At 44.6% G+C, this 72,089-nt stretch overlaps 1 protein-coding gene across 2 annotated transcripts; it reads right to left on the reverse strand.

Moving 5' to 3' along the window:
* Positions 1 to 3,587: 3,587 nt before the first annotated feature.
* ONECUT1 (one cut homeobox 1) lies at positions 3,588 to 44,543 on the reverse strand. Of its 2 annotated transcripts, none has more exons than XM_019747086.3 (2): positions 42,951 to 44,540; positions 3,588 to 10,476 (listed from the first exon to the last, which is right to left on the reverse strand). In XM_019747086.3, exons 1-2 carry the CDS (start codon positions 44,053 to 44,055, stop codon positions 10,184 to 10,186), a joined length of 1,398 nt encoding a protein of 465 aa, XP_019602645.1. In that variant the 5' UTR covers positions 44,056 to 44,540; the 3' UTR covers positions 3,588 to 10,183. The 2 variants fall into 2 exon arrangements, with proteins under 2 accessions (XP_019602645.1, XP_074183831.1); XM_074327730.2 differs by lacking the exon at positions 3,588 to 10,476 and adding an exon at positions 39,643 to 39,873 and having other exon boundaries at positions 42,951 to 44,543.
* Between the last annotated feature and the right edge of the window lie 27,546 nt (positions 44,544 to 72,089).

The following is a 72,089-nucleotide window of genomic DNA, read 5'->3' on the forward strand; positions in this document are numbered from 1 at the left end:
GGAGTTGAACCGGCAACCTTGTGGTTGAGAGTCCACTGGCCCATGTGGGAATTGAACCGGCAGAGCTCCAACAGCCTGAGCCACTAGGCCGGCCCAGAATTAATTTTTGTATAATGATCTTGTGTCCTGAAATCTTACTGAATTTATTAGTTTTTGGTAGATCTTTTAGGATTTTCTATAAACAAAATGATGTCATAGTGATAGTTTTACTTTTTCCTTTCCGGTTTGAATGACTTTTTCCTTCTTTCTCTTGCCTAATCACCCTGGACAGAACCTCTGGTACAATTTTAAATAGAAACTGATTCTGGACTTGTCCCTGATCTTAGGAGGAAGCATTCAGTCTTTGGCCATTAAGTATGATATTACCTGTGAATTTTTCATAGATGTGTTTTATCAGGTTGAAAAAGTTCCCTTCTATTTCTAGTTTGTTGAGAGTTTTTATCATACAAAAGCACTGAATTTTGTCAAATGCTTTTTCTGCATCTGTTAAGATGATCATGTGGATTTTGTTCCCTATTGTATGAATATAGTATATTACATTAATTGATGTTCAGTTGTTAAACCAAACTTGCATTCTTACGATAAGAGTGGATTATTTCAGGCAAGGAAAGCTTCCCTAAGGGGAAGGCAGTGGGTTTTATCAGGCAGATTACTTTACTAGGCCTGACCAGGAAATTTCATCATGATTGGGTTTAAATTTCACTCCTGGGGGAGGCTAAAACTGCAATTAGGTTATGGATTAAGTCTTGGTGGGATTTAGCAAAAGTGACTCCATTTTGTCTGTTGTTTCTTTTTAACAACATATACCCTATGAGATTATTTCCACCAAATATCTGACTATCACCATGCTCTCCTGTTGCTTAGAGTTCATGTTTGCAACCATCGATTTTATGCACACATGGCTCCATCTACAGTGAACTGATCTAAAGACAGTTCCAGAGTTGAAATGTCTGTTGGCTTTCTATGATGTTCTCAATGTGTGAATTTAGAAAAGGGTATGTGAAATCCTCCTCTCTGATCACAATTCATTGTACCCAATCCAGGCCTTCAGGACCTTTCCATTTTATCCTGTGTAGAAACAGACTTGGCAGGACAAAAATAACCACCATGTTGAAGTTATAAAAGTTGAAAAAAAAAAAATCTATGAGTTCTAAAGATTGTTACGACTGTCTTGTGGTTGGCTGCCGTGCTGAAAGGGCACCTGGACCTCAGCTCTGTGCTTTCATCCTTAGGGCAGCGGGAATGGCAGAGTAAGGATCTCTAAAAAGCTACTCCTCCATAAAAGCAATGTCTATACTGGCAAAATCATCAAAATCAATGTTTCAGAACGCTGGGATTAACCAGACTTGCAACAATCTGAAGAATATTTATTTAAGAAAGATAGCTGAATCTTCATAAGAACAACTAGCTTGGTTTTACTGTGTTTCCCCAAAAATAAGACCGGGTCTTATATTAAGTTTTGCTCCAAAAGACGCATTAGGGCTGATGTTCAGGGGATGTCATCCTGCAGAATCATGCGGGGCTTGTTTTCCAGTGAGGTGCTATTCCCATCTGCTTCCCCTTCCTGGTTCTGCAGTAGCCTTGGAAACTAAGGGCCCTGCAATCAGAGTGAAAACCAATAACCTAGCAGCCACTGGAGGGGCTTGAAGCTCTCCCGAAACACCATTCTCAGAGAATTGTCATTATTTGACTTGTCTGGAAGTTCCCTGGAAATCTCCAGTAACAAGGCTTTTTTTAAAAAATTGTTTATTTTTGTTTGACCTAACTCAGAGCTTGCTCAATTTCAAAAACCTTCTCCCTGGGGCATTTGTCAAAAACTATCAGGGACAACTGTTTAACACTGTAGCTGCCTAGGCAGTGGCAACAGTGGGGTAAAGAATAAACCGACCAAAAATCTTAAAAGAGAAGCTGGGGAATGAGATACCCGTAAGGGACTTTGAGAAGCTCTGACGTATTTCTGGGAATCGGAACATCTTATGCACCTGTGTGGGATAATCTCCTTTACTTAAAGTCAACTATGAAAAATAATCACATCCACAAAATACCCTCACACCACCACCTAGATTAGTATTTGATTGACTGGGGACTAGAGTAGCCAAGTTGACACATAAAACTGACCATCTCAAGAGAGAACAGAACGCTACAGGAGCAAAGTTTTTATGGACTATAGAAATAAAGTTGGTACCAGTTATCCTTGGGGAAGAGCTTGGCGTACCTCCCACCATCCCACTGGTAGGCCCAAGATCACACAGCTAGCAATCAGCACAACAGGAATTTCAAAGCTAGTTTCCCTCTTCCCTAAACCAGGCCTTGTGATCAATCACTACACTCTATTAAATAGAAGAGGATCCTAATTTCCCTGTCCTTGTCTAGCTCCTGAGACAGACAGACAGACATTCCCCCCACCAACTCTGCCACACACATTATTTTACTGGAGAGTACTTTTAAAAGTCATCTCTCTAATAATAATTTGATTTCTTCTGAGAGTCGACCATGTTAATATAAATGGCTAACATCTACAAATAGAATGGTCCACTTCCATTTTAAAATGTCTTCCTGTTCCACTAGAGAAGACTTCCTTCTTTCTTTTTCCCCATTACTGAATCTTTTTTTAAAACTCGGCCCTGGCTTTAGTTCTCAAGCATGTTGTCCTCTCAGCTTCATCCTTCCTGCAAACAAAATCCACAAGCTACTCACTGAGGATTACAAAGAGAATAAAAACAAAAGAAGGCAAGTATTGTCTAAATTTAAAGTGCTGGAAAATCCAACATTTTATTTACTACATTTTGGTGACTACATAAATGCTGAAACATTTTAACACTGAAAAGCATGATGGCATCATCACTTGCTTTTTTTTCTTTTTTTCTTTTTTGCTTAGCAAACACAGCAGATGATATTGCACGGCATAAAGTGAGAACAGTAGCGAAGCTTAAAAAAAAAGAAAGAAACCTTAATGCAGTACAGGAAATACTCATAAACAAACCAGAATAATGCCTAATGCATTACACTTTTTTGTTGCTACACACAAAAATTCAGAAGAAGCATTGGACAGAGAGAAAGAGAGACAAAATATTAGCAAACAACAATAACTGGGTACAATAATCATTTCGTCTGAAATGTAGATGCAACGTAGAAACTACCACTGCTTTCTAATTGACAAAGAAAATGACAGCAACATTTGTCTTTTATCAAAATCTTCTAAGCTCCTCATGGTTAGGTTTTTAAATTAATTATTTAATTATGTGTTTAACTTTTTTTTTTCTTTTTTCTTTTTTCCCATTGCTAAGGAAGAACTCCCTCTGCTCTTGGAAGATTTTCTATTCTACTGATCTTTTTTTTTTTTTTTTTTCATTTTATTTTTATTTATTTATTTTTTTACCTGATGATTGTCTTAGGCACCCTCCTTACATAATAAACCATCAAGCTAACTTGAACAGGGAAATGGAGTCACACTCAAACAATAGCTAAGGTTAAAGGTGTATTGGAAATAGAAGAGGGGGAAGGGACAGGTCTAAGTGCGTGACAGATGGACTGACTTCAGAAGGGACAAAAACACAGGGAGATATGAAGACAACTACCGAAGCAAGTGGAAGACAATGTTTTAAAGTTTATTTTGTTAAAAAATACTTGTCACTTGGTTCAGACGGCACATCTAAAATGAGCCCACAATGATTATGTAATAAATGCAGAACATACCACAAAAAAAAAAAAAATCGAGACTAACACAGAAACAGAAAATATGACCTTGTGAATACAATTCTGTTCAGCATTTCATTGCTGATGGTCAAAGTCTTCTCCCTCCACCATTTTCCTGGGCTCTCTGTAACTCACTGCACAGCATTTGTATTAAAAACAAATAATTAGTCAATGTTTACCAACAGAGCACTGAATGATCCTGCAACTCAGAGCAGATTTATTGCCCTATTAAAATACATAACGAGTATAAAAATGTTTCTAAGAAAATGTAACATTTGACCCAAAGTCTAAGCCCTCCCTTTCCTTCCCTACCACAAACACCCTTGCAAAAGAAAATAAGGTAAATTTCTTGTATTGAGAGGAAGGTATTTACATCTATGGATTTATACCATATAGTTGAAGCAACTTATTTCAGCAAAATAAAGCAAAATAGTGGGCACTGGGTCTTCTGAGGATGCCATGAGTCAGCCGAGAATTCTGTGTGTGCTGATCTAAAGCAGGGCCAAGTATCTGAACAACCTGATGAAGTGGGTTTGAGGCCGGGACCATCTCTAGCATGTGGAAAAGAAAACTAGTGGGAAGACAAAGAGTGAAAAGACACCAACTCAAATAGGACTGGGGTACATTTCACCAGGGGACTCTGACATTTGAGAAGAATTCTTCCAATTATGGTGGTTAGGGGTATGGGGAGGGTGAGTGGAATTGTGGGTAGCAGATTCTAAGAATCAGATGTGGGGAGGAATATATAACTGTGAAATATATTTGCCTTAAACTTGACTGATAATTGGGGCCAAGCAATCATGTTTTGCTTCTTCCTTGGGTTGGCCAGATGGGCAGAGGCCTGGTCAGCCTTGACTTTCTGTGAAAGGGCATGAAGCCATTATACTCTCCTCTGCAAAAGGAACTGTGTCTCTATACGCTGCCTCCTGCCCTGAAGCAATTCAGAAACTTGGGGAAACTTAAGAGGATTTCCAAATTCAAGTTAGCTTGTCTCTTTGAGTTTTTATACTCTTTACTTCTCATACCCGTGGGAATGGCAAGCAAAAAAAAAAAAAAAAAAAAAAAGGTAGCAAATTATTTCACAAATGCCGGTGCTTTGGAACAATTAAACAAGTCTTAAATTCTTTGGAATTTCAGGTCTAACCTGCAAAGTAATCCTTTCTAACCAAAAAAGAAAAAGAAAGAAAGAAAGAAAGAAATTAATAAATTAAAGGAAGAACATGAATAATGCCTTTCTTCTAAGTGACAAAAAGGACTACTTTGAAACACTTATTTTGGCATGTACAAGTTTTTTGAGGGGGGAACCTGGCAGTGTTCACAACACACATTGAAGTGCCTGCTAAGAAAAAGCTAAAAATACACCCTGCAGTGAAGAGAAGCTCTTGCCTTCAGCTAATCTTAGCATCGAGAACAAAAAGATTGTAACATAAAGCTTTGGCCATTTCAATTCTACTATATACATTTTAAAAACTACACATAAATTAAAGCAGTGATTAAATAAGCTCATATAAAATGTAATTAAATTAAAAAAATCACAGCACATTATAGAGAAAAATAGGAACCAGTTTCACAAGAAAGAGATTATATATATATATATATATTTTTTACCCTGTGGAAACAAATTTACTACGAAACACAAAAACTTCGTAAATAACCATCAAAATGAAAAGCATTTCTTATTCCATTCTTGCATTTTTACACAACCCTTAACCCACCTGGGGAACAATTCCAGAAATTAAGTCTTCCTTGAGCAACAGAGCAGTTCTGCCAAGAAAATAAACCCCAAACCTAATGGGGGAGGGTGCGGACATCCCAAACATACAAACTACAAAATAAATAAGAATTATAAAGTTTCTTTTAAAAGTAACCTTAACAATTATCAAACTAGTAAGTTCTGCCTTATCACATAGACTCTCTATACAACATAACCCTAAAACTTTATTACTATGAGGTATTTGGAGGAATTGGTAAAAGTGATGCACGGCCTGCCTGGTGAAGGGACTCGGTGAAGTGGGGGGACCTTGAAAGGGAACGAGGAGGAGGTGGAGGAGCTTTGGTTTATCAGCAAGAAATTGGGAAAAAAAAGTCATCCTTTGGTATCAAAGAAAGTTTCATTGCATGGTTGCACGGAAAAAGCACCACGGTGAATAATTATTCCTTTTTTTTCATTAGTGGCCTTTCTAAGAGGCTGAGGTATTCAAAGAGTATAAGGTGAGAGAGGTCAACAGCGGTTTAACACTTTGGTTCAAGCAAGGCACTCATCCTAGGAGTTTACAAAGTTTGCAACATGTTTGCCTAGAGATTTACAAGTAGAACTAGCAGTAATAAGAGTAGTATTTCCTAATGTTGTTGTTGTTGTATCATTATTATTAAGAATGAAGACAAGTTTACACACTGAGTGAAGAGTGAGGAGGGGCCAGGAGGTGGGAGAAGGGTTGGGACAGGGGCGGAGTTCCCTCTGCAGACGGAAGCCGTGCATGAAAATATCTTTGGTATTCTTTGGTATCATATCAATGTGATTAAAATCACCAATGGAAATCGAGTGAGGTAGCGTCTTTGGTTCACACTATAAATAGTAGATCTTTACATTTTTTTTTTTTTTTTTTTTACACGTGGAAGTAGCTATTTCTTACCTTCTGCTTCTTTGTCCTTCCTATTTAGGAAATAGTTACCAAATGCACTGTAAAGCTAACCACACCACAAGAATAATCCAGAAGGCCAGTTGCATCTCAAAACGGCCTCCGGTGTTTGAATGCACCCTAAACAACTAGATAGGAAAGGGAGAAGTGCTTTCTCTTTGTTTGCTAAATGCATAGTTTTCATCCTTTATGTACAAAGAAGGGAGGACTTTTTTTTTAGGGAAAATGCTTTTATAGCTCATGTGAAAATGTCCTAGGACTCTTTGGTATAGCAAAGTTTCATTTAACCTGCAAAGACGGGTCATTCACCTGGGGTAGCAATGGGAGTGGCATGAGTCCAAAAGTAGCATAGTGCTTTCACCTTTTTTTCCTGGAAAATTAATTATGCTTTTTTGGGGGGGAGGGACAGACTGATGACATGTTCAGTTAGAACTTCTGAATTTCCCCACATATTTTCTTTGGTTTTTGGGGTCTATTCCAGCTGTATCCAGGGAATGGAACACTCAGTTCCTGACATCCAGAATTCTTTTACCTGAACATTTACTGAAGTCTGGGCTTTTGGGGTGTCCAGACATCACACCTCCCACAATTTCTCTTGGCCCCCTTTCAGGGAAGCTTCTGGTCATGAGAGGGCCAGAATGATGTATGGCCAAAAACAGTCTAACTTCCACTCTACCAAAAAACAAAACAAAACAAAAACCCAAAACATGTTATTTGAAGTGCAGTTCTGGAATAAACAAACATGCAAATAAAAGAGTGACTATCTTTTTAGGTGAATTTTTCTAAAGATTGAGAAATGATGGGTGAAAAAATGGCAATGATGCACTCGGTTGTGGTAGGTTAAGAAACCCGAGCCATAAATTAATGTTATAGTAAGGAGGAATGGAAGCATTTTTTCTCTATGTGCCAAGTCAGAAGCAAAACAGAATCACTCATACGTGATGGGATAAGTGTATTGCTTGTGAGAAGCTGAGTTTGTCCATTATGATTTCTAAGAAGCAGAGGTTGTGAGAATGCTTAAAGAGTCGAGTAAAAAAAATTGCTTTTCAGGCTCTGATTTGTGCATCTGTGTATGAGAAAATATATCTCTAGGCCCTGAAATTGCATAATGGGTGCAAATTCAATGCTGGTATGAAAATTATCTTTGGTGTTAGCAAATAGAATCACTGGTTATTTTTCAAAAAACCATTATGGTGAGAATATTAAAAACATAGTAATATTCCTTGAAACTGTGTCTACACAGCAACAAAATAATTGGTTGAAATTTTAAAATGCAGTTAGATTAATTTGAAGGGGTAATGTAATGAAAACGAAACAAAAAATCATGGTTGTTTGAGTTTAACTTTTGTTTTTCCTGGGCTATTGAATTTGGTAAGATTGTGTGTAGACACAGCTTAAATTTCCCTGCATTTAAAATTCTCATGATTTAAATAAATAAGGCTTTCCTCCCTCCTAAATTATACATACATTACTCCTAGCCCCTTTTATTCCTGGAGAGAGAGAAAAAGTTAATCAGTTTTTTTCTTTTTAGTTTATGTCTTTGACAAGATTAAATTTTTAGTGAATCTTGGAGGGTTTAAATGGTCTCTTTTAATAACTGAATTATAATTGTGCCATATTATAAGGGAAAGTTTTAAGGTAGAATTTGGGGTGAGATTAAAAAACAATAGTAAGACAAAATGTGTCAAGGCAAATGCACTATTTCATTAAGTGGGAAGTATGTGTTGGTTTCCTTTTGTCATTCTACAGCAGACATGAAGGAGACACAGATGGCTTGTTGGTTTTGCCTCATTTCTCCAGGTGTCTGCCTTTTCTAAACCTAGATAAGATGCTGAAATTTGATCCTAAGGAGTTAGGTTTTATGTCAAGATGGTTTGATTTTTTTTCTTTAGCATTTTAATGAATCTCAAAAAATAACATATTGTTGAGGTAACATTTAATTTTATATTTCTAGTTAGGTGTGCTAATTAACCAAGAGTACCCAGTTCTTTACCTAATACTAGTAGTACAAAAGGCATCCACTTATATGAGTTATAATTCAATTAAATTAAAAGAGAATGGGGAAGGGGGGCTCATCGAGTGATTCACTTGGGTACTACTAAAAAAATTTTTTTGCCTTGATTTCTATAGCCCTGGTTAAGTGATTTGGGAAAAGAGAAATTTAAATTTTTATATTTGGAGGTTCAGGTCTAGTTTTTATCTGTCCCTGTTAGAGAGTGGAATCTATGTTATAAAATTTCCAGCTTAATGCAGTAGCAAGAAAGAATGTAGTATGCTTTGGAGGCTATGCTTAGTGAAATAAATAGCTTAAGACCTATAGAACCTAAAGTTTTGTCTTTCACTAGAACTCTGGCTTTTCCCACAATTTCTTGGTGGCACTTGCTATTTTTATTGATGTCCAAGTCATAAAATGTCTGGGATTAGCCATAAAATCAGTTTGATCATATTTTTTAAACGATTAAAATATTGAATAGTTTATATTCTAATAATAATGTTGGTCTGCTCACTTTATTTGTGTTTGTAAAGTATTAACAAAAAGGACTTGGTGTCAAATGCATACAGCAAACATGTCAAATTAATCTAAGCATGGAGTCCTTTATTCAGTGGTCTTTTACCAGAAAGCATTATTTTGAATAAATTTTCTAATTTAGTTACCTGCCCTGTTCAACTTGATTTTCTAGTTTACAAATCGGAGTCCTACTTTGGAAGAATTCCCAGGTTTTCTCAGCTATGAAAAGATTCTGGAATCGTGTCTACATGTTTACTTAAGTGACTTTTATGGATCCCGAAAGGGGATATGCCATCTGGATGTATATGTGTTCTGCATTGCCCTCTCTGTTGTGATATTAATTGCTTCCCTGAAGCTACATTCTTTCTTGCCAGTTCTGAAAACTAATATTTCAAATGCTTCAAGAGTCATAAATAATAGTCATGATTCTACGTGGCATGTGTATTACAGCTAGATCAGTTCATACGTATAACTTTACATAGTATCTTGTGTAAAAATAGCTTTGGTTATTAAAATCATTGCAATAAAATACCTGCACTATAATATTAAGTGTGTTCTTTGGTACCTAGGTGATTTTTTTTTTTAATGGATGGACTCTTGTTTCATTTCTTAAAAAATATCTGAACATTCCTTAACAAACAAAGAGAATGCACTGGTTTAGGTGTCATTCGAATTTTCTTTGCTGGGTTTGAATCTGCATGTAGGTTGCGGGCCTGGCAGGTTCAAACGCTAGGCTACATGAGCGAAATCACACTCCTAATCCAATGAACTTAGACAACCCCACACTGTGTTGGTTGCACTCCTATAGCACAACCCTTCCTGAAGACCAGCCCTGCCTAAGTCCCTAACCACTGGTGGTGTGTGTGTGTGTGTGTGTGCGCGCGCGTGCGTGTGTGTGTACACACGCACCCACACACCCACATACAGTACTGAGACACCATACACCTCTGTGGAGCGGTGCAACAGATGAGAAAGTCCGATCTTAAAAGACGTCCACTCAGTGGCTCACAATTACTATGCCCCAAACCACGAAATAGCCAAGCACAGAGAGAATGATCATGGACTGAAGGTGTGAGATCCAGTGGTGGTTTCCTGCTCGTAATTTTTCTTGCCAAGTCGTCGCCCCGCTGAAGTATGTGTCTCCGAACAAAGTCAGAATGCAGGTGAGCTAAGTCTTTGGTTTCTTTGGACTATAAATAACACTTTTTTTCTTCAAATATTTCTAAGTATAAACCTGCTATCTTGAGGTCCTGGTCTCTTAATTTTTTTTTTCTTTTTTTCTTTTTTTTTTTTTTAATTTAAAGCTTTTCCACCGAGGTTTTAGTTCGTGGTTATTCCTTCATGCTTTGGTACAAGTGCTTGATGAAGAAGATGAGTTGCCTGAATTGGAGCTGCCTTCGTCCTGCCACTTGTCCAGACTCCTCCTTCTGGCGTTCATGAAGAAGTTGCTGACGGTGCTCAGCTCCAACCCCAGTTGCTGGGAAATGGTGATTTGCAATTCTTTGGATGGACGCTTATTTTCCTTGAATATTGCATGTAGAGTTCGACGCTGGACATCTGTGAAGACCAACCTGGGCTTTTTGGGTGTGTTGCCTCTATCCTTCCCGTGTTCTTGCTCTTTCCTTTTGCATGCTGCAAAGAAACATAGAGACTGTGAGAACCAACTGCCAGGGAGAATCAAGACTGGAAAGGCAGACCCAATAAAATTCGTGAAGCATTCCTCACGCCCACCTGCTTTCTGTCTGCTGACCTCTGATTTTAGCACCATGGTGGGCTGGGAGGGAACTGTAACAAAAGGATGGAGAATTAGGAGGGGGTGGAGTTCTGTGAGTCCTGCCCATGAGTCTTAGCCTGGACAACTATTTGCACTTTGTCTGAGGTAAAGCAATTCTAACTCCATCCGGGGCCTCAGAGTCCCCAGCTGCAGAATATAGGGTTCTGGCTAAACAAACGTATTGTTGGAATTTTTATATCACCATCTGCAAAATGGATAGAATACCTGCCTGGCTGGGTTGTGGTAAGGATATATAGAATAGTACATGGAAACGTTTATGTTAACTGAAGTGCAAAGTCAGATCCACTAGAAGTGGTTGCAGTCCTCAAAGGTTTACAGTCTGTGCTGGTAGAACACTAAGAGCCTAATCGAGAGTCTACAAACCAAATAAAAAGAAATTGCATTGGTTTCCCTTCGGATTTTCTTTGTTTTCTAGGAAACACTGTATATAAGAAAACTGTACGTAATGTCCTACCTTGCCCATCCAACGGCCTGCCACTGATTCTTTAGTGGACCCAGGACTTGTGCAGATGTGAAGGCTGCTTCCTCGCCATCAGGGCTAACCTGTCATGTTAGGCATGTTCACCTTTGGGATCTCTCTGCACCTCCTTTTTGCTCTTCATGAAAGACTTGCTCGTGGAGTCCTCCTCTGCCCTTAGCCCATCTCCCACTGAGAAGGCCCCTTCCCTGCGCGTGCCTCTTGGTCTTGTATCATAAAGCTGTTTCGTGGCTGCTAGAGCGATTCCGCCGCATCGTCCCAATGCGGCCCTCAGGCCCCCAGGGTTTGGTACTGGGTCAGGGTCTTTCCCTCTCTCAGATGCCATTCTCCTCTTTCTAGCCTAATATGTCTCACTGACTCCCGTTTGCCAAAGAGGCACTAACGGCTACAATACTAACAACACCCTCCCCCCACTCTCCATTTCCACCATCAATCGATCCCTACAGCCATCCCCAAATAACTGCACAACTCAAGTAAACACAGTGCTCTGGTTATGCCAATGCTCCTCTGCCCTGACTCCAGTCAGATTGCTGCTGCCTCTCAGCCCCCCTACCTGGGCACTCTGGAGCAGCCACTGCTGTCTTCATACCTGGCTGGCTATACTCTGCCATGAGCTCCAATCACAGTGAGAAGCAAGTGGGGTGTGTTCTGGTGGAGGTAGGGACGTTGTTCTTCCATATCTCCTCAGACCTCCAGCAGGCTGCCCATCCCATTGCTGTCTCCTGCTCCACCTTCTGCCTCTTTGTATTCCAGGTTCTCAACTCCTTACCAGATGGTTCGCCAGCACTGGCTAGATGCAGCCTTCATGCTCTCCCCAGGTAGCCCCCTGCCTGCCCCTACCTTTCATTCCTAACATCTCCAGATCTTGGATTTCAGAGCTCCCCTAAGGCCTTAAGTGCCCATTAGCGCAAATTAGCTCAGCAATCAGATCAACTGAAAAGCTAATGGATGAAGGCTGAAGGAGCATCCAGTCTTCAGAGTCCAATCTAAGAGTCTCCAGGATTTTTTAAACCATGTGCTATTTACTGTGCTTCCCCGAAAATAAGACCTAGCCGGACAATCAGCTCTAATGCATCTTTTGGAGCAAAAATTAATATAAGACCCAGTCTTATTTTACTATAATAAAAGACCGGGTCTTATATAATATAATATAGTATAAGACATAGAAATTCTCTTCTACAGATGCATCAGTTTGCCTGGCCCTAGAGTACATTCACCTCACTCAAGGAACCACTGGTTTAATCGTTAAGAAATATAAGGGTAAGAATAAAACTGGACTGCTATCTGTCACCATACACCAAAATTATCTCAAAATGGATCAGAGACCTAAATATAAGACCTGAAACAAAAAAATGCACAGAAGAAAACATACGTACTAACCTTATGGACCTTGAGTTCAAAGAGCATTTTATGAATTTCACTCCAAAGGCAAGGGAAGTAAAAGCTAAAATAAATGAATGGGACTATATCAAACTAAAAGGCTTCTGCACAGCAAAAGAAACCATCAACAAAATAAAGAGGCAACCTCAGGGAAAAAAAAAAAAAAGAGGCAACCAACCGAATGGGAGAAGATTTTTGCAAACAGTGCCTCCCATAAGGGGCTAATATCCAAAATTCATAAGGAACTCATTCAACTCAACAACAGCAAAAAAACAAACAATCCAATTAAAAAATGGGCAGAGGACCTGAACAGACATTTCTCCAAAGAAGACATACAAATGGCCAATAGACATGAAAAGATGCTCAACATCACTAATCATCAGAGAAATGCAAACAAAAACCACAATGAGATATCACCTCACCTCAGTTAGAATGGCTGTCATCAACAAGACAAATAGTAACAAGTGTGGGAGAGGCTGTGGAGAAAAAGGAGCCCTCATACACTGTTGGTGAGAATGCAGACTGGTGCAGCCGTTATGGAAGGCAGTGTGGGGGTTCCTCAAAAAAGTAAGAATAGAATTACCATATGACTCAGCAATCCCTCTCCTGGGTAGCTACCCAAAAGTTCTGAAAACATTTATCTGTAAAGATATATGTCCTCCAATGTTCACTGCAGCTTTATTTACGGTGGCCAAGACATGGAAACAACCAAAATGTCCTTTGATAGATGATTGGATAAAGCAGTTGTGTTATATATATATACACAGTGGAATACTATTCTGCCATAAGAAAAGATGAAATAGTACCATTTGTGACAACATGGATGGATCTTGGGGTTATAATGCTAAGCAAAATAAGTCAGACAGAAAATGTCGAGAACCATATGATTTCACAGACATATGGTATATAAAATTGAAAACAACAAAAGAACAAGACAAACAAATGAAGAAACAAAAACTCATAGACACAGACAATAGTTTAGTGGTTACCAGAGGATAAGGGGGGAGGGGATGATAGATGAGGGTAAAAGGGATCCAATATATGGTGACGGAAAGAGAACTGACTCTACGTGGTGAACACACAACGTGATATATAGATGTTTTACAGAATTGTACACCTGAAATCTATGTAACTTTACTAACAATTGTCACCCCAAGAAATTTTAATTAAAAAAAAAAGTTGCATAAAAAAAAGAAATATAAGGGTAAGAATTTCAGAATGCTCTGCTGTACACCTGAAATTAATATAAAATAATATTGAATGTCAACTGTAATTGAAAAGTTAAAAAGGTGAGGGGAAAGGTGAAGGGCAACAAGTGGTCCAAATTTCCAGGTATAAAACAAGTAAGTCATGGGGATATAATGTACAGGGTAGGAACACAGTCAATAATATTATGATAGTGTGTGGTGTCTAATGGTTGCTGGACTTACCATGGTGATCACTTTTTTAGGTATATAAATATGAATAACTGGTGTACACCTGAAGCTAATATAATATTATATGTTAACTATATTTTAATAAAAATCTTTAAAAAAGAATTTCAGAATGGACATGAGAGGAGACCTGTCATAAAAGAGAGATTTTTAGGCAAGTCAGGCCAGACCTGTCATAGCACATACTATAGGTCACTGGCTACATCCCTTGCCCAACCTGAGGGGGTGGCATCAACATAATGGGAAGTATTTATTAAATACCCAATTCCCTCAGAGCATTGAGCTATATATATACCAAACCAGCTGAGAGTCTCCAGAGAGAGTTCCTCCCCCCAGGGACCTACAGACCTCACTGTGCAACTAGATTAAGTGCCCCAAGAAAGAGCTGACTAGACTGAAATCAACTCGTTAGTTCAAGCCAGCCCATGTAGGCACAGCTTTATACCACACTGATACACATGGCTGATTGATTCACTCATTCCCATTCAAAAATACATACAACACAGACTTTGCCCTTAAGGAGGTCAGTCTAGTGTTCACGTAAGCAAATAAATGCAAGATTATAAAAACAGAATAAGGATGTTATCTCTGCTTGAGGATCTTAAGGAAGGTATTGCTGAGAAGGGGATGCTTACCCTGGTCCCCAAACGATGAATAGGAGTTTTCTAGTGAGAGAAGTGGGACAAATTTATACTGAGCAGGGGGAGCAGCATTCATGAAGGGTTGATAAGTATTTGTACGTTGGTATTAGTGAGGTAAGAGTGCATGCAAGGAGGAAAGCTGTGGGAGACAAGGCTTCACAGGTAGACAGGACTCAGACTGAATTTTCTTGTAGATAAGGAGAAATTATTGAAAGGTTCTGAGTAAGGGTGTAGTGTCATTAAATTTAGATAAACCCCTCTGGTGGTCCTGTGGGGGATGACTTGGAAAGCAGCAATGTTATGAATAAGGGTGGTGTGCTACACCACCCTGATGCCCCCTAGGACTAAGGCACTAATTCCTCCACCTGCTTGGAAGAGTTGGCAGCTGGTGGCTCTCAGCTGAGGTCCATTCTGGGAACCACCCTTGGCCAAAGGTTATACCACCCAGGTTGTGAGGTCGGGGATACCCACAACCAGTATGGGGTTGGGGGGAATAGGGGTTGGTATGGAGGGTGGAGGTTGAAAAGAGTGAAAATGTGTTGGTTTAAGGCTCTCCAACCCCAACCCCTTGCATCACCTTGGGACAACTCTGAAGGGTCATCCAGTTCCAGAGCACCCCATAGGATTGGTTGAGGCTATTCTTGCAATGACATTGAAGTTCAACTTCTCCCTCCGCTTGGTCTTATCGCCTCCACGGCCCCCATAGGGGTTATTCTCCATAGCTCTCTCTGATAACCTTTCTGCATGCAAGTTGCAGAAAGCCAGAGTCTGTTTCCCAGAAATCCTGACCTGAAATAGAAGCTATTAGAAAACCACTGTAATGAGGGCCCCAAATTAGATAATTGCAATTGAGGATGGAAAACAGGGAAAATTCAAGACCTTCTTGGAAGGTATAATCAAGAGGACTTAATAACAACTTGGCTGGGAGGGTGGAATTCAGAACATCTTCCAGGTTTCTGGTTGGATGGTAACAATGGGGCCATTAGAAAATGCAGATGGAAAAATGAATTTTATGAGGGCAGTAATCACTTTTATGTGAAACGAAGTGCATTTGAAGTGCTTGCTGGACAGCCTGTTAAAGATCTCCCATAGGTGCTTATCCAGCGGACCACAGGACATATGGGGCCTGGAGCTCAGGGGAGAGGTCCGGGCTGGGAATATAACTGGGAAGTCATTAGGGCTCTAGATGGTCAATTACACAGAACACATAACTATGGAAAAGTAAATAACTGGGCATTGGGTACAGACTCAACTTACTTATCGTTCAAAAGGCAGAGCGAAGAGAGATCACAAAAAGATATCCACTTTCCACCTAACCAGGATGTATGTTTGAATGACCCCAATCTGGTTCTCGGCATTTGGCAGGATTGAGTGGCTGAAGCTACTCCTGAGCCAGCATTTCCCAAATGGCATCAGAGGAATGATACTGTCTGAAACAGGGGTTCCTTGAAAAGATGGTTTGCAGATCAAATACATTTAGAAAAACCTACGATATGTAGCCACCTCTTCAAAATTCCTGACATGTATTAGCACCTGTAATTCTGTTTCCCAAATTTACTTCACCCAGAGCCCTTTTGCGGTGGGGATTGTCTATTAATGTCTCATACATAATGGTGGGAAATGCAGTTTGGAAGTTCCTGCCCCGAGCTCTCGAGCACGGTAGATGTCACCATGTCAGAACCTGGGAAGTGAGATTCTCCTAGAGAAGAGAGCCTGGCTGACTCGTTCTACATTCCAGGATGTCCTGGCATCGTCCCTGGCTAGGGGAGCTCAGTGCCTGTGTGGATATCAGAGGGGGTGTCTATGACTAAATGCACGTGGTATATTTGGAAAGAACTCTGTGCAGAAGTTGGAGTTGCTGAATAAGAAAGCAGAGATATCGGTAGAATTGGGAGTGGACTACATACAGCTTGTTGAGGGTCACCAAGGAGGCTAGCAGTAGCAACCCACAGAAATAAAATCGTACTTCTAGAAACTTGTGCAGAACGATAGCTATCAGACTGTCAAGAGAATATGAATGAGAGCAGTGCTTTGGAATTGCCATAGAGTTCATTTCAGGGCACAGATTACCTGTTATAGGGTGGGAAACTACCAATGGGGGGGTCACGAGAGTCCACACAGTGAGCAAGGTAGAGAGAGAGAGAGTAAGGGCGTGCGAGCGGAGCATGACAAGAGCTACTGCTGCTTAGAGAACAGCAATATATGTGTCTTATGGGAAAGTTACAATTTTTGTGTGGTTGTAGTTTCCACGAAAAATAGACAAGTACTTATCATAGTACCCGATTAAAGGGAAGAGAATTCCTATTGTTTGTGAAAGGTGGTACTGAAGAGGAAGACGATCTGTCATGAGTCACCTCCATGAATGTCGGCAAGCAGATGTGTTTACAGTATGCAGTGGCAAAGCGGAGGGGAGGCTATCTCCCACAGGTGACTGTGATCTCCTCCAGGGCTATGGTCACTCACAGCGAGTCCTATGTGGGGGGCATAAAAGCCATAAAAGATGTAAAAAGACTGTGTACCACAAGAGTGAAAGATTATAAAGAGTTAAAAGAAAAAAGGTAGCACACGAGGACATGGGCAATGGACAGAGGCTGTCAGCAGGCCTGGGGCCCGTGCTTTGTCCATAGTCGGCAAGACAGAGCCAAGGATATTACAAGAAACATGATTTCTACAGGATGTTGAAAGGTATTCTATGAACAATGAGTTTTTCAGGTCAGTTTGCGGAAGAGCTGAGTTAATGAATGATTAAACAAGCTTCTTTAATGCAGGACTTCTCAGAGCCTTTAATTGCTAATGTGCACGGATACTTTCAAGTTTATGGAGTCTCCCAAACTTATATGATTAAGGAACTCTTTATTCAGGGGATTTCTCTCAGGAATGGCATTGCTTAGAATAGTGTCTATCCAAATGTGGTTGGCAGACTTGTGCTGGTCTCTGAACTGTCACTGACCTGTAGCAAGGTCGGCACAGGAAATTGAGAATGAGCAATTAGAAATGTTTGTGGCAGTTTGACATTGCTGCAGCATTCAAGTATGTGACTGTTTTTTCCAGTAATACATTTTTTTTTATTGTATTATCAACATTATTGGTCCAGGACAGATGAAAGTTAGAAACTAACAACTAGTTCTTCACTACGTAGAGATTAAGAAGCCCTGTCTTAGACCACACTTTATAAAACATTGTGTACAGAAATATCCTAGAATCAGCTATCAGCCAAGCATTCGTGTACCAACTTACATCCATTGTCCTGATTTAATGACACAAAGGACATTACAACATCTAAAGTGCTGATCAAGCTAGGCAAAGTCTGCCAAGAATTTGCCTGGGAGTAGATGGGCACTCATATTGGCCTGGGGACATTTATATAGTTAGACAGATTTATAATACAACTTCTTAGATGGAGCTGGACTCAGAGGACTCAAGTTCAAGTCCCAGCTCTGGAGCCATGGTGTTTGTTCTTAGGAAAGTCCCTCATCTTCTTTGAGCCTTAGCTTACCCAGCTGGGAAACAGAGGGCAATGGCCTTCTTTCCTCACGGGCCTGTAATAAGCATTAAATAAGTTAATATATATTGAAGTGACTATTAAAACTATAAACCCCTAAGGAGTATTCTAGATGTTTGCAAGTATAAATATGTCTTTAGTCAAAATGCAAGTATAAACACTGAATTTTCACAGCAGGCTGGAATGTTTGCTCTGTCTCTAGCATGTGGTATGAACTTGGACACGTCACTTGATCTCTTTTTCTGCATCTTTTAAATTAATAGGCTGTGTTCTAAGGCCCCGGCAGGCATGAAAGCCATGTGAATCCATGAATGTATAGCTGCAATGTATCCTAGTTTCCAGAGTCTATTAAACATTTTCCGAGGTAACCGTACTCTGCCTTTTATTATTATTTTTCTTTTAAGGAAGGTGCAGCTCACAGTGGCCCATGCGGGGATTGAATCGGCAACCTTGGTGTTATTAGCACCACACTCTAACAAACTGAGCTAACTGGCCATGCCATGTACTCTACCTTTTAGAATATATACCCACAATGTTGACTTTTCCATTGCATGTTCTCCATCCTTATGGTTTCTCAAAAACAGCAGGTACTGGCTCTCTAGGGACATCAGCCAGTCCTACAAAAAATCCAGATCTATGTTCATCTGAATGAAGGTGATAAAACATAAACTCACATTGCTCACAGTTGCTTCAACTTTCTGAGCTTGTGAGCTTTGGAGAAGAAAACAGTTACAACCACCATCTCATAGACTCTGCGAACAGCTCAGTGTTTGCTCTCTTAGGATTCTGAGCCATCAAACAATAGGTACTTTATATGTTTACTGAGTTTCTACTTTTTCATTAAAATTGTAGGATAATTTGTTTAACTTGTTTTCTGATGTTCTTGGTCTATTTGTCCCAGAGTTGGCTGCTTCACATAGAATGCAATTGTGAATTAGAGTAAGGCTGTCTTCTTGGGGGCAGCAGAGCTATGTCTGTTTGTCATGCGGGGTCTCAGCGCCCGCTCCCCGCACAAGAACACAGGACATGGTGAGGTCAAAAAAGAACACCCACGGAGCCATAGATAGGGGAGTCATACCACTATATTCTCGATGGCGGCTGGGTTGGAGACACAGGAAGCAGGAACCACACGATCCGCAATCTGCCATCCGCTTCTCTGCCAACCCACCAACCAGCATAGCCACAGCAGTTATATCAGTGGCTAATGGCTAACGGTAACAGCTGACGGCCAACTAGTCACAGCTGGTGGCCATCTGCTACCCTAGCCAGCACCTTTCCACGTGAGGCCGAGAACCTGGAAACTGCTCTCTGGGACTCTGTCCCCACAATGTTTCAGTGTGTACCTGCTGAAAGTACACTGAGAGTCCAGGTATAATAGGGGCATGCTCCATATTCCTGGTCTACGGGTGATGAAGGTTCTGTAAAAAGCATTGCACAGGTTGTCAGACGTTTTGAGTTCTGGTTCTCTGTCAAGAATTAGCTGAATGACTGGATTAATTCCCTCAACCAAACTGAGTCCAGGTGCCTTAATTATATGATGAAGGGATGGGACGAAATAACTTGCAGTCCCTTCTAGGTACAGCGCTATGACTGGATGTGCGTAAACAGCTTTCAACATCCTGCCAGGGGAAGCAGCAGACGGCACAGACCTGACCAGGACTCCAGGGGTCTCCATCGTAAATGGGCACCTGGAGAAGGGTGTGAGGGTTGGGCCGTTCACTCTAGAGAGAGCTGGGCCGCCCTTCCAGTTCACGCCCCCTCATCTGTCAGCCTCTCCATTACCACTACCTCCACCTCACTCCTGGCAGGCAGAGATGGGGGCTGGGGGTGGGGGGGCGGGACTGGGGAGAGAAGGCCTTTGGGGCAGAGCACCTTCAGATGAGGCAGGGAGGGAGCAAGACCTCTGTGCTCAGTAAACGATATTATCAGGTCAGATCACAAAATTGGACTTCGTCAATTGAGGTATTCTTGGACATAATTTGTAAAAGTCCTTTAGAAAATTCTAGTTTATGTTAGTTACATGAAGGAGGACTATGGAGAAGTGTGTGTTTGTTTTTTGGGGGGTGGATAACCATACAGACAATCAGGGCTTGGCGTGCTTTAGGAAGCCATGTTATCCGATAGAATAAGACGAAAATGGAGCCAAGTGAATGGCAAACCCTGTGCCTGTCATGTTAGGACATTATTTAATTTTGGCAACAGCTCTGTGAGCTGTCGCACTTAATAGGCTGAAGGAAATTTAGGAACTTAACCTGAGGGGAGGACAGTTTTGGCCGTGAAGTCTGGATAGAGAACCCTAGAGAGGCAGGGTGAAAGGCCTGAGGGGCCAGGGAATGATTCAAATCAGATTTATCTGGCAGTCTGAATCTAATGGAAGCAGACTATGTGCCTACAGCTTCCCATTCATATGGGGTTTGTACCCTGTGAGTCCTTACACACTGGCCAAGTATTTTCTCCCTCCAAACAACTGCTTCAATGTGTGCTGTCCTACATGATTGCAGGGGAGGTGCGCAGAGAGCAGTAAAGGGGAAGGGCTGAGATTTCCAGGGCACTGTTAAACCTCCTTGGCAACTAAAGACAGCGTGGCATTTTAATAGGGGCTTGCTAAAGGCCCAATGTCTTTACCATAACGGCCCGTGCCAGCACTGAAAACTGCAACCTGTAGGGCCAAGTATTCTTGAACAGGTACGCCTGTGATGTCCCAAGTCACACAGAAGAGGCCCGGCCTGAATTTGGAAGAGGAAGGTCCAGGCAGCTGCTAAGGCCCTCAGCTCCTTTGCTGAGCTCCTCTGGGGGCAGGTAGGGTACACTGGGTAAGGCGAAAGCACACCCTGAAATTCTATCCAGATTCCTGATAGGCTTGGCAGGGACATCCTGTACATCTTGCTCAGGGGAGCTTGAGGCTTCAGCGGTAGGAAAAAAGGATAAAAAAAGCAGCTGGGCCAGAACAGGCAAATCCATAGGGACAGAAAGTAGGCTGGTGATTACCTATGGCTGGGTGGGTGGGTGGGGAACGGGAATGACTACTCCTGGGTATAGGGTTCTTTTTGGGGGAGGTGATGAAAATGTTCTAAAAATGATTGTAGTAATAGCTGCACAGCTCTGTGACTAATAAAAAGCACTAAATTATACACTTTAAATGAGTGAACTGGATGGTATATAAATTATATCTCAATGAAACTGTTTGAGAGGAGTAGCTGGGTCTTACCTGGGGTGAGCCCTCTGCACTTGACCTCCTAAGCTCCCCACCTCCATCTGCCACAGAGAGGGACCCTCTTCTAGACGGTGGCAAGGACGAGAAGGGGTCAGCTGTTTACGTCTATTGAGCCCCCAAAGTCCCCCTCTTGATAGCTGAAGGTGCTTTTCATAGGAAACTCTACAGAACAATATACATATATATGGAAGAGCAAACATGCAAATAAACCAGATCTCAAGACAGATAGGGCTCGGGAGAGACATGAAGGCAGAACTATGCAGGTAAACGTGGCAGGTCTGCTCCTAAGCCCATTTCACAGGCCAGTGATCACACTGTGGAGTTCAAACCGCCAGAGGCTGGGCCACGACAGCTTCAGAATTAGAGCCCGGACTCCAAGTCCTGGGTCATACTGTTATCTGCTCTGCCCTCAGTCATTTTGCTGTACTACTGTGCATATTTTCACAAGCTGGGCTCCCAAATGTTTTTGGAATGAGGCAGCTGTTAAGTGGTAAATTCAGAGGGCATCGCACAACGTACAATTTGAAAAGCAACTCCAGTTAGTTCTAACGGATACTGCCAACGGCAGTCTTTGCACAGGAAGTGAACTCCTGCACAGACTGTCTGAAACTGTGATGCCCAGAAGAGACAGGTGACCGGCCTGTTGGACACAGGCTAGTTTTGCTTGCGTTTGTGAGTTTGTGGGCAGCCAGGGCACCATGGAAATTCTTCTCGGTATACACATGAAAGGTCTAATAAAAACACACAAACAGCAGATATTCCTAGTCAGGTATGACCACTATAACCCACTCCTGAATCTTGCTTTGCAATGCTTAAAACACCTTTGTTAAAGCTTCCCATGACAGCTCCACAAAACGCAGGTGACGTACAAATGGGTATCTTTTTCTTTAGATGAAGAAACAGTGTCACAGAGGGCAGGTAACTTGCCTGTGGGCACACAGCTGTTTAGTGGGGGACCTCCAAATCCACTGTGTCCTAGAGGCACATGTCAGCATGGTGGAGACATCATGAAAACTTCCCCCAGGAAGGGGAAATGGCCAGAAGCAGCTGGTGAAGGGGAGCCCGGGGCCCTGAAGCTGTGGTGAACAGGGCAGGAGCAGGTGGCCAGCCAGGTAGCAGGCCACTTGTCAACCAGACCTGCCTTGCTGGGGCTGAAAGAACTACAGCGGGCCCATCCAGGAAAGAGGGCTGCGTGGAAATAGAGATGGAGGGAGTTCAGGCAGCAGAGGGGACAGTACACTCCTGCTGGCCTGGGAGAGGGACAGGAGGGAGTCTAGTTTCAGTAGGAGCACAGAGGAGCACGAGACAGCTGTCTCCATGTGCATGTCTGCTTTGAGAGGAAGCTGAAGGCAAATGACATGACCCACGGAAAAGGAAAGATGGGGAGCAGTGGATTAAAACCAGGAGAAGTCTGCTCCATCAAATTCTGGCTGGAAAAGTCACCCAAACCTCTTACCACACCTATTTGCTTCTTTAACAGAGCTGTCCAGGACAGAGACCCGCCTTCTGCTGCATCTGCTGCCTGGACTCCTTCTGGAGCCAGCATATCAAATATTTCCACTCACCTCTCTTTTGTAGCCCAGGAGAGGTGGGGGATCGGACCTTGTGAACAAAGGAGGGCAGAGGCTGCCTGGGCCAAGAGGGGTGGGGCGGGATCACCAGAAACAAATGGCTGCTTCCCCTGTACTAAGCCCCCCCCACCCCCCCTTGTTATCACCTTACAGGACCTCACAACAATGATGGGAGGTCCTTACTACTATTATCTCTAGTTTACAAGTGAGTAGCTTGAGGCCAAGAGGTAAAGGGTACGGACTAACTTCACCCAAACAGTAAATGGTGGAGCTGGGATTAGAGCTAGTGTGGGGCCGAGTGATGGTACCAGAGGAGACCAGCTGTGGCCTGGGTGTTCCTTAGGCACAGCTGGGGGGAAAGCGGAGACTCATATAGTAAGTCCTCATTTAATGTCCTCGATAGGTTCTGTAACTTTAAGCAAACCGACAGAACGAAACCCATTTTGGCACAGGCGAATTGATATAAACAGGAGTTGAGTTCCTCAGCATCTTATCGTCATTATAATGAAACTGTTATTGGAGGGCCTGCTGTACTGGTTTTCACTTTCCATGGCTTCTCAACAGCTCTTCTCCTGTGTTCTAGACTCTCAGTTCTTCTCCCCACAAACTGTTTTCTCTCTTCTGTCCTGTGTTCCCTCTGGCATAGGCTGAAGCTGAGGTAGAAGGTGAGCTGGGACTGCTCAATGGATGAAGACATTTTGATACTCCTATTATACTTGCGTCATGGTCTTGCTGGCCATTCATGCTCACATTTTCCTTGGCAGAGGCTCAAGCTTTTGGATACGCACAGGAAGAGACACCCACCCCTGACCCTTCCCTCCATGAAACTCTTTCCCGACATTACAGCTTCAAAGGGACCAGTGGGCAGAGAATTGCACTTGTTGTCCAGTCAGTAACAAAAGGTAGCAAAAGGGCCCAGCTCACTTTTCTATCTCAGCTCGGCTCTTTTCTGAAACGTTGGCTCAGGAATTCTGATTTGTAAACTTCTGTTAATACCTGATCCAGTGGAGCTTTATTAGATCAGTATCCTTCATCTTAAAGAACCCCTTAATAGTTTGGAAATATGTGATATTAATAATTGGAAGTATTTCATATTAATGCCCTAGTTATTATGTTGATTCCACAAGAGAGTCAAACGGCACACTCGATGAATTACATGCTTATTATGTATGGTTATCGCATATAAGCTTATTGTAAATTTTAAGTCTTAGTTTCATGATCCCATTTCTTTAATGAATAGCTGTATATAATACCTTATAATATTCACAGCAATTGAAAGTTATAAAATGGAATTCCTTCAAAAATAACCTGCAATTTTGACTTTTCACTAAATCACCAGACATTTCCCACAACGAATTTCAAATTAGTGGTTTGCATTTATGGAAAATTGTCAGTAGAGTTCAATAGTAAATGATATTCTCCTAATGACTTGTTCTATACAATTAGCCTTACAAGGGTCTCCCAAAAGCCTGAGACGAAAGCTCTTGGTGGCTGCTCTACAATAATATTCGGGGATCTTGACACTGACCCCAACCACCTTTCCCACCTCACTTCTCTCTACTGCCCACCCACTACCCACAGTAGTACCCATAGTAGTGGGTACTCAGAAGTCAGTCCTAAATACATATGAACTTTTATACGCCTATTCTTTTGCTCAAGCTGTTCCCTCCACCAAGAATGTCCTTCCTTCTCTTTCTTTTCCATACAAAAACTTCCCTATGTAATCAAGACCCAACTCAAGCATCTCATTTTCTGCTAAGCCTTCTCCACCTCCTCTCCCATCCAGGGAGAACTGTTCTATTCAATGCTCATGGAACCCCCTGGATAATTTGTTTTTCACTTACTTGTCTCTCTCACTAGATCACGAGCTCCATAAGGTAGACCATGGATTATTTCTTTGGCATATTTAGCACCATCGTTGCATAAATAAGTTGGATGTGGCCCCATAGAGAATAGAGACACCTAAGATACAAGTCTTTATCTTTTGAAAATGTGTACATAGAATGCAGTTCCATGAGATGTCCTTAATCGTTTTACTGGATAATTATTTTGAAGCACTTTAATGGCACGGTGAGGGATATTTCTGAATTGTCACTGAGAAGTCAATGAAAGGGGGCTGGGTCCCTGGCGAAGGAAGCTGGTATTGCCACCATTCCTATGATTGAGTTAGTGTTCGGGCCCAGGGAGGAAGGAGGCTGGAATAACAGCTGGAAGAGCAGAAGGTGCGAGGTGGGATGGGGGGCTGAATTTGGGCTGGGGCATTTAAATGAGCTGGGAATAGGGCAACCAGCCCTGCTCAGATGAGGTACCCTGCTCACTGGATACCAGAAGGCAGAGGGATGCTATCTGCATCTGTCCTTGCTAACTCTGGTGGGGATTGGTCCATATGCCTTAGTCAAATACAGAGTTGGTAAGGATCCAATTTACGGATAATGTCAGCAACAGAGTCTATGCAGTGGAAACCAGATAATAAATTAGTGAGAGGACTCCAGGGGAATAATCTCAGAGAAATTCAAGGGATGAAGGACTTAGATGAAGAATGCTTTACAAATAAGGTGAAATGAAATACCATTTTGTTTCTTTTCCCTCTAGCAACTGCCTAGTCATTGGGCTTTTGGAGTAGGCCCTCTGGCTCTTGATGCCCTGGATCCATGGGTGAGGGTATCATTCCTTCCCTGTGGACTTCAGGGTCAGCCTGAATTCTGCAGTGGGAGAGGCTGGAAGGACCCTCACAATTCTTAGCCTTAGCTACAAATTGGAATCACCTGAGATTTTTGGAAGCTCCCCAAGTGATTCTAACACTTGAATGTACAACCTTGAACCATTTGGACATCTTATTATGATGAAGGTCCTGATTCAGCAGGTCTGGGCTGGGCCTGAGATTCTGTACATCTAACAGATTCTGTACATCTTCCAGGTGACGCCTCGCTGCTGGTCAGGACTACTCTGTGTAACCAGGGTCCAGGGGACTCCAAATGCAGAGAACACCCTCCTTTATCCCTACTGACTGAATTCTCCAAGAGTGGCACCAAGGAACATACATTTTAAACAAGCTTCCCAGATAATTTAGATGCCTGATAAAGTTTGAGAGACACTTGCTCCTCGGGGAGTATTTCAAAACTTGCCAAGATCAAAAGAATCACACTGCATATTTGTCAAAAATACAGACGGACTGAATCAGAATTTTAGGAGCGGCCTGGGAATCTGTACTTTAAGAAGAGCACAAGGTAATCCCTCTGATTCCAGCTCTTGGAAAGCCTGCTTGGCAGGCTCTTTTGGTGGGGTTGGGGCCGATCCAGGGAACCCTCTTCCCTCTCTCCACAATGAAACCGTCGCTGTAAAAGCCAGCTCTAGTGATTGTCACAGACGGTCTGCAGAGGAAAAGAAATGGATGCATGTGTGTTGGGGCAGGCCCGGAGGTGGAACTGTCCAAGGTGTTCAGTAAGGGAGACAGAGGGTTTTGTTCTGTGAGTCTGAGAAGAGAGGAAGTCCGGTGACAACTGGGGAAAGTATCAGATTAATGGCTGTGAGCTTTTTTCCCTCCATGTTGAGTTTACTGCACATGTGTAAAGCAGAAGGGTGAAGGGTGGAGGGGCAGCAGCTGTGGTGGAGAGCACCCACTCCAGCCTAGGAAGGCACTTCACCCTCACCTCCTCCCCCTTCCTCCTGATTGATTATCCACCTGGCTGGCACCAGGAGGAGAGCTGGAGGTGTATTATCTTTTACGTATATAGTTTCACCTCCATATTGTGACAAAAGGACCCCGTTAGTCTGCATTGGATCTGTTTTGTGGCTGTTACATTTTGAACATGTTGAAAGTATTATTTTACATAATAACACATGGGCACGTGGGCTCACACATAACCATACCATAAACCCATGCTGCGTATTTCAGGCTGTGCTTCTCAAACTTTAGCACGCATTAGAATCACATCAAGGTCTTGTTAAAACATAGATTACTAGGTTCTACCCCAGAGTTTCTGAATCAGTAGGATTTAACAAAGTCCCAAGTGATGCTGGGACAAACATGTGGGGGAAAATGGCAGGTGAATCTTACATAAACAAATTTTTAGCAGGTTTATTTATTTAGCAGTATGGGCAAAGCAATTTTGAAAGTATTTTAGATGTATTATAGGACAGAGTAAATGAGTAAATGTGTGAGAGAGAGAGAGAGAGAGAGAGAGAGCGAGAGAGAGAGAGAGAGATTACTGGGTACCCGGTTCTCACTGTAGAGGAAAGGACATACAAATATGGAATGGGGAAAGGCAAGAAAAAATCCTATGGGGATACATCACAATGGAATGTGGAGGTATTGGTGTAAACTCATGGTTTTAAAAATATGCATATAAGCATATTCATGTGAACATATGTATTATGTATGTATGAATGTGTATATATGCACTTGTATACATAAATATAGATGCTTTTTCTATGATTTCCTTGTTTTTGGCCAAAAAACAAAGTCACCCTTGTAGCCATGAGCACACCTAGTTGCCCAAGTCTTCTTGGTCTCTAATACCATTCCCACCAAAATAAATCAGGGCTCATCAAAGAAGAGGCTGATTCTAGGGCTGGGGCAAGATGGGTAACAGATGAGCTTGAAACATCTTATTAGGATGCCAGAAAGTTAAAAAAAAAAAAAAAAAGAGAGATAGGAGAATGCAGGAAGGTGCCACATTAAAGGGACTGGTCAAACCTGGGATAACTTGAGCACCAAAATAGTTAAGTACAATAATGAATTATAAACTATCGGACAAAAGGAATGAGTGAATTTATACCCATAATAAATGGATAAGTAAATGAGAGGAAAGGGGACTCTTGCTCACAGTGGAAAGATGAGAGCTGACTGTTAAACATGACAAGAGTGCTGGAAATGGAAAATCATTTTGAAACCATTGTGATAAAGACTAGATCAGGCAAGAATCAATAAATGCTAACTCTATGAGAAATTTTGATGAGGCATAGGATATTTGCATGATCTTAAAGTGTCACCCCACAAGTTGCATATTAACTGTAAGGGAGGGAAAGAAACCCAGCGATTATATAGTGGAGAAATTAGACAGCACCTTGACTCACCAGTTAAGTGAAGGACAGTCAGACTTCCTGGGCCTCCAAATGAGATCCCCTAGGAAGGAAACACCTCTCGATGCAGTTTTCTGGGCAAGAAAACATCACCTCAATCTACCATGAGGTAACATCAGATAAACACAAAATGAAAGGTATCTTTTTTAAAAAGTAGGGAATGTATTCTTCAAACATGTCAATGTTACAAAAGATAAAAATAAGCTGTGGGAATATTTCAGATTAAAGAAAAAGAAGATATATGACAACTCAGTGTGAGACTGACTCCTGTACTGGAGGAGAACAATGCCAGGAGGACATTACTGGGTCCACTGGCAAAAGCGAACTGTGGCTGTATAAGGGAATATCCCTACTCTTGGAAATATGATCAAGTATTTAGGGGGAGAGGACCATGATATATGTAATTTACCCTACAGTGGTTCATGAAAAAAATATTCTATGCATGGAGAGAGAGAGAGAGAGAGAGAGAGAGAGAGAGAGAGAGAGAGAGAGAGAGAGAGAGAGAGAGAGAGAGAGAAAGAGAGAGAACATGCATAAGCAAATGATAAATAGGGCAAAATATTAACAATTGGCCAATTGGTCATGTTAACAATTGGATAAAGAGTATATGGATGTTCTTTGTACTATTTTATTTTTGTACCTTTAAAAATTTTGAAATAATTTCCAAATAAAAAAAGGTTGTTGAAGATATTCTGTAAATCATGATACTTCTAAAATATTATAAAATCATAAAAATTTGTGTTTACCCAATCAATGTATGGACCAACCCAAGTATTCAAAAATAGGGGATGGATTAAACCATAGTATAGCTTTAAAACAGAAAATGCATAAGTTTTCTAACATAAAGTACTTCAAGAGCAGAGGGATGGATTTACCTCTTTCTCTGCTGTCTTGCAAACTGTGAACGCTCTATCACTACATAGCTCTTGAATGAATGCATGCTACTTATGAGGTATGTGGGAGGGGCCAGGGATGGTGGAATTACCAGGGATTTTTATTGTCTCCATTATCCTTTTATGTATTTTCAAATATCCCACCATATATTTAATAATGGGAATTTTAATTTCAAAAGTTACAAAGCACTATGTATGTATCATCCCATTGAAAAAAGATTGGAAGGATATTCACAAAAAAGAGGGAGTTATCTCTGTGTGATTCTTGCCTTCTTTTTTAATTAGTATGTAATAATTTTACAATAAGAAGTTATTTTTTAAAGAGCATTGGAGTTAAAAAGTAAGTTATAAAAATAAGATACAAGGTGTCGGACATGGTAAGTATGCAAAAAGGGTAAAAAAAATTTACTAGGGCTATGCCATGATGAAAGCAGGATCCAAACTTATACATACACAGCACAATAATTAACATGCTAGAAAAAATCTTCACCATTGTGTTGAAGGCTCTAAAGTGACAAAGTAGTTGTTTCTGGGTGTACTACTTTAAAGTAGGGAGGCTGTGCGGTAGATAGAATATATTTTCATAAGCTTAACTTTGGACCACTTTCATACATTGAATTGTCTTTCATAAAAGAGTTGGATTAAAGGGACCACCATTGCAGCACTTGAGACCATTTTCAACATACCCAGAAGGATGGTCACCCTGTGCTACTCCTTTAATTTCATTGCTTAGATAATTGCACTGGGCAGCACCTTGCCAGGCATGTAAACATACCAGGGGCGCCAAAAAAATGTATACAAGTGGACATTTTGGTCAACGTTGCTCAAGCAGTAGTTCGCCGTAATCAGAAGTGTCTGGATGCTGATGGTAACCACTTTGAGCACCTCTTGTAATTGCAGAAGTCAAATGTGACTTGTATTCATCTTTTGTTATCGGTATATATTATTACAATTTTAATACAGTTTTCCTTTCTTAAAATGTGTTTACACTTTTTTTGGTACCCTCTGTATTTCTAGGAAGGACTGCCAGTCAGAAGACAGAATTTTGAAGAGGAAGCAAGAGGCATTCACTATTTTCCCTAGAAAGTTATTGTGTGGGAGCTGGATGAGGCCCTTGATTATTTTAAAAGATGGATCCACACACACACACACACACATGCACATGTATGTTCACACACTTGAAAAGCCATAGGCCATCTCTGAAACACATAAGAAATTGGTAACAGGGATTGTTTCGAGGGGAAGTGGACTGAGTAACTAGGGAATAGGTTGGGAGGAAAACTTAGTTTCTTCTGTATACCTTTTTATGATGTTTAACTTTTTAAAAATGATGTGCCCATAGTATGTATTCAAAAATAAATATTTATTAATTAAAAACAATTCTTTTTTTTTTTTTTTTTTAATTTGGGGCTCATGGGCAACCATGAAAATAACTAGAATAGAGAAACAACATTTTCTTTCTTATAAGAAAGACTTAGTTCCTTTCCCAAACTGATTTGAAAGAGACTAAAACCAAGACTTGCCAACACTTGTCTGCCCCTCCAACAGGCCTGTGTTTCTATCTCCTCTCCTGTTGTCTTCACTTACAGACAGACGGCTCTGACCAACAGTTACTGCATATTACTTCTGTTTCTCTACCACCAGGAATGGATGGGGGCTAATCCTTTACACTGGTTCTTCATGGCTCTTGTGTACCCAATGGCAGGCAGTTAGCTAGAATGAGAGTGCCCATTACTGCCCACCAACACTGTGAAGTGAAAACCAGACCCAGAACACTGAACCCACAATCTTTACCTCATTAACAGCAGGCTAATATCACGTTGCCCCCATTAAGTGACATGTTCCGGTGAGACAGAGACAATTTACCTGCTTTTATATATCAAATATGTACAGAGGCCACAGACTGAGAGTATTGGCTATGCTGATATGTTATAACTTTATATTTACAGTACCATAGCCACTCTATAACTAAAGGTGTGCCCAAACACCCAGCTTCTCAAGTCAGAAGCACAAGGGTCAATTCCTCTTTCATTTTCGCTCTCCACGATGTCTTCACAATTTGACTTTAGAAATATCTCTCAGATTTTGCCCCCCTATTTTCTCCACCTCTGCTGACAATGACAATCAGACCCCCATAATCTACCGCCACCCCTCCTATCTAGTCCTCTGCCACTGCCTTTTCTCCTATCTTCTCCCACTCAAGCTGGCTTTTCAAAAGGACAAATCCCACAACTTCACTCCCTTAGAGAAACAACTTCCTTTAGTTCCTGCTATCATATACCCAAATCCCCAGGGCTACACAGACATACTAGGTCCTTTGTAGTCTCTTTTCAGTCTTCTTGCCAGTTTCCTTGCCTGTTCTCAGAAGTTTATTCTTACCTAGATGGAAGCACTCATCAGAGATACTGTAAATATTTATTGCCTGCACGCATCCTCCCTGAGCTCCTCTAGGAGATGACACATCATTCCTTTTTGAGCCCCAGCACTTAGCCCAGTGCCTGGCACATAGGAGGCACCCAATCGGTGTTTCGGTGAATGAAAGAAAACAGACCTTTTGGATGATGTGATATGACCCTCAGTGGGGCTCCTCAGACTTGAATGTGCATGTGAATCTCCTGGGGATCTTGTCGAGATGCAGATTCATTCAGAGTCAGGAGGTCAGGGGTGGAATCTGTGTGTCCACACTTCTCTGCAAGTTCCCAGTGAGGGCCCGAGCTGCTGCTCCCAGAACCACACTTTGAGTGGGAAGGACTGACAGAACAGTAATAATTTTTTATATGGAAACAATGATTCCTACAGGAATCTTGAATTTTCAAGTAAACTTTTGATTTCAAAAGAGATGAAAATAAGTGAAATATTATATAATGATACATAACATAGTATATATTATATAATATTACTATTATATATTAAGCTATGGAGATATAGGTTATTCCAGAAAAAGAGTAAAATAAATAAATGATAAAGGGGCAAAAAAAGTCATTTGCTCTAAAATTCTTAAGTAATATTCTAATTCTCAACTTGGAGTTACAGTAGCTTCACCTGGGAGGCTTTTTAGCCAACATATATTCCCCACCACTCCCCCACGAATCTGATTTGTTCCCCTACAGGGATAAGAAACTCTCTGTTACCCCTCCCCACCACTGAAAGCCACAGCTTTGGAGAAGGCGTCTGTTACTGACAGGGAGGTATCGTGTCATTCAGCTGCCCGAGGGTAGAAACAGGCCTCCAGATCTGTAATAATTCAGATTCAAGAAATCTTCTGCAAAGGGATTTCAGCCAGGGCCTCCACACATGCTGTTTATTGTTCCTTCTGCCCGGAAGCCTCTCCCTCCACTTCTGACCCGAATCCTACTTATCTTGTAGATCTTCAAAAATGTCACTTCATCACACCCTGAACCTCTTCTTGGCACAGAAAAACCACCAAGAAGAAGGATATGAACAGTTATTTGTCTCTCTTCCCCACTCGACTGTGAGTTCCAAGGGACTAGTCTGTTGTACACACCCTCCCCAGGGCTGAGCATAGCACTGCTATGTAGCAGCCGCTCAGACGAATGAAAAATGTCCCCTCTTTCCATATTTAATGAGATGTCCTCTTTTGCTTTCCTCCACAATTGGCTGAATATAATTCCTAAGAGGGCTGACATTTAGTACAGGGCTAGGAACTGCATAAATGACAATACAAATGTTTTGGGGTTCCTTTGGTCCAAATTGTTTGGTTTAGGGAACCAGACAAAAACAATCCTTCTCCTTCCCAATGTTAAAATTAAATAATAGTTACCACCTACACCACAATACTTCATGTACCATATACTTAAGATAGGCAGCATAGCAACAAAATGAATACCTGTGAAGGCTCCTCTTACCACCTGCTTTCCCCTACCAGAGGTAACCACTCTCCTGAATTTGTATTCATTACTCATTTGTTTTTTAAAACAATACTTATGTACCTCCCAACAATAGGTTATTTAGCATTACTTGTTTTTGAGCTTTGTAAAAATGGTATTGTTCTGGTGTGATAGTCTATATGTTGTCCTTAAAAAAAAAAAAAGAAGCAACATTGTTCCTAAGACTCAACTAGCTGTTGTGTATAGTTGTAGCTCATTCGTTTTCATCACAGTACACTACTGCATCATATAAATACATCACAATTTATGTATGCATTCCTGTCAGTGGACATTTGAGTTGTTTCTGTGTGTGTGTGTGTGTGTGTGTGTGTGTGTGCGCGCGTTTCTCTTATGAACAACACTGCTACAAACAATTTTGCACACATCTCCAGGACCATCTGTGAGTTTGTTGCAAGTATGTATCAAAGAGTTGCTGGATAGGTGTATGTTCAGGTTTAAAAGATGATGCCAAATTATCTTTTAAAGCAACAGTGCTAATTTACATCCCCACCAGCAGTGTATGACTTCTTGATCCATATACTTGCCAACAGCTTGTACTATTAAGATAGAGGAACTGCAATCTCAAACTGCAACTTTTTTGTGTGCCAGAAGGCTGACTGGATGGGCTGTTTCCTCCTGACCACCTGACAGGAAAGCCTGGCCTGAGACTCTGCCCAAGAGATGAGCCCCTGAGCCCAACACCTTGTTGAATCTTGACTTTGAGACAGCTCTCAATTGAGATAACAGACTTTGCTGTGGATACACAATTATCATACAAGGCAATCGATCACAGAACGTGGGACCTGGAAAGGACCTTAAGGCCAGTTAAGGAGAGTGAGGCCCAGACAGGTTAAATGACTTGACAAGTTTTCAGAGCTAATTAGTGCAAGAACCTGTGCCCAAGGCTCTTGATTCTTAGTCCAGCGTTTTAAAAAATTTGTTTGCTTGTTTTAGTAATTTAAGATGGCATAACACGATCTATTACATTAAAACGGCTCTGTGTATATTCAAATAATTGCCGATTTATTTTTAAAATGTAGTTGTTTGACTTAAGTGACTGATAAATTTGATAACTTTAGCTTCTTTGTTTATGAAGTAAACAGGGATAATATTGAATTTCAATGACATAAGTAGAGGAAAGATGGAATCTCCACAATTATGGCTTTCAATATACAAATTTAATAGTATTAAAAGACACCCATCTCCTGGGGGAAGATAATCCTTAATTTTCTGACTGACCTTCCTTGTCCTTGGATCATCCTCCCAGGCAAATGTTAGGCACTGCCTTTCGAGGCCATTTTGTGAGGAATGCAAACTTCAAATTGAGTCAGTTTCAATTCATCCTACTGCTAAAAGAACTCAAAATTAAGCCATCGCAAGAGGCTGGGAACTGTTTGTGCACATTATGGCAAAACAGTAACCTGATGGTTTATAATCTCAGGTGGCTTTACATGCGAATGTAGGAAAACACTGAAGAGACCAATTTGCAACTGAGATACTTAGCGCTCTTCAGAGTGCGCCTAATAATTAAACACGGCATGATCCTGTGCAGAGGTATCTGTCTCCATGCAAAGGCAGTACAAGTGGAACTGGGGAGCGGAAGAAGAACTGCTTAATAGGGAAGGGTGTTTGTGTGAAGGAATGTGGCTCCTCAAGCCTGCAGTGGAAATTTTCATTCTGGAGCTGTTTACTTCAGAATCTCCTACACACACACACACACACACACACACACACACACACACCTCTACACCAAGAATCTATTTACCATATAAAAATATCTTTTGGTTTAACAATGTCTGCAGGCTGGCAATAAAAGCTTTCTGTGAGCCATCTCTCTTTTAATGTCAGGATAAAACTCAGGAGCTGTTTATTACTTTGGGGTGGGAAAGAACACTAAGTAATTTTGCTAGGAATGCTGAGCAAACGGTACTGAGGTACTCCTGGTTCAGGTTTTCCTTCTAGCAGTCATTTTAATCAGCACTTCCCCTATTTAATGAGCTTGTAGTGCCATTACATAATCACCCAGCTCACTGGATTAATGATGAAAAGAGGAACTGAATTTTCCAGTTGCATCATCTGAAGTAAATGTTAACTTTCTTTCTGAGTCCTTAGTTAACCGCATTAGTGTGACAAATATGTCTTTGTCTAGCATAAGTAATTAGAATTTAATCACTTTAACTGCATCTTAATTACCCCAAATGAATTGAAAGCACATTTAATAGCAAAGATTAAATTGCCTTAATGAACGATTTTTGTGACTCCATCAATACTTGAATCGCGTTAGCCACTCCTCTCACGCACTTCACCTGCAGTGAGCACGAGGGTCACTAGGTGGCGCGCTGCGCTCGTTTATTTATTTAATTTTCCCCATTGATCTGTTTTTAAGACGACAACAGGAAAGAAAGGGAAAAGCACATAGTTTATTGTGTTCCTCTGATAACCTCTCTTTGGGACTATGAGATCATCACCAGATGCGAAAACGAAAGCAGTGATTTCAGAAACCGTCGATGCTAAGTACCCTATGGCATATGCAAAGGAAGATGAGAAACACATGGATAACTGGAAACATGCGCTGTTTGATGGAAATTGGAAGTTGCCCTCTGGATGATTGCCAACATCTATACAGAGTTTTAGTCAATTTATTATTTTTTAGTGCAGAGTCCTAAAATATGAATAATAGGCAAGCTTTGGAATAGCAAGACAGGCACTGATGTGAAGCCAAGAAATGTAATAGCTGTGCAAGTGCAAATCAGAAGACCAATGCCTGCAAGTATGGGAGGTTTGGGCCTTTGGGCCCTCCTCCAGGCATGTGTCCCAGTGGGCCAGTCCTACCCACAGAACACATCTAATGAGATGGGTCTTGCCCATCAATAATTGTTTAAGTGAACAAATGGATAGGGAGACTTGGGCTCCACATCTAGCTCTGTTACTACCTTAGCATTCCCTCTGGCTGTTTCTTCAAAAGAGAGCAATAAAAAAAAAATCTCTCTTATAAGTCTTGAGCAAAAAGGAAATAAGTTTCCATAAGTAACTTTTTGAGAGTCCCAGAAGGAAGAGACACTCTCTAATTTCAAGACTTTTATTATGCAGAAACTTCCTAGATTGGGGGTTTATGATAGACCACCAGACATTTCCACATTTGGGGTCCACTAACCTGGCAGGCCTGTGCTAGTACCAGAGGCACAAGGTGGCGGGTAAGAGGGTTCTGGGCTTTGAGCTGAGAAAGGTGACTTCAGGGCATCAGTGATTTCTAGCTGTGTTACTACAGGTAAATTATTCAACCTCATTGTACAGAGAAACAGGAGAAATCATTGTAACTACCACATACACTAGTGGTTTGCTGCACATTAAAGTCACCCCATGCTTTTAAAAATCCCAATGCCCAGGTCATGCCCTAATCCAATTATAGCAGAATATCTAGGGTTGCAGCCAGGCATCTTTTTTTTTTTTTTTTTTTTTAAATCCCTAAGTGATTCCAATGTGTAGCAAGATTTGGGAGCCACTGGCAGAGAGACCGTGAGTATTAAATGAAAACATCAGTGTGCCCAGCACAGTACTTTACTAATAAAATGTACAGCAGACATAAGCTCCTTCCTTATCAATTGCCATGGCAAAGCTGATGGGTTGTACTTTAGGGTCTGGTTCTGTTCAGCTGTTGTCTTATCACATTGTCTCACCTCAGGAAGAATAAAATTTCTAGGACCTAATTTGTTCCAACTTTATGACAACATAACATCTTTTGGGAGGAACATAATGTAGATGATTCCATAGCAAGACCCTGTGATAAAACATAAATTCGTATGTTTGTATCAAAATAATTAGATTGTCTTGTCATTGGTCTACTTATCTAACCCAATCCCATCACCGGGGGGCGGGAATTAAGCTTCATTAGTATTAATATACTTGTGTTAAAATAAAAACCTTGCAAATCTATTGATAGAAGATAGGAATTTATGATTGTGCACTAAATTCATGAACCTTACAAATAAGTCTCTTCTTTTTAGTGAATTCTATGACTCTGACACCTTCCATGTGGAAATAATATGTTTTTTCCTCCATATTCATCTTATTTAAATGGAGACATAATGAAAATAGTTTTCAATGAATACTTGTTGAATGCTTTTATCCACAATTATGAGAAATTTATCCTCTAGCTACCAGGACTTCAATAAGACTCTCCTTCTGTTGCTACTCAATGGGACCATTCAATGTTACCAAGAGTGTGGAAATTCTGCTGTTTTAATGGGGACTGAAATGAAACTAGTCACTCCTCATCCAATCAATCCATCAAGGCTCCTTGATTTAAAACATTTAGTTGGTGCTTAACTATTCCGATACATGGAGTTTACAAAGAGCACTGAGCACTGCTACTTGAAGGGCAAGACTTCTAACTATGGATTCTGAGGAGCAAGACACTGAGAAACTCCTTTGTAATTACTTACCTTCATTAGACTTGAGGATTTTCTTTCTTACATGGAAATTAACAATACATTTTAGTAACATACTCTGTAGCAACTATTTCTTCTGAGAACTTTGGGTAGCAGTATCTGTTTGATTGGCTGAATTCACCATGAATGTGGAAATGATGACATCAAAACAGCTCGTGTAACAACCTCCTTAAAGACTTGGTAGATTAGAGATGACTATAGATTTTCCCCAGCATGGATCAAAGGTACTGAATTGAACGTTTTAGCTTAATGATTCAACCCCTGTCATACCCATAGGGACTCAAATTCCGATTTTATAAGCAGGTGTGCACATGCACTCAGACGCACACAGAAAGCTGCCAGAGAGGGAGGAAAAGATCAACCACCTGATCCACGAGAATAGGTTTGATATTTTCGATTGACTGTGCCCGTGTATATTCCTGGCGGGGCCCTTATGATTTCTCATAAACTTCGCAATATTATCTGTTAGTTGTCGTTTTCTCACCACAACTCTTCAAAGACAATCTATCCACCTTTCAGGGGTGAAGAAAAACTGGAACAGGCAACAAGCCCGCGGGGCCCTGTCCAGGGTCCTGACTCTGCATCGGGGCTCGAGGCTGGTTGGTCTCCGAACACCCTTTCACCACTGCACACGGGAGGAAACAAAGACCTCCAAGCTCAAGGCCTCAGCGCAGTCTCCTAACTCCTATCAGTTAGCTGGAAGGGGAAATAACCAAACAATGGAACCGATAATCCGCCCTCCCAGTCCTACATCCCCCAGCCCCAACCTCCAACTTTATTTAGACCGCCCAGGACCACTTTCTCTGCTCTGACCCCGCTTTTCTCAAATAAAAATATGCCATTAAAAGTATAATTCGAATAGAAGAACCAAATATGCATCTTGTTTGGATAGATTAGAGTTGGGGTGTACTGGGGTGTGTGTGGGGGGAATGGCAATTTTGTCTCATTACTGAGGTAACACCCAGGCATTGTTGGGGACCAAGGTAGATCCACTAGGTATCCTTTTCTTCGTCCTCTATACCCACTTCCTATCAAAAATAGCCATCGTTTTTGAAATCAGTGGGACAAAGATTTTCTACACAACAAAGCCGCAGCACGCATTCCTTTCCGCAGCGGGTTGAACCACCGAGGCTTGCTGGGCTGGAAGCCCCGAGGCCCACAGGGGGCGCGCGCAGCTATAGCAGCATGGCCTGTCGGGCTACCCCGAGAAGGTGAGCCCAAACGCAGCGCAGGAGTCCGTCTCCCCGCAGCGCGCTAAGGGCTCCACGCTTGAAGATAAAGAAAGTTGCACGCTGGGCTTTGAGTCACTTTGCTTCTACAACACAACTTGCTATTGTTGGCACAGTCCGTCCCAAGTGCCAGTTGCAAAACAGCGACTGCAGGGCTGAGTCTCTACTGACCACAGCAGCCCTGGGCCAGGTGGGTCGCTACAGTCGACCCGATGGCCCTCGGAGCACTTCGAAGGCGCTCGGGGCTGCACCCTCTGGCGGGCCAGCCAGCCACCCTCGGGGTTTATTTGTCTCCATGGCCCTCTCCTCCATGCGCTGACAACAGGGTAGCCACACAATAACTGTCAGGCCTCCCTGAGCCCCAGAAGGTCTCCCCCACCCTAGTCAAACCACGTGCACAGTCTTAACTCCACGAGCTCCTTTCTCTCTTCACTGGGGTTTGTGCTCCCTAGTGGGGATGACAAGAGGGAACTACTGTCTCACATCCTCGAGGGGTCAGACATGGGCTGTGAGAAAGCCCCATGAGAGCTTTCTGGTGATTGTCCCCAAGAGAGGCCTTTTGGTTTCCTGCTCTGCTGGTGTGTGTGTGTGTGTGTGTGTAGTCCCAGCCAACTTCCTGGGTGCACAGCCACCATTTGGCCTGGGGTGGAGGGTGGCCAACCCCCACCTCCAGCTCTGCCTGACAACTGGCCAGTTCCTCAGCCACCTAGGAGAAAGCCACCCCAGGCCTTCGGAGAAGGCACTCCCAGGCTGCCAAGGTTGGCTGTGCCCTGCCGGCCTTTTGTTACAGCCTCAGGCGGCCGGGAGCACCTGCACTGCCCGAGATCGGTCACACTCAGATGCAGCCTGAGGGAACCAGTCTGCTTGGCACCTTCTCCTCTTACTCTTGGGCCGAGGCACCCTTCCAGTTCCCGTGTCCCACAGGCTCAGTGCTGGCTTTTCTCCCGGCCCAGAAGTCTTCGAGGATTGGGAAAGAGGAGTTCCCAGAGCCCCGCATGGCAATCCTTCTGCTTGGCTCCCGTGGTCCAGGGAAGCGAGGGGACAGTTGAAATGTCACCCTCCGGGATAAATATTAACAAAAAACAAATGAACTTGCGCGGGGTCCAGTTATCAATCAACCAGGCCTCAAGGCCACTTAGGGCAAACACAGCCCAGGTTGGCTGGGGTTGAGACTTTCTCATGGCCACCTCCTGGTCTGACCGCCCCCCCCCCCCCCATTTTTCCATCCCCTCGGCTTTTCTGGGCTCAAGCCCTCCGTTCAAGTTGCTCTGGAGCAAATCTGGGACAGGAAGTGGGCGCAGTCCCGGCTTCAGACACGGGCCGCTCTGCGGCGCCGTTTGGAGGTTTCCAGGTACCAAAGGGTTCAAGTGACCCAGTACCCACCCCTGCCCAGGGTCCGCGGTGCTGCGCCAGCTGCTGGGTGCCCGTTGCAGCCTCTTCCTGGGCTGGGAGCTCTCTTACTGTGACTGAAGCCTTCTGGAATTAGAACATTTAATTGGAAACTAATCTCCTGGAATCTTAATGGGCGCTCATGTCAGAGGCGGGGCACCATCCTACCTGCACAGCCCAGCCCTCCCACTCCACCTGGGACCAGATGCGGCGCAAGCCTGGTTGCACTACACTTTACTGTAGCAGCAAGTATTACACTGAGAGAATATACGTTGATTTTTTTAAAGGTAGTTAATTTGGTTAGAATTCCCTCCTGTCTCCAGTCTTCCAAATTCCTAACCAGCAGGCGCCGCCCCAAACACGGGGCCACGTGCGGAGGGCTTGACGCTCAGCAGGCTGCGTGGAACCTGGGGTACAGGGAGGGGCATGGAGAGGCCACTCTCCCGCCACCGAGTGACAGAACTGACCTCGGTGGGTCCCAGCCTCACATGGGGTAGGGACTAGGCTGGAGGGTCTTTGAGTGCAACAGCGAGCAAAGCTGCGAGGAGCATCGCTGTGCTTGGGACGTGGTGAAGGGGATGAGACGGCAGTGTCTCATAGCCCCGGCCAACACGGTCTGCAATCCGTTTTAAATCTCCTGCAAAGCCCAGCATAGATCATTTGGAGAGTTCAGGAAACGGCCTCACTCTCATTTATTTTTCCAAATGACAATGTTAACCAGGCGGCTCCTTGTTCTTCAATGACTTAAAAACAGGTCGTGGCTTTTGCAGCGTAATGGGATTGCTCCGGGTTCGCTGGCTCCCACCCTCATCCCAGCCTTCCCCACCCCTTTAATTAAACTAAAGAAAGGAAAATGAAAGAGATGACGCTCCATCCGGGTCTTAGGATGCCGAGTCCGTTTGGGATTTGGCGCCAAACGCGTGTCCTACCAGGCTCTCCGATTTTCCTTTTTTTTTTTCCCCCTCAAGGAAAAGGCCACATACCTCGGGCAGAGAAGGACACGCCACAGGCTTCTGGGTGCCACACAGGCGCCCCTTCGATAGCCTCCTAGGTCCCGTGAGCCTCAGCCAGCACGCTGCCCGTATGTGGGTCGCAGTACTCCGGGTCCCCTTCAACAGCACTGCGGTGCCCATGCATGGAGGTCAGAGGACGCTCTTGCACTGCAGGGCACTAGGTCGTGTTTCCAGGGCATTGGGATGGGCTCTGAACAGAACCTGTCAGTCTGTCCTTCCAGGGGGTGAAATTCGGAGACAGTGGAGGAGGGTTCAAAGTAAAAGCTTTCACCTGGTGGCGGGTGGAGGACCGGCTTCCCTGGGGGCACCAGTCTATTTCCAAACCCCTCACAGGCCTGTGCGGGCCCTGCCTGGGTAAAAGGTACTGAAGCCGGGCTCAAGCCTGGCGTAGGTGTGTGAAAAGGCACTGACCACCTTGGGCGCAGGCAGAGGCAGAGCAGTCGGGGAGAGAGTAGCCGTTTCGCCCACCCGCTCCGGAATTTCAGGTGCCCTGGTGTCTCGGTCAGCCCACGGAGAGGGGACATATGGTGGCTGCATACATAGAGTGTAATCGCGGAAGCCCAGAGGGCACCCGGTCAATCTCTCTCTTACTGTGCTCCTACCCCTGGCTTCCCTGAGTGAGGAATTTGCTTGGAGGGAACGAGCGCGAGGCTGGGCTGGAAAAACCTGGAGGGGAAGAGGCTCAACCAGTGCTGCGCCCCGCCTGAGCACCCACACCGGAGGACTGCTTTGAGTCGCACCCGGCCTGGAGTCGCAGGATCGCGGGCACGCCAGCACCTGCTTCCCTCTAGCTTCTCATTGGACTGCACGAGGTGGGGGAGGGTGCTCTGGCCTCGCTTTGATTTTAGACAGTGAAACTGCTCAGTGCCGCCGGCTCTGAGCGGATTGACTGTCTCTCGTTCTCCAGGGACGAATTAATGGAGAACGATCAGTTAATTAACAAACCCCTCACACCGGCTTTTACCTTTCTCTTTGCCAGGACTCAGGCCAAGGTGCCGGACTGAGATTGGGGGTTGAGAGGTGAGGGGATGGACCTAGGAGTCAATCAAGTCAGCCTAGGTCTCATCAAGCCGAGTACACCATCGGCTGGCCCTGGCTCTACTTCCCCTAGTGTCCTCCGCTCTCAAAGGTCGCCGAATCCGCGTGATATCCCCGGTGCAGTTCAGGCTGGGCTCAGCTGCCCCTCGGGTAGTCGGCCCGGCAGAGCCCTGTCCACACCTTGACCTCTAGCGACGGGGGGAGCTAGGGGCTGTGTCTATACAGCGTCGCCGAGACCTTCTCGGTCAACTCAGAAATGGCCCGGCTTGGGGTTTCGGGTCGGGAGACCTATGCTCCCAAACCTGGGGGTCATTTCCACATTCCCACCACCCTGCGTGGGGATTCAGACGAAAAACTCATGCAGAGGAATAAAACGAAATGCGAAGTCTTAAGCGAGTTGGCAGCGCTGGCTGTCCCTGGGCTCCGCTGGAAGCTCCCTTGTAGATCGGTCGCCCTCACCCGGATCTCCGCCGGCTCTGCCTCCCTCTCCTCTGTCTACAGCGGGTTACAAGCGCAGCGTGTGTGCTAAATCTTACATACAGTCCGCGCCATACACCCACAGTCCCTCGCTTCAGAATCTTTTGCTGGAACATTGGGCTCCCCCGATTCCCGCCCGGCGCCAATAAAGTGAGCGCGGGAGGGGGTCACCGCAGCGAGTTCAGCCAAACATTGGCAGACAGATCCAGCCCAGCGCCCGGGTACGTGCCAGGGGTACTGGCTAGCAGCACCTGCGCGCAGTTTCATGTACGCGTTGCCTCCCTCTCCCCAGTCCCCAAGTGCCCAACGGAGAAGGGGATGCACAGCCAGGTGTGGGGATTTTTCTCCACCTCGGGCCACGCGAGCTTCCAGTGCTGTTTCCGAGCACAAATGCGTCCCCGCAGTCGCTGAGGCCCCGCCACTCAGCTCCCGGCCTTCCACAGCCCAAAGCACTAAGTCCGGGAGGAGTTGGTCTGCTTCCTGGAGCCGTGTGCTGGCTCTTCCAGGTCCAAGGACCCCTCTCTCGGGGAAAAGAGGACGGAGTGAAGCGGTACCAGACCTCTCTGCTTCCCTCCCTCCGTCCCTTGCTTCCCCATCCCTTATATCTCCGCGCGCCCAGTTCCCTGAGCTGCTCACCTGCTAAGCGGAGCGCAGACATGCGCTGGAACTCTGGCTCCTGCAGCCACTTCCACATCCTCCGGAAGGTCTCGCGGCCGGATTTGAGTTTGCTCCAAGGTTTGGGGTTGCGCAGCAGGTCCGAGAGGGTCCCTTGGGAGCGGCAGAGCACCCTCTGCGCGAAGATGGCCTGTGGGATGCTGTAGCGCTTGAGCTCGGTGGTGATACGCTGCGCCACCTCTTTGGTATTGATCTCTTCCATCTGCCCTGAATTACTTCCATTGCTGACCTGAGCGCCGGTCACGGAAGGGTTGGGATCCCGGGCTGTGCCTAGGAGTTGCCCGTGGCCCTGGGCGTTCAGGTGGGCGTGGGGGTGGTGCGGAGGAAGGCCGTTGATGGGCACCATGCCGGCCGAGGTGGGCGTGAGGTGCTGATCCCCGTGACGGCCAAGCATGGCGGGATGGTGGGCTTCGAAGCCGTTGGGGGTGAGCATCTTGTCGGTGGGCATAGCGGCGCCCGGGTGGGCATAGTGGGGGAGCCCTTGCTGGGAGTTGTGGATGCTGCCCAGACCGGAGCTGGAGAGGGGCGAGAGGCTCTGGCCCATGCCAGCCACGTCCTTGTGGTAGGGGGTATAGAGGTTATTCATGGAGGCCAGTCCGCGCTCGTCCCGCATGAGCGTGAAGCTACCGCTTACATTGCCCGCCAGGCGCTGGTGGTGGTGTGGGTGGTGGTGGTGATGGTGGTGGTGGTGATGGTGGGGGAACTTGTCCGAGACGGTGGAGATGGGCGGCAGCGGCTGCAAAGGGGTTAAGGTGGTGTAGGTCGTGGGCATGCTCATACCTGGGGGAGTCTCGCAGGCCATGGTCATCGTGGGATGCAGGGGGCCGGCCAGGCTGTGCTCAGGGGCCCGGTGGTGGTGGTGGTAATCGCCGCCGCCGCCGCCGCCGTCCAGCAGAGACGCCATGCCCATGGAGCGCGGGTGCGCGGGGGGCAGGTGGCTGCCGCGGTGAGCCACCGAGCTTCGCGCGTGGGGGCTGCCGCCCAGCAGGTCGGCAGGGGCGGGCACCGGCTCATGGCTCACCCCGTGCAGCTCGCCGATCGCCTCCATGGTCAGCTGCGCATTCATCGTGATCCGGGCGAGCGGGCGGCGGACACAACATCGATGAGGCCGGGCAAAGGCGGCAAAGGGCGCACGGAGTCCGGTCTTCACATCCGCTGCTGGCGACTGTTGCCTTCCTTCCTTCCTCTCACTGTGGGGCTCTGTCTCCCTCTGTGTGTCTAGCCTTCCCTCTTGCCCCCACCTTCTCCTTTGCGTCCTCGGCTTTTTTTTTTTAAATATTAATTTCCAAAAAGGATCCGCGCGGTTGGGTGAGCGCGGTGTCCCCAGCTCCCTCGCTCCCAGTGCCGTCTCGCCCCTCTCCTTCTTAGAATCGTGAGGCCCCCGGTTCTCCTGATGCAGCCCACGCGCCTTCCGCGGCTGGTGCTTGCCCGCGCCGCTGGCCAGCTCGAGCCATGGCTCGGTTACTGTTGCAGACTCTGTGGCCGCGGTTCCTCCGTCGCCGCCGCCGCCGCCGCCGCTGTAGCCGCCGCGGCCCGCCCTCACGCCGGCTGGGCGCAGCGCGCAGGCGCGCGGCTCGGCCCCGCCCCCTCAGCCCCCGCGCGCGCGGTCCGTGACGTCCCCTTACAAAAGTAGGAGGGGGCCCCAGCGCTTTGCCAGCCGCGCCGGGTGGCGGAGTTTGCGACGCGCACCTGGGAAGGCCTAGCGTAGAGAGCGACCTGGGGCAGCCACCGCAACCCCAGGAGACTTGCGCCCTTCTCAGCTCCCTGGGTTGGGTGGGCTCCCCTCCCAGCCCCGTCCGCACTTGTCGGGCTGCCATCCTTGGTGGTGCGCTGTGCTTGGGGAGCTGTCACCCCGGTCTCAAGTTGCTGCCTCCCGGCGCAGGTTGCCCGGGATGCTGAGCACTGTGTCATCACGCCTTCCACCCTGGCCCACTGAGCTTTATGTCTCGCAGGGCTTCTGGGAGTCCGCGTTCTCCCCATCCTCAAGTGCTTGGCCTTTTTGTAGGGGGAGGGGAACAAATATCTTAAAAGCCTTGGTCAGCTTGGTGGCTGTTGACCCAGCAACCTCAGTCCTCCCTGATAATTCTCTGCCCACCCCTCCTCTTCCATGCTCTGGAGAGAGGAGCGCTCGGTGCCAAGAGTCCCCGCCCGGGTCATACCTCGCAGTGTTCCGCCGCCTGGGTCCTTCTCTGGCTCAGCTGACAATTAAGGCGGCGCGCCGGCTTCGCCTATGACTCTGTGTGTGTGTGTGTGTGTGTGTGTGTGTGTGTGTGTGTGTGTGTGTGTGTTGGGGGCGGGAGTGCCCTCGTGGGTTCCCATGTTAACTTCAGGGTGCTGGTGGTGCTGACGAGGCTCTCTCCGTTCCTGCGGTTCCTCCACGGCCCTCCTGGTAAAGCACCCAGAAGCCACTGCTTGCGGGAAAGACTGACGCCGGCAGGGTGGACCAGTCGCGCCGGTCTCCGCTTGGCCCATAGGGACGCCCTCTTCCCGGCGTCCCCGCGAGAAGCCTCCAGATTTGAAAATCAATTCAGCTTCGGGTGTAATTGTCCGCTTCTCACAATCAATGCTCCAATCCAGAATCGAACATGGTCCTTGAGACTGATGGGGACGCGTGGGGAGGCCCCCAGTGTGGGACGTACACCCGGCCGCCACATGCCGGGGCTTTCTTTCATTTACAAAAGAAAGAAAAAAAAATCTGTAACAAAAGGCAGAGCCGTGTCCGCTTAGGTGCTTTCATCCCTCAGAGAAAGGACAGATGTGCCCATTGTCAGTCCCTTGGCAGTTACGACCGGGTCAGCTCCAAGCCCGGGCCCCGGGCGGGTGGTGGTCACAATGGGACACTGCTTCTCAGACCTTGGGTTTCTGGGCCCAGATATGAAACAAAGTGTGTGTGGCCTGCACTGGGTCAAATTCAGACGGTGCAGTTCCTTTGCTGGGACACCCAGGCAGAGCTCACCAGTGGTGTATCTCCTGGAAATGTTCCCAGATGCTAGGAGAGGCCAGAGCTGGGTGGTGCTAGTAGGGGTACTTGGGTCCCCTTACGCAAAAGCTTGGGCATGCTCACCTCTGGAGGAAACTTCCCACCAGCTAAGGCTTGAGCAGGCCCATCTCTTTGCCCTGGCACCACCAGGGCAACATCATGATCCAGGTAGATTGAGGCCAGTGGGTACACGCAACCTGACCTCCTTGAAAGTGGTCAAGTCCTGGGATTAGTTAATCTGGCTGGTTTCATCATCAGAGACACTCTTGTCCAGAAAATGCCTATGGAGGCCCTGGAAATGGGAATCCATCTCAGTTGATTTAACATCTACTTGCACAGTGAACATTTAAGAATTTAAGGCCCTCAGAGAGGAAAAGATCTTTGGGGGAAAATACACTGACATAAAGGAACTCAGAAGACAAAATTACTCTATTTAAACTTTTATCTACACTTATCTATTCATACATACACACAAGCATAAAACATTTTATACCTAGTAGATCGTAATAGGTAGGTGGGAAGCTGCATCCTTGTTTCTTTACTGTTTCTGTTTTCTTTTCTTACAACATAGGGCATGTAGCTTTCATATGAAGCCAAACAATGGGTTAAAGTAGCAGGAAGCCTTTGAGCTAAACTATCTCCCCTCTCTCCAATATTTTAATCCCCCTGGAAATGATTGATTTGCCTTCATGACAACTCTCTTCCCAAAAGGCAGTTTGTTAAAGAAAGAAGTAAATACCACCAAGTACACAAATTGTTTATGGTTTTCTCTTTGTGTAACTAATTAGAAACTTGATCCTGGAAACCCACCTTCATGTGAGGCTTCTGCCTGAGCCCCTGGAGGCTACCTGAAGAGGGCTGGGATCAGATGAGCTCAACTCCCCTATCTCCCCTTATGAAAAGGGATTGGTTTGGTGTTGGTTCCTAAAGGAGAAGTCAAAGATAAGTATTTGAGTATTGGATGTGTCTGGATGAGTATTACATATGTTGGGCTAATATGTGCGCATGACTTGCTTTAGTTTGCAAATCTCCCTAATCTTGGCTATTCATGCCTTTTAGTTAACCACTGTTTTCTTGTAGTTGAGTGAATCGCAGTGCTTTCTCAGAAACATTTTATTCTTACTCAACTTCTTGGAAAATTTTTCTGTACTTAGGATGTGTGATGGCTGGACAGGATTCTCTTAGGCCTAGTTAAGGTGAATGGGCAGGTGTATGTGTGTGTGGGAGGGACACTAGACAGATTGTCAACTGCTGGAGGGTGGGGTAGCTTTCTGTCATTTTGTCCCTCTCCTCCCTTCCCCCTTCCAGTGCCCAGCACAATGCTTGGCATCCATCAGGTGCACTTTGGGAGAATGAAAGAATTAGAGCCCCAGGAGGGGCCCTTTGACACTACTTGATTGTCAAGTGTATTACAGGATGCTGTGCAATTCTTTATAACAGCCAAGAAGTTGGAGGGGAGGGCTTATTGTCACCTGGTTGTATTTTGAAGAGCTATAGGGACCTTAAAAAACAGTTTCAATCCCTGCCACAAAATTACACACATGTATGTATATTTTTAAAAAGGTAATTAAGACTATCGACTTGATGCTTACTGCTGGCAATATTTTCATTGTGGGAACAAGGATTTCAGACTGTTTATTTTGTAGATGTTGAGGTGGTGATGTTGGTTGGACCGGTACAATCTTTCCTATGCTGGGTGGGCTAGAGCTTGCCAGGTGACCCCACTAAGCTTAGAAAACAGAATGAGAATAATAAAGCCATTCCTCCAAATGCTGGTCTGAGAACACAAGCTTTTCAGAGAACCTTCCTTTAGTTTCATAGTTACTGTTTGAGTTCTCTTTGTGAGTAATGGAGAGGTAACATCGTCCAGTTCCAGTTGACAGGACCATCCCAAAGAAATATTCCTAGGCCCTGTCACACATCAAATGTTTACTTCCCATTTGTTGACCTCACAAACAGCAAGCCTGGGTGTCAGGGCAGATCTTCCCACCCAGGGCTCCAGTGGGAAGCTGACTCCTTGGCCAGAGCCTCAGAAGGTAACTTAACAGTGTTTCTGATTCCTGTAGCAAATCTAGAATTAAACTACTGGTGAGGAACCATTTCTCTGGTGTTTGGCAATTGTATACTGGTCACAACTTGGTAACTGTGGGGTGAAGGATTTGGTCCTAGCTGCTTTCTGCCAGGCTCTCCTGTCTTCCTCCCAGAAATGTTATTCAGAAAATCGGCTTAGAATAGAACACCAGGAATTTCAGAAAGGGTTAGTCTGGTGATTCACTATTGAAAACCATTGTTAAAAATTAGCCAATAAATTTTCTCCACTCTCTGGAGGCCAAGGAAGTGGTAACCAATTATTCTAGCCCTCTCCGTCAATCTTTGATCTTCTATATAGCATATAGTGTTTATAGTTCTGTTAATTTTTTCCCTCTTCACCTAAATTATGGTTTTTGCCCATGACAATATATATAGTTTTACTCGGTATTTCTGCACTCTCCTTTGTTCCACCTTCAAAACCCAAAGAGAAGGTGCTCTGGGGAAGGGCTCCTGATAGCTGGTGCCAACCCCAGCTGACTCCGTCTTCTAGAGATGCGGCCAGAACAGCGGGGTCAGACGTCAGGACTCTCGGCGAGCACCTCTAGTTACTTCCCCTCTTCCGCCAACCGATAAACCAGAGGCGGCTCTCTTGGGTTTAAATCTGTTCCGGCGGTCCCCAATTTCAGCAAGCGCTTTTCAAGGCCTCAGGCAGAGCACGCTGAGAGTAGAAGGGGTGTTTTAATGCTGTGCGGCTGCGGGAAGGGTCCAAGGCTGCCTGGTGATGCTCTGGCGATAGAACCCTGCGCTGGATTCCTCAGCTAGTTCGATTCCGGGGGAGTTGGCCTTCTCTTACTAACCTTTCAGTGGATTTTCTTTCTTGGATTTATCTTTATATCGTTGAAGAATATTACAAAGGAGACCTGTCCAGGCCTCGAGGGGCAATGATTTTTCCAGATTTGGGGCGGTGGTTAAGGCTCTCTGGTGCCTCCCATCTGGGGCTCTGCTCTGGATTAGGCGCGCGAGGGGGTAGAGGGCTAAGGCTGGGAACTGGGAGGACAGGGCAACGGACAAAGGGCCCTCGCGCTGGTGGTGTTCTGAGGGGCACAAGGTGGGGAAAACTCAGAACAAAGAGGGCGGGCATAGGCCAAAGTTGGCTGGGATTGTCTCCATATTCAGCACCCTCCCACCCTGCAGGACCGAAAGGGTGGAAGTCGTGGGTCACGGGCCCAGCCGGGAGCCTCAGGCTAGCTGAGCTCGGCCCAGTCCTCCCCCACCCCCGCCCCTGGGCGGATTGCGGGTTCTGTGGCCGGGCGCGCGGCCCACTTGGCGAGCTTCTCCGCAGCTTCGCGGGATAACGCCGACCCGGCCCGAGAGGAGCTGCACTTGGGAAGGAAAACTCTTTAAACAAATCATTTTGGTGTCTAATCAATTAGTGTTTGCGCAGTCAAGTACCATAGATTTAACAGAATAATCGTTACCGCCCTTGTCTTTATTTGACCCGCAGACACCTAGAAGATTTAAAAATGAAACGCCGGTTGTTCCGGGCTCCCCACCCCATGCCTACGCCTCCTTCCTGGCTTGCTCGGCCCCCGCCGGCCTTTTGTTTCCTCCGGGTCGTGTCTCCTTTTTCTCTCCTTTCCTTGGTCTCTCCTTTCCACTTCACACTTTCCACGCTTGTCCTTTTCTTGCCCAACCGGCCCTGTCCGCCTTGCATGTCTCAGCCTCCTCATCCCTCCCCCCCGTGGCTGTGGGATCCTTCCGGCTCTGGGCGAGCGCGCCTGCCCTTTGGCCCGAGCACCATCCCGGCGCAGGATTATGGAGTCGTCCAACGCCCAGAAGTCTTTCCCCAGGACCCTCGCCCTCTAACCCTGATGCTCACCCTCTCGCACCCTCCCGAACTGTGCAAGACCCAAGGGGTCTTGTGTGTGCCCCTTCGCTTCCTTGGAGATCGAAAAAGATCTTTTCACCTGAGCGGCGGGGCTGCGGGCCTCGCGGGGGCTGGCCTTATAAATGCGGTGACCCAGGGCGCTGGACTCGTGTGGAGAAGAAAAGCTGAGAGTGCGGCCTTGACCCCCCAAACCCTCAACGCAGCGCGAGGAAACCGCGCCCGCGGGGGGCGGTGTCCCTGGAGACTGACATTTGGGAGATGTGTGTTGCCTCCGAGGCACTCTTCTTTGGGCAGGGCCAGCGACCAAGGTCTAGGGGTCAGGGGCGGGAGGGTCCCCAGGCGCTCGTGAATAGCTGCTCCTGGGTCTCCCTCCCCACCTCTTTCCTTTATTCAGAGTGTGGGTGGATATGTGTGCATGTAGTAGGGGCGCCCGCTATGTGCCTCGCCTGGCCTCAGGCTCCCAAAGCTGGGATGTAGGAGCCTCCCCCGCCCCCCTAATTCCTGGGTGGAGACCCAAGAGGGCTGTAGGGATGCCCATCAGGACCAAGAGACCTGCAGTTGGGGCTAGGGAGCTGTGGGGCACAGGGAGGGTGGCCACGGACACCTCTACCTCCCAATTTCTCTAATCATCATTTAACCCCGCAGAGAGGTTACCTAAGTAGTGTGGCTGTAATTCTAAATGGGGGAAGGAAGCGTGAGCTGGAGGTGAAGCAACTCCCTGTCCCCACACTGCCAGATCCGGTGGCTGGAGCTGCCCCAACCTGAGCCTGGATGGTCTAGAGGCTCTTGGAACGGCCTCACAGTCCAGTTTCAGGCACTCACCTGAGAAACTTCGCTCTCAACAATAGATGATTATAATGTACTTGACTAATGCCTGTATTTTCCTGTTTAACATACATTAATCCAAAGTAACAAAAAAATCGATATTGCTAACAATATGGCAAACAAATCCTAGTCTCGCTCACACAAAAACCTCATCAGATTTTCAGCCACTCCTACCCGCTTGAGTTTTGCTATTTCTCCCAGCCTACCGGTAGCTCCTGGCTAGCCTGAGATCCAGTCCTGGCTTTGGATAGCCTTTCTCTAAAAATCCTGTTTTCGTTTGTTTGTTTTGTGGTTGTTTTTTTTTTTTTTTTTTTTTTTTTTTTGCTACTGGTGGGAGCAAGGGATGGGATGGGGTGCAATCAGCCACCCTCCAAATCCCAGCCTCCTTCCTCCACTGAGACCCTTTGTGGACACTAAATTTACCTCAACCTTCTTCCCTTACGGCACCAGCGAATACCCAAAGTCACTATTCAATGACTTTTGGATTTTGTTGTTTTCTGTCTCTAACAAAACCCCTTCTATGGTGCGCCTAGCCTTTCCCAGGGCTGGAGATTCCACACTCTGCTATCCCAGTCATTCTGCCCCGTCTTGCCAGCCAAAGCTAATTGCAACCAGCTGTTCATTTTGGGAATTTATTATGATTCTTATGACTATTTAAAATTTTTGGTGTTTTCCACCTGGAAAGAAGAAACCAGAGGGGCTGGCTAATGAAGGAACTTAGGTTTGCAAAACACTGTAAATAATTTAGTATTGTATTTCAAGGAAAAAAAAATAGCTTTCTTAAATCATCCCCACAATATAAATTGCAGACTTACAGTATGGTCCTGGTAAGTCTAAATTTTTAAAGGAGCAATATTCAAAGAGACATAGATGTCTGTATTAATTATTTATTCGCTGGTGCCTTCCTTCGTTTCTAACTTATTATTAATTAGGCGCCTCTAGTCTTTCGCAGAGCGCTCCACCGAGCCGGTTGCAGCTTTAAATATGAATTAAAAGCAAATCCAAGCTACTGTAATGCGAAAATTATTCCGTGTCTTGCATGGCAGAGATGAATAGCTGCGTGGATCAATACCGTGAAACTCGGCTCCCAACGACAGGGTTATTGATAGCTTATATTAATGATGTTAATGATGGAAAAAGGAAAACAACGGCCCACCCGACTTAGAAACTTTTTAGCCGCTGAAACCCCGCAATAAAAACGGGAAGGGGGCAGGAATTGGGCTTAAGTGTAATAAGAAAATTATTTATGAAACCGGATAAATGACTTCAGAGTCTTGATGCATTTGAACCTAACGCTCTCGGCTCCTGGCGGCCCCGGCTCCAGCTGGGGAGACCACGAAAACCCCAAGCCGCTGGGAGCTGGGGGGCGGGGGGCACTTCCCCCGGTCAGCAGCCGCCGGTTTGCCGCCGCCTTCCGTGGTCCCCGCCGGGAGAGCCCTCTGGGACGATGGTCGCAGCACTTTTGGAAGTTATTGGAATGGGGCAGGTGCGAGGCTGGTCCCTGCTGTCCAGGCGTGGACAGCAAGGCCGTCAGTGGGTTCCGGCAGCCTGGACTTTGGCCCGATTTCTTCACTGGTTCTCTTGGCACCCGTTCCCGGAGAGGAGTCAAATGCTTCGGGCTTGAGGCGGGGCACAGGTCTGGCTCTGCACTGTCGCCTTTGCACCTCTGGCCCAGCCTCTCGGGATCCCCAAAATACAATCGGGTGGCTGAACAACAAAATACAAACGCTTTGGATGAAGAGAAACTGCTCTAAATAGGGCAGGAAAACTGGGGAAACGCCCACTTTCCTTTTCCGTGCCTCTGCGAGGTCTTTAACAGGCACCCGGTTAACTGGGCAAATGCGGGATCCTGGAGACTCGGTTTCCTCGACCTGCGGAGGGGAAGAGCGCGCTGGTTTGGGCCCCATCCACGCGCAATTCAGCCTAGGCGCCGCCCCTTTTCCCTGCTTGTCCCAAATATCGACCCACATTCTCTTTCTCTCTAGTCGAGGGCCACTGAGTGGCGGGGGGTGGGGGGGGTGGGGTAGCGAAAGGTTAAATACTGACCCTGGAGGACGGCGGGAAAGGTCACAGCCCCAGGATCACTTGCAGGCCCAAGGTTCCTTTCCCCTTTGCCGGGCTTTGAGTAGCCAGGTCCCCTCCCCCAGCCAGGGTCCACCGTGGAGGCGCGGAGGAGTTAGGGGAGAGCGACCCCTGCCAGCCACGGAGGGGGGAGGGGGTGTCGGCGGATGCTAGGGTAGCGCGTAGGTCCCTGCCTGACTTGGCAGTCAGCCGTCCTGAGTATAGTCTTTTGGATTGGAGTAGGAAGTTGGGGAACTTTTAATTTGTGCTCGGGACTGTCATTTGTTCTACGTTTGAGGGAAAAGAAGCCACCGGAAGCTGCAGGAAAAGGCCAGGTAGTCAACCAGTACAATCACAGTTTCCCTCCGAAGGACAGAAGATAATTTTGTATTTTTTCTTTATTAGGTCTTTTAAAATCCGTTTTCCCTCCTTCTTTTCCTTCCTTCCTCTCCTTCACCACGCTTTTCACTTTCTTTTGTTTCTTTCTTCCCTCCTTCCTTCCGTTTGTTCTTTCCTCTCCACCACTCCTTTCTTATTTTCTCCTTCCTCACCCTTCCTCCCTCCCTTTTTCTTTTTCTCTCCACCTCTTCTCTTCTCTGTAACTTTCTTCCTTCATTCCCTCCATCCCTCCCTCCCTCTCCCCTTCCCTCCCTCCCTTTTTATAGGTAGGTGGAGGCCTTGCCCACCCCTCTGTACCTTAAAACTATCCCATGGAAAGTGCCAACTCCATTTGGCATTGGCATCAAATAGTCTTGTTTTCGGAAAAGGAAAGAGGCGAGTGAACACCAAAATGCGAGGGAGAACCAGCGTCTTTGCCCGCTTTCGCAGGTAACTGGCTCCTCTGAAGCTACTCAGTTGGGCCTTTGCAGCGGTAGGTGTTGGGGCGGCTCAGGGTTGTGCCTCTTTCTCAAGTTTGCGCTCGGTAAACCCAGAGACTGCTCTTCTCTTGCTAAAGTCCCCCACAGCGCCATCTGTGCCCCTGACATCAGCAATATTTTTGAGTTGTTTTGTTTTTATTTATTTGATTTTATTTTGGAAAAAAACGTTTAAACAAAATGAATCTCTGAGGCCATAGTTCCTAAAAGTGCCAGCTGAGCCTTAAATCTATTCTAGGGTACCAGAGGCAGTCAGTTGAAATCATTACGTAGATAATTAGACAAAAACCAAACTTCTGCCACCCAGCAAGAGGCTCCTTGCAGCTATCTGGCTTCAAAGTCTATAATCAACTACAGTACAAGTTTCAGATAAGCACAGCTGTAGACACAGGTTTATAGCCACACAACATATCAGCAAAGGCCCTTCCTCAGAAAGGAAACACAACAGACACTGCACAAAATCACTTGATTCTGGGAAAAAAATCAATATCGTAATTAGGTTTATTGTCTGCTTATATGATTAAAAATGACAAAGTGTTGCCTTTTATTTTCATAAAAAGACAGAAGGCTGAACAAAATAATTTACTATCGAGTTCTGCTCGTTTCATTTGCCTAGCAAAACCTGGAGGAACCTAAGGGTGGTTGGGAAGTGCAGTGGCTGAGCCAGGGGCCCCCTGTGCAGGGGTGAGCTTGCCATCGGAGGAGATGTGTGCAGCTGTGAGTTCAAGAATACATTTCCTAATCTCCAGTGTGCAGCAATGCTGGTCCAGCTGGTTGGTTCTCAGTTCTGCCACGTTCCAAAGAAATGTTGATCAATCTGTCCCCTTGCTCCTTTAACTTAAACCCAGGTCCCAGGTCTTGTTCCCCCAAATAACTCATGATGATGCTGCAGAAGTGGTTCCACGAATCCAGCAGCGCCAGACCCTTCCTGGCTTGCTGGCTTGCTCAGGCGCGGCCTCCTAGACCCTCATCCAGCCACCCTGTATCTTGGATCCCACGAATACGGCCTCTTTTCACGCGTGTGCGCGCGCGCATGTGGAGCTGTTGCTTGGCCCAGATCAGGCTCCCTTCCCCGGAAAGCTCGCTGGGTCCCAGAATCTGGGCTGCAATCGGGAAAATGGGGGTTCTGAAACATTTGTGGGCTGGATTCTTCAATTGTAGCAGGCGGTGCGCGCATTCGAGGAATACGACTGTATTGGGCGCCCGCTGGTTACACCAACGCCGGGGGTAATTTATCTATGTTAAAAACAAAAAGGAAAACCAAAAAAAAAAAAAAAAAAAAAAATCTACCGTGTGAATTTCATCTTAAACTCTCCTCCCCATCCTTTCACCCCTGTCCCCCCCACCCCCCACCTCCCAGCCCCAGAGCCGAGTTAGAATCTACCCTCATCTCTCGGCAGCTGCTCTTCAGTGAGAGCCCAGCGTGCGCAGAGCACGCTATCGGTTCACTGCCTTGTTCTAGAACAAAGTGGCTCCAAAACGCGGGAGGGTTCATGGAGCGCGTCCCGCGAGATAATGAGAGTATCTTCACGCACACTTAACAGCACCATTAAGAAAATAACTATTAAGCCGGGACATTCAGAGACCCCACAAGCGCCTTCTGATACAGAGCTGGCGCTGTCTCGCCGGTGCGTACGTCGCGGACTCATTTGTATTAGTTATTAATTGGCCCTCCTTTTATTCTGGAACCGAGAGGGCTTATCTCCTGGTGATTACGGAAATGAAACCCAACCAAACCATCTCCTCCACGGAATCCCTTGGGCATGGCTCCTCCAAGGGCGTCCTGGTCTCTTCTTGGGGCCGAGTGCTTAAGGAGAACCGGACGTAGAGTCCTTATTACTTGAAAATCTGACAGACCCACGACACCGGGCTAGCAATGGTCCAGCCCCAGCAGCTCAGCCGCTGCCCGCTATCCGGCTCAACGTCTTTCCCTTCGTCCTTGTCGTGCGTGGCCAGAGCACCATCGAGTCAGTGCATCTTCCCGGGAGACGTGGGCTGGGAGGCGTGAGGGCGTATGATTCCTGACTGGAAGGCCTGAGGAGGCCTCCTTGTGGAGGGGGAGGACAGCCGGTAGATTGGGGAGTCGGGTGGCCCCTGCCAGGGGGTGGGGGTGGGGGCAGCTCCGGCTCCTTTCTGCATGAAGGCGGGTGCAGCCACCAGATCCCTGGGGAACAAACCTGGCCTCTGCTTTCCTCTCCAGTCCCTCTCTCCAGCCTTTTTTCCGACCCGCCTCCCTCTCCGGTCTTGAGCGACGGGGTAGCAGCCGGCCCGAGGGTCAAAGGTCAGGCCTTCACTAGGCCCAGGCCTCCACCCCGCCAGAGCGCAGTCTCTGGCGTGAGTAAGGGAGTCACCCAGCCTGTCGTTCCAGGCTGGATGCTCATTGCCAACCAAAGAAAGAACAGATGCATATTTCTGAGCTCCCTCCTCCCCATTAGCCCTCTCTGATGACGTGGGGTCTTGATGTGAGGGAGGGGTGTTAATTTAGGAAATATATCGAGACTATAGAGTCAATCATCTGGTTATTTGAGGTGTTTTTTTTTTTTTTTTTGGTGGGGTTTAATGATTTCTGAAAATATCCAAATTGGTGTGGTTTTGAGCACAGGATTAGCCACAGGAGCAGGCGTCCATTGTATCATTTCTGTTGCTCAAACCCTGGCCAGAGCTGGAAAGAAGTTTCCAGAAGGGATCTAGAGGAGGCCAACGAATGCTGAACCCTCCAATTAGGCAGATCTGTTCCAAAGGGGCCGACCTTTCGCATGAGTGGGGGCAAGGCCAGCAGAGTAAAAAGCAGATTTCTATGCATGTTCACGTGGCTCAATGTAATGAACACATCTCCATCAATTCCTGGAGGCTGAGGGCTCAATTTACTTTGGTTTTAGCAGAGGAACGTCCTCAGCCTCAGCTCTGACTGACTACAGAGCAGCCCAGTAGTTAGAATTCTCTCTCCAACGAAAGCGATGGTCAATAGAATTCTCGGTATCAAATGAGCAATAATTTGCTGTGGCTACATGCTGGATAATGAAAGATGTTAGCAGGATCAATAAAAAATGAAAACACTTTTACTTACATCTTGAGTTACTGTTTTAAGAGAGCAAGAAGGATGCAACAAACCCAAAGCTAGGTTCAGAGCCTACCCACACCCCCCTTAGACGTGCAAAGCTCTGTCACCATCGGAGGCTTCTTGTGGAGGGGCCTCTACCTTCCTTCTGTGCTCACAGGAAAGTAGATTATTTACATCAAACTAACCCCTTAGAAACCAGTAATAAATTATCAGGGTTTTAAATTTTTTTCTACAGCCAGAATTTAAATTTTATTTATGGATGTAGAAAACATTTAAATTGTTTTGCTTCAGAGCTAAAGGTCATCTAACTGGCTTATAGTTTACAGAAAAAGTAGGAAAGCATCCCAAAGCTGAACTGTCCTTTGAAATTCCTCGAAACGTGCACTTGACAGAGATATTCAGCGGGCTGTGTTCTTTGGTTGTGACTACACAGGCAAAGGAATAGATTAATTCCTTTTGACTTGTTATGTGGTGACATTAAATATGGAAAATTCAGACTTTAAACTCACTCTTTCCATATTAGTTAATTCCCTTATCTTCTTTCATAATCATTTCATCTGTTCAGCTTGTTTTCAATTTTCACTGGGTTGATTTGTACCTTCCAGTCTGCTTTTCTCACTATTCAATGCCAACCACTCCCCTATAGATCTGGTCCCTAAGAAACCTATTGTGAAACTATCGGGAAAGCATTATATATATAGAACATAAATATACATATATATCATATATAATATGTATAATATATACATTATATAATATATTATATATATGTACATATATATAAAGATACCAAGACTTAAAGAATGAGAAAACATCCCGAGTCCTCTGCATAAAACAAACGCAACAAAATAGCTCACGGCAATAGCTCACGGGCAGTTCCAGCACCCGAACCAAATAAGCAAAGAACAGTGGGAAATGTGTTTGGCTGCTACTGTAGTTTTCAGAAGCCTACATCTTCTCACCACTTAAAAAACAACAACAAACAAACACAAACAAACAAACACGAATTTAGCCGCTGCTTTATGCCCTCTGACAAGAGGAGCTAGTTCTGCCACCAAGATAACGGTCAGTGCTGCAGTGACAGTGGAGTATGACCATCTTTGGCATGTTGGGGATGGATTTGGAGAGATAGCTGAGCAACCTGGGAGATTTAAAAAGCAGGAGCCAGCCTAGGGAAGTGTAGACAAGTTCCAATCCGGGATTTCCCCGGGTGAGTGAATCTGACTGGCTCTATTTCACTCACACCAATGCAGGTGCGATTCTACCGCCGCACCCTGCTTTTTGCGGGAGAATCGCGCACAAACCGCGGACGCGCAATCTGGTATCCGCCACTGTTGGGCACACCCGGATATTTACACCCTGTTCGGAAAGCCTCCTCCCCGCCCTCATTTGTTACTTTAAACTCGCCTAGAGGACCTGTTAGTGGCGGTGGCTGGGAGGGGCGCCCCCCGCTCTGCTCCCCGGCAATGACGCGGCTGCTGCCCTCCGCCCTCGGCTCCCACCCTCTTTGCGTGGCCACAAGCTCAGCAGTGGACCAGCGTGGCCGGGCCCCTGGAGCCCCTGCCCGGGCCAACCACCCCCGCCCCCGCCGCATGCGCCTGCGAGAGTGGCTTACCCCAGTGGGCGAGTCGCCGCGCATTAGCGGATTTCATGGCAAGTTGCTTCTGTGACTAGCGATCAGGTTCGCGTTTGAGGATTTTCCTCCTAGGAGGGGGGAAAAGAGAGTCAATCTGCATAATTTCAAATGAGAAAGAAACGAGTAAACCAGGAGCCTGATTTCAAGCTCCCTGATTCCCCCACCTTCCCCGGAACCTGTACACCTCCCTCCCCTCACCCCCGCACAAGGCACAGTAAGAAAAACTAATCCGCACGCGTCGCAGGTGATACCTTTTATTGCGCTCATTTAAAAGACAGGGTCAGGGTGGCCCCCTCCATGACGCCTTTCTCCGCAGCCGGCCCGGGGCAGGTGGGTCAGCCAGACCGCTCCTGGCCCCGCGGATTCCTGCAAGGTCGCGAGGTGAGGGGTGCGGGGAAGAAAGATCTCGGGCTCTGTGCCAAGCGGACCCCTTCGGCGCCCAGGGTCTGAGCCCGACGCACAAGCCCAAATTCCCTCCAGCGCCTTCGGCTCCATCTTTAAGTCCAAGCAAAGATCAATTCTCCCTCTCTCTCCCCCACACACATTTGCAGCCATAAATAAACAGCTCCCAGCTAAATCGGGAACCAAAGAGAGAAGAAAGGAGAAAAGAGGACGAGAACCGAGGCACCGGTCTCGCTTCTCCCTGGCGCCGGGTGGCTCTTTTTGGTCAGGCCAGCCTCGCATTTAGGGTTGCAACTTGCATTTGAATAGCTGCCTTGGCTTGTTATGGATCCGGGAGCGCTCAGAAAGGGAATCACTATGCAAATTGTCCCAGTTACAATCGAAAGGTTCGATCTCTAGGAGCTGCCTGACGGAAGTTGATGTCAGCTATCTGTGCATTAGGGTTGCATTACCGCCTTCGCCGGCCTCCTCACCACCCCCGCTCCCGACTCCCGGGGAGGCTTTTCTTTCTTTCTTTTATTATTATTTTTTGCTTATGTGTCTATTTTCCCTCAGTAATTGAAAAAAGGAAAAAATAAAAGGTGAAGGTGGCTGCGTAGCTTAGGCCTGGGAGGCCCATGGGAGGAGGTGCGGCCACTCGGGCGGGGGGTGGTGGTGGTCAGCCTTTGCAGCAGGTGTTGGTGGTGTGTCTGAAATCAAACATTTAGAAACGGTTTTTTAGCGCTTTGCAGGACCAGGCGGCGGCAAAGGGTGGGGGCGGCGATGTCTGCCTCCGCCCGCCTGCTTGATCCTACAATGCCGGCTGCAGATCAATACCCGCTCACTGTAATCCCAGTAATTGTAGGGCTCGCAGCGTTTATTTTAAAGACATAGGACACTAGTGTGCGGACTGGCGGCTGAGGCAGCGCAGCCCGGCCGCGGTGCCTCCGGGCGCCTTTTGGGGCGCCCAACTTTTACCCTAGAGCTCAGACAGCTCCCCGCAGGCGGGCAGTTTCGCGATCCAGGGCGCGCGCATTAGCCGGGGTCCACGTGGGGGCCGCCCGAACAGCGAGGCTCGCATGGCTTCCGGCCCGGAAAGGCGCCCGGGCGAAGGCGCCCTTGGCGGCTCAGGGCAGGCCGCGTACAGCGGGCGGGCCGGCAAATTGGGCTCGGTCGCTAGCCTGCTGGCCTTGGGCCGCGTAGGCTTCCGACCTCGACGCTCGGGCCCGGAGACGCCGGAACCTGGGCCTTCCGGCCCTGACGGCGAGACGTTTTGTCCCTCTTCGGCCGCCTTCCAGGGCCCCGGGTCAGGCCAGGCTCGCGGCTGCCCCGCGGACGCGGTGCCACAGGCCTGGCGCGGGGCGCTGGGTTCCGGCGTTTTTTTGTCCGCGTGGCCACTGAGGCCCTGGTTTCCCCTGGCCTGTGGCCGAGGCCCACCGACCCCGCCGCGCCCGCGAGCCGGGCCTGCCCCGAAGGCCGCCTGCTGCCGCGCCGCCCGCCCCTCGCTGGCAGAGCCGGGGCAGGACCGCTGGGGCCTGGGGCCGCGGCCCCCGCGCGGCTGGCAGCCCGCAGCTTCTGGCGCCCCTGAAGATGACCATCTGTCATTCAATTAAGGTTTCAGGGCAGCTGATGGGGGAGCCAGGGTCAGCGACCCCAGGACAAAACGGCCTGCTGCCTCGGATAGGAGAAGTTCAAATGTTACATGCAGAACACTGTGCCCTCTCCCAGTCCCGGCCCCCACCCGGCCGCAGGTCCGGCGAGGGGACAGCAGTGGGGTGAAGGGCAGCGGTCATTAGCACTTAGATTTCAGCTCTGGGCCGGGCTCCTTCTGTTGGGTCATTTTGACCAGAGAGCCTTTAACCCTTTCATGCCAGCCCTCCTCCTAGGCAAGGCCAGCTTGTCCGAAGGAGGAAAGAGATATGCGCCTATACAGACAGAGGGGTCAAACTGTATTTCTGGCCACTTCTCCATAGGAGAAGGACACTTACAAGACAGAAGAAAGGGTTCACTATAGGCCAAACTAAAAGGTCTTTCTAAAGTTTTATTTTTTTAAGTTTTAGTTTTGGGGAAAGACGTACATTTATTAAATATGATTGTGGAACTATTGGACCACTGTGGGGAGAATAGGTTTGTCCAGATTTTCCTCCCATAATTAAGTTTGTTTACCCAAACGTATGTGAGTGGTGATGAACTTCATCCAGCTACAGACAACTCCATTTAGAGTGTTAGTGATGAAGTCTCCATTGCACTCAGCCTCATCTACTGTTGGAAACAGGTGGGAGAGTTAGCCTTTCCTTTCATCTTATTATAGGATTTTCCTATAATAAAATGAGGGAAAAATAATTTTAGCTAATGGAATTCAGAAAATACATTAATTAAGCATCCACAGGCTGTGGGCATTTAGATGTTAATATTCTTGGCTTGCCTGCACCAGACAGAGGGAGAAGCAGCCACATACTTAGCAGTTTTCAGTGGAAGATCCAACTAATCCTCTCAATTATAAACCATGAAGCCTGAAAACAACTCTATTAGCAAGATATCATTTCAAGGTTTGGAAAACCAGGTCCTTCAGCAGGCTAGTTAGTAATAGAAGAAGGACCCAGGGCTTCTGGCTTCCAGCTCCAGTTCTCAACATAAAACCTAGTCCCTACTTTTTGGAAGTAACTATCAAATCAATTAATCAATCAAACATTCAGCAATGAAGCACCTTAGCAAATTTTCCATTGGATAACAATGAATAATGCATGGGCATGTAGTATATTGACTGTGGTAAATGATCTTTAAAGGTGCTGCAACAAGTACCTTTAAATAAAATCAAAATAAAAAGTTTACCACAATCATAATAAATTGTTCAGTCATCTTCCTATTGACTCACATAGCATCTTTCTTCAGGGGCTTTGGAGTTTTTTCCCCCCTTACAAACAGACCAGAACAAATTGATGAATTGAGCTTTCACTATGCTAATTTAGACATTATAAATATTTAATTAACATCCCTAATAGCCAGTCATAGAGGGCCCCCTCTCTACTTTACACTGTTCTTAATCTAAAGTAAATGCTTTTCCCATTAATAGCCTGATGCCATATTAGCAGCTTCCTGGGTAAAAGGGCCCCATTTAGTCCAAAAGGAGGGGGGCATTGAGTAGTCTGCATTAGATATGGGTTTATTCCTGTTTGTAAAGGATCCTGGGAACAGCATGACGTCTCTATAAATTCCACCTTTGCAGTTCTTGCTTAAGTGAGGCTATCCTAAGAATAGGGGTGACCTCCCAGTTTCATTTTTCTAAACAAGGTAATCTTTTGAGGCTGTGCTAGAATAAAATGTATTTATTTTAGTAAGGCTTACATTAAAAAGTGATCCATAGACAAAGTGTGACAAATTTCCCACTGTGGAATGTATTAGTTTCTTCAACAGAGTGGTGCAGTGAAAAGAATTCTGAACTAGGAGTCAAAGGACCTAACTTCAAATTCTATGGCACTCACTGGCAGTGGGACTATTGGGCAAGGGATTTCACCCCCTTTGAGCCTCAGTTTTCTCTTTGAATGTGGAAATAATTAATGTCTATGCCACAGGGTTACTTTAAAGATTAAATGGGAGAATATATATGAAATTGCTTGGCATATACTCGATTGGGTTAATTCCAGAAAGACTGCCAAGTATTTATTAACCCTTCTCTCCCCTTATATTTATTCTTGTCTTCTCTAAAATATCTTGTTTTAATCTAACATTATATTTGCAAATGTTATTTGTGTCATCAATTCTTGGATCTAGTTTCTATAACATGAAGTGGGGAGAAACCGGGAGGCTTAAACCCTGACTAAGACGCAATGTAAGAACAGATCCTGGAATTTAGACTTTCAAAAGCTCTGAGTCATAAACTTTGATCAGTGAAATGTCCTTATACAACAATCCTTGTGTGGTTTAGAAAGATTCCAGAAGCAGCATTATATTTCCCAGGGGGCAGGAATCAGGCCACAACTGAGAGTTCAAGAAATTAGAAACTCTCCAGGCTGATCTAACTCTGGGAGTAGAAGCTGCAGATACCAAATATTAGAGTAAATGTTTGAAAGATAAGCCATCTCATTCTGAATATTTTCAAAGAATTTGAAGAAAAAACTGAATTGACGTGTTGGATGCTGCTGGTTACAGAGACAATAGAAATCCCAAATTATTATTTTTATTTATATGCACAAAAATACTACTTAATGTGACACAGGCATTAATTGGACAACATAGGTATTTATCTAGATACAGTAAATATCCTAGTAAAATCACATCATTTTCACTTTTTGTTGTGAACAAAATTTTCCTTTTTTATTTTTGGTTAGCAGTGGAAAAGCCCAGATAAAGAGATCAATGGGAAAGGGGCAAAGGATTGGCTGGGGAGATTTCCCAAGCTGCAGGGGGTAACAGGAGGTATGGGCAGACAGACAGCAGAGTCTGGCATTTGATAGCTTGCTGTCTTCCTTGCTCTGCTCTTCCTCTCTCATTCTTTCTCTCTCTACTCTGTCATGATCCATGAAATAGAAAACATTTTTTGCGGCCCCATCCTCAACATTTTGTTTTGAGATACACGGGGATTGTTTTTGACAAGGGGCTCCTACAGGTGCGTCCCAGGGTTACCTCCTGAGCATATCATTCATTCTATGGGAATGCTTGGTGTGGGCTCAGAGAACTCTCCTTTTCACTTCCTGGTCCTCCTGAGTGAGAGACAATGGGCCTCTCGGAGTTCAGGAATGGGGAGTTACTCCTGAAGCTCTTACAAACAGGGTGGAAAGTGATTTGCAGCATGGAAAACTTCATGTTTGCTTAGCCATCCACTGCCCACTGTGCCACGCACCTTCCTGGGCACTGGGGTTAAGAGAAAATAAAAAAATGGTCCGTGTTCCTAATCTGAGGGCAATGCCAGATATTTAGATGCTATTTCAGAGATCTGAGGAAAGCTGTGAGAGTAGAAAGAACGTGGGTAGCTGCCTGGGGCAGGGAGTTTGTCACTGAAGACTTTACCAAGGAGGTAACCTCTCAAACTCAGGAGAGATGGAGCTGGGCAGGTGAAGATGAGGATGGGGGTAGAACACAGAGGCAAAGAGAATCAATAATATGTGCAAAGGCATAACAGTATGAATGTTCAACCTGGCAGGTGTGAGGGTGTACAGCTCAAGAAGAAAGTCAGCTGGGGCCTGTGAAGGCCCTTGTTGCCAAGTTGTCTTTGGATTTTACCACTTGCTCAACAGGGAAGCAACAGAAGTTTTTAAGCAGGCAAGTGAGATGATCAGATTTATTGCTTAGGAAAATAACTGGTGGCAGAAGGAGGGGGCTGGGGACAGGAAGGCCAGTATAAAAATGAGAAAATCAGCAAACTACAACAAAGCTGGCATCCATGCTATTTATATACACAAAGCCCTAATGCATTAAATGATTTTGCAAATCTCCATTTTTCTTATTTAATCACAGAGAACTCCTAGTATCAAGTTTATCTGAGGAGAATAAGTGTGAATTTTTTCTGTTCACTATTACTTTCGGTTCATTTTCCCATCTGTGACCATAAGGATCCCATAGCTGTGCCTTTGAATTTTGTTGTTTTCTGTTGAACTTAACTTGCATGTTTTGGGTGGACAACCATTGTCCCTGCACTGGAAGCTTGTTTTCCGTGGCACTGAGAGTTGATCATATTCATACGAAATACAAAACAACTCAAAAAGCCTTCAAGTGGATCTTCACTGTCTTCTTGAAAGTGTCTTAAACCTGCACTTTCTTATACAACAATCTACACATTAAACTTCCTGAAGTTCACGTTTAGACACCTTTTTGTTCTTTCTCCCCTTCTTCCTTAGTAATGACATTCCTAGATTGTTGGTGTAGCTATAGGCCCAGATATGCAACTGTATCTCTCAATCTCTCTTGCAGAGAAGGGTAGTGATCCAAGAGTGGTAAGCAGGTATCTTGTGTTGAGACTTCCAGAAAAGTACTTTAAAGGAGGCTGAATCAGCTGGGATGTGTGACCTTTGGTCCTTGCCTTTTTATTTTTCCTGATCCCTGGATCATGGAATTGATGGTTGGAGCTGTGGTGATCATCTTGCAACTATGGAGTAATTTCGAGGATGAAAGCGGTGCAACAGAACGATAGAAGGAGCCTGGTATCTGACGATCGTGGAGCCATCACTGCAGCCCTTAATTGTGTACCTCTGGATTTTTTTTCCCACAGGAAAGAAATAAGACTTTATCATATTTAAGTCCAGGTTATTTCAGATGTGTTACTAGTAGCTGAATGTATTTCTAAGTGCTATAGACTTTTAACCTCCACAGACTTTGAAAGGAGATTCTAAAATCTGGCAATCTTGGCGGGGTGTAATGACTTTATTAATCAATCCAAAAAAAAGCATATTTCCTCATTTTCTTCACTTTGACAGTTTATAACTTTTCGTGGAATATTGGTTATTTCCCTATTTGTCTTATTGCATACAGGTACATTTTGATTTCTTGTTACTTATCTAACACTACTTTTTAAAAAAAAATTAGTTCCAGGTGTACAAAACAATGTAATAGACATTTACACCCCTCACAAAGTGATAACCCCCCTCTCCTAATTTACTACCCCTCTGACAACGTATTCCTAACACTACTTTTTAGTCTATATCCTCCCATTTATATGTTCTCTTTTATTTGTTTCTGTTTCTCATATGAAATGGCTTTGGATTTTCTTGTATTTCTTAAACCAAACTTATTCATTACTGAGAGCTGTGAATTTCCAATTACTTTATTAGGTCTTCAGTGAGCTTATGTCTGAGCATTTACATTTTGAAATGTATATTCTTAAATGATAAATTGCTTTATTTCTATTTCTTCTTTACATCATTACTGGAGCACTATGGAATTTGTGCATCAGTATGTTATATTATTAATTTTACTTTAGAATAGTAAAGGAGACATAACAAAATGTTTTTTTAATAAAGAGGGTATTGGGTCTGATTGGGTTGAGCGATGCTCTTCCAGACCCAAGCTACACAAAATGTCTGCTTACCCAGATTGACATGGGCTGGTCCTTGAGGCAAGCCTGCATCCAGGTGGAGGTTAAAGTGATGGAGACTATTAGACATCTACAGAACAAAAATGAAACACTGGTTAGTGAGAGGCTGCCCTAAATGACTTTGTCCACAAGACATGCAATTAAGGGCTTCACTTGTGCTTGAGTTTGATTTATCTATTCCTGTCACCTTTGAAACTTATAGCATTACTTTTTTTTCTATTGTGATATACCGTCTTCCATTCAGATTTATTGATATGAATAAAATCCCCAAATCTGTGTTCATATACCTTTTTTGTTATTGTTTTTATTTCAGTACTGGAGCCTTTGGCTTCAAACTACTGACTTTTATTGTTATTACCAAGCACGGTACCCAGTTACACATTATAACGGTCAGTGTCTTATGGCTCACTTGATCTAAAACTCCTAAAACAAAATACTGATGCATGAAAATGCTGAATCTTTTCCTTGAAATATATTTTCCTTCCCCTTTGTGTTTTAGAAATTCAAAACTCATAGTCACTGCAAATGTATCTGGAAAAATAAAAACAGAATGAATCCTACAAGGAGAGAGAGAGAGAGTAATAGGCAATTTGAAATAGGAATAGAGCTAGAAATAATACTTTAAGTCAAAAACAAAATCAAACTATGCTTTTTCTTAAATTTGTATTATAAAATCAATCATTTTCAATAGGACCAAAAGTAAAACTTCAGCAATTTCTGTGGATTATAAAGCAGGAATCTTATAAACTCTAGGTTCTTAGGAAAACTGGGGTGAAGGGGTGGCTTTCAAGGTGGAGATCTGGATTTTTTATCCTCACTCAAACCAGAGTAATTCTGTTTTCCAAAATATTTTGGGTATAAATTAGTTTGGGTAAAGAATTTATCTCCAAAAGCAATGAGTAAGCATTGTTTAGTACTTTCTGTTGATCTGAAGTAGGCATAAGTAATCAGCATCTTCAGTACTGCTGGGTAATTGGGTTCGCCTCCCTCTTAGGGAAATCTGTGATTACTAACAAATAAGCAAATACAATGAAAAATTCTTTCTTTTAAAATTAATTTTAGCATTTAAATAAAAATAAATCTTGACTCATATTGATAAAAATATTCCATTTGTTTTTTCTGAGCTTTTAGTTTTGTTTTGAAATGTCAAAGATTCCTAACTAAATTTTGACATCAGAAAATTAATGATAGTCCCTTATTAATATGGGTGGTTTATGTATTTGAAGATTTTCTTTTGCCATGACAAAACAAATGCAATTTTGCTCTATAGAGATAATCTGAATTGAAATAATATCACAATTTTCAGAGACAGACAATGATGCAGATGTTTAAAACATGATTCTTTACAAATAAATGTAAGAGATGTAACATTATAGTTCTTAAGACGTATTGCAATATAGGGCGTATGTTTGATGCTTACTTAATATTACTCTGCAGGATGAATTGCAGTCTCAAGTTCCATTAACATTTAATTTACATTTAAGTTGAGGTAGATGTGGCTAGTTCATGCATTATGACTTCTCTCCATATTTCAGTTTCCCAAAGAAGAACAATGGTATGTGTCTACTTGTTTCAAATTTTATTTAAGAGGTACAAGTAAGGCAATCCAAATGTTAGATTTTTAAAAAAGGACAGAGATGGAACTATTAGGATAATCATTAATTTTGTTTGATGATATAGATGGTATGTCATCTTCCTTCTGCTGACTCTAACAAAGTTGAAATATATTTGCTCAAATCAATAAATGTGTCTGTTAAGATGGACTAATTTGATAGTTAAAGAATAGTAGTTGAGTACTACAGTGGCAGAAGACAAGATTGGAGACTGGGGCAGGGACTGGACCCCATAGGGCCTCTGGAGCTATGATAAAGATGTCTGCATTGTATTCCAAATGCAATGGGAAGTCATTGAAGAATTTTACATAGAGTAACATGATCTAATTTGGGTTTTAAGAGATTCCTGTGGCTGCTGTATAATGAATGAACAGTAGAGGTTTAAGAGTGGAAGTGGTGGATTTTTAGGGGGTTATTGTAGTTTTATGTGAGAGAGGATGTTTTGCATTAAGGTGGTGGCTATGGAGAGGGAGAAAGATGAAACTTTTGAATGCCAATCCTTCTGAAACTCTTTCAAAAAATCGAAGAGGAGAGAACTAAACACTCATTGTATAAAGTCAACATTACCCTGATACCAAAACCCAACAGAGATACTAACAGTAAAAAAACCCAACAAAACTTTAGGCCAATATGCCTCATGAATATTGTGATACTGTGAAATACATATATTTGGTCTTCATCCCAACTTCTGGTACAGAGTGCCTAAAACCCTTGGAATTTCCTAACTGATGAGAGCTATATAGGTGCCTTTTGTTATGTTAATGAGGTGAATTTTGAAACCCACTTAAAGATGGGGGCTGTTTGCCAGGAGAATCAAACATATGATTAAAGTGTTGGAATTTTCAGTCCTGTCCTCTGACCTCTGGGGAGGGGAGAGGAGCTGGAGGTTGAATTGACATTAACCGATGGTCAATGATTTAATCATTCATACCTATATAATGAAGCTTACATAAAAACCCAGGAGAATGAGGTTTGGGGAGCTTCTGGGGTGGTGAACATGTGGAGATTCAGGGAGAGTGCCATGTCTGGAGAATGCATGAAAGTGCCACATCCTTTCCCCATACCCTGCCCTATGCATCTCTTCCATTTACCTGTTCCTGAGTTATGTCCTTTTATAATACACCACTGATCTAGTAAGTAATATGTTTCTCTGAGGTCTGTGAGCCACTCTAGCAAATTAATTTTAACAAAGGAGGGGGTTGAGAGAACCTCAGATATACAGCCAGTTGGTTAAAGTGCAGGTAACAACCTCGGCTTATGACTGGCATCTGCAGAGATGAGGAAGAAGTCCTGTAGGACTGAACCCTGAACCTATGAGACCTGATATTATCTCTGGGCAGATAGTATCAGAACTGAGTTGAATTGTAGGACACCCAACTGGTGTCAGAGAATTACTTATTGGATGTGTCTGAGGACCCCTTGCACCATACATTATAATTGGTGACAAGATACCTTTTAAACATGATGCAAACATCTTCAATAACATACTTGCAATCCCAATTCAATAGTACATTAAATGAATCGTACACCATGGCCAAGTGGGATTTATCCTTGGGATGCAAGGATGGTTCAACATACAAAAATCAATTAATGTGATACACTACATTAGCAGAATAAAGGATAAAAATCACATGATCCTCTCAATAGATGCAGAAAAAGCATTTAATAACATTGAATACCATTGCATGATAAAAACTCTCAACAAACTATGAGTAGAGGGAAATAACCTCAACATAATAAAGGCCACATACGAAAAGCCTGTAGCTATCATATTCAATGGTGAAAAACAGAAAGCTTTTCCATTAAGCTCAGGAAGAGTTTGAGGAGGACATGTATTAAATCCTCCTTGAATGTTTGGTAGAATTCACTAGTGAAGCCATCTGGTCCCGGACTTTTTGCTTTTGGGGAGGTTTTAGATAATTGTTTCCATTTCCTTACTGTTGATCAGTGTGTTTAGATTTTCCAGTTCTTCATGGTTCAGCCTAGGAAGGCTATATGTTTCTAAGAATTTGTCTATTTCTTCTAGGTTATTGAATTTGGTGGCATATAGTCCTTCATAGTATTCTTGGATGATCCTTTGTATTTCTGTGGTATCCGTGGTAACTTCTCCTCTTTCATTACTGATTTTGTTTGTGTCTTTTCTCTTTTTCACCTTAGTGAGTCTAGCCAAGGGTTTGTCAATTTTATTAATCTTTTCAAAGAACAAGCTCTTTGTTGTATTAATTTTTTCTATTGTCTTTTTTGTTCTCTATTTCATTTAGTTCTGCTCTAATTTTTGTTTTTTCCTTCCTTCTGCTGACTTTCGGTTTCATTTGTTCTTCTTTTTCTAGTTCTTTCAGATGTAATGCTAGGTTGTTTATTTGGAATTTTTCTCATTTCTTGATATAGGCCTGTAATGATACAAATTTCCCTCTTATTTCTGCTTTTGCTGCATCCCAATAATTTTGATAGGATGTATTTTCATTCTCATTTGTTTCTATGTATGTTTTGATCTCTCCTTTTGTTACTTCTTTGACCCAGTCATTCTTTAATAGCTTATTGTTTAATCTCCACATATTTGTGGTTTTTTCCTACTTTCTTTTTACATTTGATCTCCAATTTCAAAGCCTTGTGGTCTGAGACTATGCTTGGTATGATTTTAATCTTCTTAAACTTGCTGAGGTTAGTTTTATATCCCATTATATGGTCTATCCTTGAGAATGTTCCACAATGAGATATCACCTCACACTGGTTAGAATGGCTATCATCAACAAGTCAAATAATAATAAGTGTTGGAGAGGCTGTGGAGAAATAGGAACTCTCATACACTGTTGGTGGGAATGTAAATTGATACAGCCACTATGGAAAGCAGTATGAAGGTTCCTCAAATTATTAAGAATAGAATTACCATATGACCCAGCAATCCCTCTCCTGGGTATCTACCCCCAAAAATCTGAAAACATTTATCCATAAACATATATATACCACGATGTTCATTTTAGCATTACTTATGGTGGCCAAGAAATGGAAACAACCAAAGTGTGCTTTAATAGATGATTGGATAAAGAAGAGGTGGTACATATACACAATGGAATACTACTCGGCCATAAGAAAAGATGAAATACTATCATTTATGACAACATGGATGGATCTTGAGATTATTATGCTAAGCAAAATAAGTTAGACAGAAAAAGTCTAGAACAATATGACTTCACTCATATGTGGGACATAAAACTGAAAACAACATGAGTAAGACAAACAAACAAAGAAACAAACACTCATAGACACAGACAACAGTTTAGTGGTTACCAGAGGGTAAGGGGGGAGGGGGGTGATAGAAGAGGGAAAAGGGATCGAATATATGGTGATAGAAGAATTGATTCTGGGCAGTGAACACACAATGCAATATATAGATGATATATTATAGAATTGTACACTTGAAACCTACATAATTTTACTAACCAATGTCGTTTACTAACCAATACATTTAATAAAGAAAAGATCAGGAATAAGACAAAGATGCCCCCTCTCACACTTCTATTCAACATAGTATTGGAAGTTCTAGCTGGAACAATCAGGCAAGGAAAAGAACTAGTAGGCCTCAACATCCGAATGGAAGAGGTAAAATTGTTCCTGTATGTGTGTGACAGGATCTTACATCTAGAAAACCCTAAAGACCCCACCAATAAAAGCTGTTAGAACTAATAAACAAATTCAGTAAAGTTGTAGGATATGAAATCAACATAAAAAAATCAGTTGTATTTCTATATACTAATAACTAACTTAAAAACACTAGAGTTAGTGAAATAATCCCATTTACAATAGCATCAAAAAGGAATAAACTTAACTAAAGAAATGGAGCAATTATGCACTGAAAACTACAAAACACTGATGAAAAGAATTAAAGACACAAATGGAAAGACATCCATCATTCATGCATGGGAAGACCTAATATTCTTTTTTGTTTAAAATTACAATTTATTGGGGTGACAATGGTTAACAAAACTGCATAGGTTTCAAGTGTACAATTCTATAATATGTCATCTATATATTGCATTATGTGTTTACCACCCAGAATCAATTATCCTTCCTTCACCATATATTTGACCCCCTTTACCTTTTCTTAAAATGTCCATATTACTCAAAGCAATCTATAGAGTCAATGCAATTCCTATCAAAATCCCAACGGCATTTTTTGCAGAAATAGAAAAAAACGTTTGTAGAATTCATATGGAACCATAAAAGACCTTGAATAGCAAAATAAATCCTGAAAAAAAATCAAAGCTGGAGGCAACACACTTCCTGATTTTATATATATTACAAAGCTGCAGTAATTAAAGCAGTATAGTAACTAGCATAAGGACAGATGGAACAGGAGCAATGGAACAGGACAGAGAACCCAGAAATAAATCCACACATATATGATGAACTGATCTCTGATAGGATAGTGTCTTCAACAAACTGCTGGGGAAACTAGATGTCCACATGCAAAAGAATGAAATGTGAACCTTACACAAAAATTAACTTGAAATGGATTAAAATGGATTAAATGGATTAAAGACTTAAACATAATACCTGAAACTGTAAAACTCCTGAGGAAACATAACGTAAAGCATCATGACATTGGTCTTCGTAATAATTTAATGGATATAACACCAAAAGCACAGGCAACAAAAGCAAAAATAGACAAGTGGGGCTACATCAAACTAAAGAGCTCCTGCACAGGAAAAAAAAAAAGACAAA

This window comes from Rhinolophus sinicus, chromosome 3 (assembly GCF_057876585.1).
Source record: "Rhinolophus sinicus isolate RSI-liver-muscle chromosome 3, RSI-T2T, whole genome shotgun sequence".
In the NCBI taxonomy this organism is placed as follows: domain Eukaryota; kingdom Metazoa; phylum Chordata; class Mammalia; order Chiroptera; family Rhinolophidae; genus Rhinolophus; species Rhinolophus sinicus.

What these genes read in the sequence shown, in the direction of transcription:
- ONECUT1 (XM_019747086.3), bottom strand. Translation starts at nt 44,055, where the DNA reads ATGAATGCGCAGCTGACCATGGAGGCGATCGGCGAGCTGCACGGGGTG. An exon ending in GTCTGCGCTCCGCTTAGCAG is followed by an intron (nt 10,477 to 42,950) that starts GTGAGCAGCTCA and finishes GTTTCTTTGCAG; the next exon opens with CATGCAAAAGGAAAGAGCAA.